Genomic DNA, 60,948 nt, shown 5'->3' on the forward strand with positions numbered 1-60,948 from the left:
GGAAAACAAAAATGGAACTCTGGAAGCAATTCGAGAAGGCTAACTTAGAAACCGATCCCTGGGTTGTACCAACAGTCTTGACTCACTCTCAGAAGGAGTGATGGAACGGTAACAGAAAGCTGGAAACAGTCAGCTGCTGTGCTAATGGAAACCTTACTTCCTCACGATGGAGAAGGAGGAGAGACAGATGATCAGCGTAGGTTAGCGGACATGTTATGGGAAGAATATAGGAGCAATAAACTGGTGTACCCCTTCGCACAAGAAGAAATCAGGCATATCATTTTAAGACTGAAAAAGAAAAAATCTCCAGGACCGGACGGGATGCCTGTCGAAGTAATACAAGCCTTAGGTGACAAATTAGATAGTTACTTGTGCGATCGGTACAATGAGTGTCTCCTGTAAGGCAGGCTCCCTGCATCGTGGTAGAAGCCTGAACTGGTGAAAATTAGTAAAGGGCAGGATAAGGATCCAATGATACCCAAATCCTACAGACCCATTTGTCTTATGAACGTTCTCGATTTGATATTTGAAAAACTATCATGGAAAAGATTACAGGATCACAAACTGCTACATAGGATAAGCCCTCACCAGTATGGGTTTAGAAGAGGCAAGTCAGGTGAAGACGCAATTAGCAAGACGATATCGCTAGCGACAGACACTAATTGTGCGTACACACTATTGACTGATATTGCTGTCGCTTTCGATAACCTAAGGTGGTCATCTATCTTTAATCGCCTTAGGGATTTGGAGTCTCCAAAAGCTCTGTGTAATAGACTGAGAGATTATTGCCATGGGCGACATGCTTTTTTAGCATGCCCAGGAAAAAAACAACAAAGACAATAACAAAAGACTGTCTGCAGGGATCAATGTGTGGTCCAGAGTTTTGGGATGTAGCACTGGAGCCCATACTATAGAAGTTACATGACAGCGGTAACACAAGCGGTCTAGTGGCATTTGCAGATGTGCTGTTCGTTGTAAGCGGTGACTCCAGAAGAATTGTAGAAGACAATGTGGCCCTCCACGAACTTGAGAGCTGGTATCGAAGTGTTGTCACTAGCACCTCACGAAACGACGTTCCTCCTGCTGAAAGGGAACTTAATAATGAACCATAAAATAAGATTAAATGATGTAACTTTTAGAAGAAGCGCAGTAACGAGATATCTGACGGTATTTCTTGACGAAAGTCCAAATTTACACATCATGTTGAATAAGCAGACAGAAAAGATACTAATGTAATGAATAAAATTATAACCATTGCAAATAAGCAATTTCAGCCTCCATTGAAGTCAATTAGAGTGTACCACCAATCTATATTAGCATCAGCTGAAGGATATGGTTCAAATGGCTCTGAGCACTATTGGACTTAACATCTGAGGTCATTAGTTCCCTAGAACTTAAAACTACTTAAACCTAACTAACCTAAGGTCATCATAGACATCCATTCCCGAGGCAGCACTCTATCCTGCGACCGTAGCGGTCGTGAGTTTCCAGATTGAAGCGCCTAGAACCGGTTTGCCACTCCGGCCGGCTGTAGGATGTGGTACGAGTGTCTGGGCTCATAGAGTGCAGCTAGTGAAGGGAGTCTCAGTAGTGAGAAGAGTTCAACGAGGATTGCTACTAAGATTAATAGAGGCATTGTTATTAATTTCAGGAATATGCCCACTGTACTTGGAAATTAGGGAAAGGGGAGCCTTTTACCGGTTAAAGAAACGTAATCAAATGGAAGTACGAAGGCTGCTTGGAACTGAGGCCAGTTCGAAAAGACAATAAAAGATCGCATATTACAACTGTGACAAAATGAATGGGCCACTTCAGCCACTGACAGGAGAACATATGATTTTCTTCCTGACATCAAGGAGGAATTAAAAATGAGATTTCTTAACCCATCGAGTGGATTGACACATTACTAGACTGGCCATGGCCCTTATGCTTCGTATATTTACAAAATCAGAAGACAGATGAATGATAGCAGCGCCTGCGGCAGTGTGGGAAAACCAGAACACACATTGTGGGACTGCGCGCTCTATGAAGATGCAGCAGGTAATGAACGTCCGGTGTTAAGGATGTCCGATCCCAAGACATCGCCAAGGAGCGAATCGACCTGGCGCATCTCGGACGGTGCTGCAGCCGCAGTATCCAGAAAGGCCAATAAAGACTTCACGAAGCACTCAACCATAAGTCATCAAGCTTCTGTCCAGGCTCGACAACATAATCTGCAGATGGAGAGAAAATGAGTGAGGCTGGCGATCACCAAGTAAAATACTGTCCCAAGAATCTATATTTCATTGGTTCAAGTGATCATGGAAGAGTGTACTCTAAGAAGTAACAGTGAAGAATGGAATCACTCGCTACAGTGCTGCCCGGTGCCCTAGGAATCCAGCAGACTATGGCTGTTGACCGAGATACCATGAGGGTGGATCCAGTAGCGGAAACAACCACGTACAAGTGAAATGCACAAAAATAAATAAGGAAACAAATAACAAATTCTAGAGTTTGAAGTAGAGTAATTATTGGGTAATTAGTTAAGAAATTTAATCTAGTTTTGTAGTACTAGAAATATTTGTAGTTTCTTTAACCCCTTTTCTTTTTTAAAAAAAAATTGTCAAAAATAAATAGTTAATACATAACTTATAGCTATCCAAGGATTTGTATGGCGTACTTTAGCTTTTTAGGCTGTAATTGTGAAGAATAGATAAATAAATAAAAAGTACCTAGACCTTCCTACAACACTCTGTTTTGTCACTGGTACGACAGTATCTCTCGTCTTCCATCTTGTCATTATACTTTGTTTTGCAGAGTTGGGCGCCCAGTCGTTCCGCCATGCTGCAGTGGCTCCTGCGTCTACCGCATCTTGGTCAGCATTTTCCCCTGGCTGGCAATCCTGGAGCGTAACGTCTTCCCGTTCCTTCAGAAAATTCCTCTCGAATTTTTCAGTTTGGAGTATCCGTAATAACATGATCCTACACATTTTCCTCCACTAGTTACATGTTATACAACTTTAGTTATTCTTACATTACCATATAGCTAATTTACATGATTTTCTACAGTTGATGCATCGAATTGAAAATATGGGTCTTTGAAGAAGTCGCTTCTTACATACTAATACTATGGTTCATATACTTAAATCTTCATCTTTTAGTTTACACATAATTCCCCTACTATATCTGAGCTTTATTTGCTGGCCGCGGTGTCCGAGCGGTTCTAGGCGCTTCAGGACGGAACCACGCTACTGCTACGGTCGCAGGATAGAATCCTGCCTCGGGCATGAATGTGTGTAATGTCCTTAGGTTACTTAGGTTTAAATAGTTTTAAGTTCTAGGGCACTGATGACCTCAGACGTTAAGTCCCATAGTGATCAGAGCCATTTTAACCATTTTGAGCTTTATTTACAAACCAGTCAACGGGTATTTGGTGCACAGGTAAGTCAGAGAGGTGCATTGACTTTCGTTTGAAACAGAAAAAAATTACTCAAATCGCAGTAAGAACCACTACAGCGCTGGAAAATCTCACGTTTATAATCGTAATACTATGTTGTCTACTGCGGTATTCTTGCATGTGCTGGAACATTTGTTTGGCTTTAATTATCCTTTAGGAAGGTTAAGTTTCGGATAGGGAGCACCCCCAATGGCTTTTTGGGCCAGTACAGCATAGGTTGTTCCCTCATAAGTGCGACCATACCGATGATCGTAGCTAGTAAACGAGATGTCGCGCCTGATATGTCACAAGTGATACTGGTTATGATTATTCGACTATCCCACAATTCTACTCTATTCATAATCGCTGGTTTCTCGTGTTTGTAACAGTACTCTGAGAACTTCTGGTGAAGAAACTGAGTAGACCCAGTTGGGTGCCTTCTCTCTGGAAATGTGAACACAACCGCTGGTTTCTCGTGTATGTAACAGTACTTTGAGAACTTCTGGTGAAGAAACTGAGTAGACCCAGTTGGGTGCCTTCTCTCTGGAAATGTGAACACAACCGCTGGTTTCTCGTGTTTGTAACAGTACTTTGAGAACTTCTGGTGAAGAAACTGAGTAGACCCAGTTGGGTTCCTTCTCTCTGGAAATGTGCACACAACGTTAACACTTCCCTATGCCATGCACTTGCTTCGGCTATTTCCAGTAATAACAGGGTCTCACATGTCTGTACGCCATTATGTATCATCCTGCTGTCATTCAGGCATTCTTGTAATTCTTCCAACAACATTAGAGCGTAGGCATCTCTTTGCTCAGAAATTATTAACAACTTAAATCTTGGGTCCGTACTTGTACCCTTTCCCCGGCAGTTTTCCTCTTGACTCGATAGGGGTGTACGATAATTCATTCATACTGCATATTGAGATCTGCTATAAGGAATCTGGCTAACACCACCGGAACTCATTTCAACGATGGACATGTAATATAACAGTGCCAAATTTTCTTCTGGTGGCTTCAATATGTGTCGTAATACTCCTGTATATTGTTTGTGCGTTGTGTAGGCCACTCAGGAATTGTTGTGGTGACAATAATGCAGAAATTTGCTGCTCGTGGATGGCGCGATGCATCACTCTCCCATTCAATGCTTCAGTCGATTTTGCACTGTCAGTAAATCACTGTTTAGGGCGTGTACTGCATCTCATGTATTCTGCACTGTCAACTCTAGTTTGGCAGTTAATTCTGGTACTATCGTAGTATTTTTAGCAGGTGCTATTCTGGGTTTGACGATTGAGTAGTAGTTCATTCTACTCTGGATCTAGTAGCCCCGCTACTGCTTGTATTCACCCCATCGTTTCAGTCAAATTCTTGATGTCTGTCGTAGGTGCCAAACACTGTTTTAGTAGTTTGTCCGCAGCATCTAACCAACTCCTCTTCTTATGCACCAGGATTCGGGGTACCATGTTCATTACCTGTGTAAGTTGTTCGCTTAGTTTTTCAAATAAGAGTTGTAAACCTTGGTATTCTCCTTGTACTTCGGTTAAAATTTTCTGTTTCTGTGCTCCCTGATGAAATTCCCCAAATACGTCTAGCACTTCATTCCTAATCTCCCAAATCTTGAAAGTAAATCGAAACACCCATTGATGGTTTGTCAGCAACACGTCTAGTTGCATGGAGAACAGTACTGCAGACTCAAGAGACTGGGTCTGTAAAGCTGTTGTTCGTCTGCTCGTGGCGAAGTACAGCATCAGCGTTACCATGACACTCTTCCACGGCCCCCATTTTCGTATGCCACCTGAGAAAGGACCTGTATCACTATAGCCTCCATCATGCAGAAGTTTATCTGGACAAAACTAGAGTTCCATTCATAAAAACAACACTGTATCGATCCCTCGATAATGAAAAACAGGAAAACACTTTAAAGTATACTGCAAAAAGAACAAAATAAAACTGGATGACGTCGTAATAACCTACACAAGGACAAACGAAGAGCAATATAAACAAAAAACAATCTCAGATCTTATCTGTCGACGTGGACTAATGATGTAACGCATTTTAGATGTACTCTGGTCACCAATCGCCTGTTTCGCCTTTGTTCCACGAGGCTTCACATTCCATACTGCATATACTGCTGGTATCTGTGCGATGGATTGACAGCTCCCTTAAAAGGCTTAATACGTCCCACATGAATAATCGAATTCTTGGTTGACATCCGTATTTTAACAATGACAGATAACGTCATTTTCACTGCTTGCTTTGGTCCATGGTATCAGGTCAGGAATTTGTTTTGCCCATTGGTGGATAGTATTCGTTACTGAAACCCATTGGCCAACCTTGTATTGCGGTAACTTCCCTGTGGATTGTCCTATCTGCTCTTGTCGCTCTAAGGCGTTCGTTTTTGCGCGTTTTACTTGCTGCCGAATGTCTCGTAATTTCTTAAACAACGATTTTACTTATTCAACGTTGGATCCAAGCTTCAAATTAATCCCCTCCTAAGATGGAGGCATTTTTCTCCCATATATTACCTCGCATGGCGAAACTATGGACAATGGAATTTTCCATTGTATGCAGCGGTTAAAAATTTTGAATATACTTCCAAAACATACTGTGGAAATAACACCACTGGTCAGGATGACTTCAAATTGCAACGAAATGTTATCGGAGATGGGGAAAACGTATGGCAGAAGAAAAATAAATAGTTACAAAATGTACCAATAGATGGCTCTGTAGCCGGCCGCGGTGGTCTAGCGGTTCTAGGCGCTCAGTTCGGAACCGCGGGGCTGCTACGGTCGCAGGTTCGAATCCTGCCTTGGGCATGGATGTGTGTGATGTCCTTAGGTTTAAGTAGTTCTAAGTTCTAGGGGACTGATGACCACGGATGTTAAGTCCCATAGTGCTCAGAGCCATTTGAACCATTTAGATGGCTCTGTAAGCATCATAATTTCAAAGTGGTCGATTACAAATGACAAATGAATCATACAACAATGCCTAAGGTTTACTTCGACGTTAAACAAAATGTACTACTCAATGTGCATAGGTGTACAGCTGTGATACTGTTAGTTGTGTCACCCCATCCGTCCGCGGCTCGTGGTCGTGTAGTAGCGTTATCGCTTCCCAGGCCTAGGTTCGCGGGTTCGATTCCCGGCGGGGTCAGGGATTTTTTCTGCCTCGTGATGAATGGGTGTTGTGTGATGTCCTTAGGTTAGTTACGTTTAAGTAGTTCTAAGTTCTAGGGGGCTGATGACCATAGATGTTAAGTCCCATAGTGCTCAGAACCATTTGAATCAGCCCATCCATCACGGCAAGGTCATATCACATCGGATGGGAAAATGGATTTTAATTGTCGAGGCCAAAACCGCGTAAAAAGCATCACTCACATCGGTTTTTATTTGTCCTGAGGGCAAAAACAGCATAAAAAGCTTGAAACAAAATCAAATCGGATTATTAATTTCCATGTGACCGCCGCAAAACATGTTCAATCTGCTATCCACCATTTTCTGCAACTAGTTGATATCGAGAAACAGCATGTTCCATAACTAATCGAAGTGTTTCTGGGGTCATGCTCAGAATGTGTTGCGCAATGCGTGCCTTCAATGCATCTAAGTTTCTAATTGGAACACTGAACACATTTTCAGATAGCGCATACGCATTAAAATCAGGTTATCGGGACCGCCAGGCTATAGGGAAATGGCGGCTGATAATTATAGCATTTCCGAAATGGCACTTCAGCAGCTGCTTGACTGGATTTGCAACGTGTGGAGGTGCGCCATCTTGCATAAAAATGATCCCATCCACACATCCATCCTTTTGGAGAGCTTGAATGACATGGTTGCGCAAAAGACTTAGCGCTTACCAGTGGCAATACAGGTAACAGGACCGGAAGCATCTGTCTCTTCGAAAAAATACATCCCTATGATAAATGATGCCGTAAACCCGCACCACACAGTGACCTTTTCAGGATGAAGTGGTATTGGTTGATTTGCGTGTGGATTTTCCGTTGCCCATATTCGACAATTCTGTGTATTGGCATATCCTGTCAGATGGAAGTGGGCTTCGTCTGTCCACAAAATCTTCCACGGCCAATCATTGCCCACTTCCATGCGAGCAAGAAATTCTAAAGCAAAGGTATCTCTTGCTGGTAGGTCAACAGGAAGCAACTCGTGCACATGGTAAATTTTGAGTGGGTACAAAGAAGGATGTTTTTGCACACCGTGCTCAGGGGTATGTCCAATGTTCGGGCAATTCTCCGTGCGCTACACATTTGCACACAACCACTCGTCTCCTCCTGAATTGCTGTGGCCACTGCTTCCACTGACGTCGAATGAATTCCTTTCCTCCCTCTACCAGGTTGCACACCAAAATAAAGCGTCTTTTCGAACTTGTGAATCATTTTCTGCAGACCCACGGCGGTCATCGGACCAACGCCTTTTTTTTCAAACCCTTCACTGTCCGGAACTTCTGCAGAGCGACGTGTGCACAGTCATCATTCTTGTAAAATAGCTTTACAAGCAGAGCGCAATCCTGCATTGAGACAGTCATGGCGAACGTCCCAGACGTGCAAGCAGGAAAATCCGTGTAGCCAGCGTGTTTATACCAACTTCAATGGGTCGTGCATATGACAGGTGTTTTCATTTACTCATTCTGTACATACGCGTCATCTATTGATCAATTTTAATGGTATTTTTTTCTTCTGCCATACGTTTTCCCCCTTCTCCGATAATATTCCGTTGCAATCTGACATCATTACGACCAGTGTTGTTATTTCTACAGCGTTTTCAAAGTTTATCTTTAATTATAATCAACCTGTACGTCACAATTTCGATTATTACTGCTAACGTAATAGCTCAACAACTTCGAAATCGTGCGATGAACCCTCTCTGTTCGCCCATTGACTCGAGAGTGGAAGGCACTGGTTCACGGCTTGAGAATTAGGAACAATTGACACAATTGCTTCATACGATTGGACATGAAATTATCACACTGGTCTGTCAACATCTACAACTACATGGATGCTCTGCAAGTCACATTTAAGTGCCTGGCAGAGGGTTCATCGAACCACCTTCACAGTTTTCTATTATTCCAATCTCCTACAGCGTGCGGAAAAAACAAACACCTACCGTATATCTTTCAGTACGAGCTCTGATTCCCCTTATTTTATCGTGGTGATCGTTCCTCCCTATGTAGGTCAGTGTCAACAAAATACTTTCGCATTTGGAGGAGATAGTTGGTGACTGGAGTTTCGTGAGAAGATTCTGTCGCAACGAAAATTGAATTTACAGCTCTTAGATTAGACTGATATATAGTGTAACCGTTCCTTTTAGCACTCATGTGGATGACCTCACACTTTTCGTTATTTGGGGTCAACTGCCACTTTTCGCAACATTCAGATATCTTTTATAAATCGTTTTACAGTTTGCTTCTATCTTCTGATGACTTTATTTGTGGATAAACGACAGTGTCATCTGCAAACAACCAAAGACGGACGCTCAGATTGTCTCCCAAATCGTTGATATAGATAAGGAACAGCAAAGGGTCTTTAATTAACATGTCTAGAATTACAAATGTGAACAACCAATTGTTTACTAACGCTTGAGCAACTGTGCTCACTTTTTGATCAGGAATTGCAACTATTACTATACAACGTGACAAATGTTTAATTATAGTCAAATTATATTTATTTCCTGATAGTATTTTATGAAATAGACCTAAAATGTCCATCCCAAGCATTTCAAATAGATTGAACGTTTCTGGCAGACGCTGTAATGGAACTGGTCGGTAGCTCAGCTCATTGTGCATGAGGTATGCTTTTCCTGACATATTGCTCGATGTCTCGTTTTCCAGTCCACTATCAGAAATTTTCGGCAATTTGTCTATCGGTTGCTCTTTGCCCACCATGGCCTAACAACATATTAGTGTTACGTGCTTGTGCCAAGACTTTGTTCTGGAAATATGCAGTAAATACCACTCATAGTCCACACTTCGTTGTTCTGCATAACAAACTATCATCAGTCATGAACTGAGGTTGTGACTTGAATTGTTGACAGTCAGCATCGGCAGCTTGAACCTTTCGCAATGCAACAATGCTCCTGGCCAGTGTTCGCAGAATTGCAATTTTTCTTCTCAAACTGTTGGCGTTAGCATGCCTTTTCCCTCACTTGTGTATTACCTCATAATCAAATTCACTCAGATGGAGTGCCCACCTTGTTAACCTGCTGCAAGGGTCCTTTCTATCCTCATAACTGTTTGAAAGCACTGTGATCGTTCACTATTTCAAACTTTTTTCCATATAAATAATAGTGGAAGTATGTGATACAATAGAATTACTGCTAACATATTCTTCTCAGTCATGGAATAATTTTTCTGCTTTGTTCAACTGTCAGGATGCATACGCTACAGAATAAATACTCTTTACCATCTATTGCAGCCCTAGGACAACCACAAAAGCAATATTATTTGCATCAACAAACAGAATAAATTCTTTTTCAAAATCAGGCACTATCAAAACAGGGTCTGATGTCAGTGCTTGCTTTAAAGTAGCAAATCCATATGACATTTTGAAGAACATTCAAATTTTGCTCTTTTCTATAACAAATGGTTCAAAGATCTCGACAGCAGTTATTACAGAGATCGATATTACCCTGCAACTGTTTGACTGTCTTCAACGACGAAAAATTCTGCACTGCTGAGACAAAGCGTGGATTTGTTCCCACACCTTCCTTGCTAATTACATTCCCAAGGTAATTTACTTCTATTGCTGCAAAATGACATTTATCGATGCCTAACGTTGGTCGTGCTGGTCTAAGTCTTTTGAATACCTCCTACAGCTGTCATACATGCTCTTCCATGCCCCTTCAAAACAACGTAGTCTCATGAAGATAGACCATACATTTCTTTCGTTTCAATCCGCTGCGTACACCATCCAGGTGGAGGATGCTTTATTGAGTCTGCATGGCATTCGATGATATTGGAAATAACTCCCCCTTTCCCAGAACGGAAAAAGCTGTCATTGGTTGACCCTCTGCCATCATTTCTAGTTGATGACATACACTCTTTAAATCCATTATGAATGAATAGTTGCACTGACCCAAGCTGTGAGTGTAAGATATGCATTTGTGGTCGTTCGCGCATTGAAGTTTTGGGAGTCATAGTAAAGTCTGAGTTTTTGTTGCCATCGGGTGACTTCTTTGGACCAAAATTATGGATACTCCCCAGTCACTATCACTATACTCAAAAATACAGTCACCTAGCTGCTGGTCTATAAATTCTTCCATTACTGGTTGCATACATTTCAGAATTCGGTATGAGATCTTGTACACTGGAGCATTATTTCCTGTTGGTATTCTACGTTGCGTGAGTGGTCTTGTTGGTAATGGACCGCTGGGATTACACAAATCCATGAACTGCAGTAACACAGTCATCATTGCCTCTCAATCATTGCATTGTATATATTTCATTTTCTCACGTAATGCAGTTGCATTGACGATTTGCTCGTGGCAGAAATCCTCATTTGACCTATCCATGTCGTCTTCCTCCAGAAAATCCTAATTATCAATAAGTAAACCCTTTGACAGACTCACATCATCCTTGCTAAAATTGTCAGGACTCACCATAACCATGAAACCACCGTTCACGTCACTAACGCATACTTTACTTCTGTGTACAAAACAGTGTGACTTACTTAATTTGACGATAGATTCCAGTGGCTCTATAACATACAATACATCCTTAGGTAGGTCTGTATCCATGCTCACCCACACCAACTTCCCTGTACATTGCGATATCATATTACGTGAACTGATCTTTAGTGCCTGGGTCTGAAGTTCATGATCGGTGAACCTTGTCACAGAGTAAAATTTGTAGCTGTTGTTCTTAGTGGAAACAATGTCCCACCAAGTTTAACTGAACACTACAAAATGCCAATTTTTACGTGATGTTTAGCAAGAAAGTCGAGTCCCAAGATCGCACAACACCTCTCACCAACATGCGGCAGTACTTCTACATACTCTCGAAAACTCTTATTTTCCATGTTAAAACTGAACAGCGTTGTCCCCAGTGACTTCACGTTCTTATAACGTACACCGCTTAACCTATACCATGGCGACCTCAGTCAGTTTCTGCCCAAGAAATCCAGACTGACTACTGACACGTGAGCCCTTGCACTAGGAATTTACGTCCCCTACCATTTACTTTGCCCAGCAAGCAGAACGCCGTCGTTGTATAAGTTTCTGTAATTTTATATCCAACTGGGAATGCTGTCCGACGGAGGAGGCAATCTCGTTACCGTTTAACGATCTATTATTGGGACGTTGCTTGTTCCGTGCTTTCTTCCAAGAACACGCTCTTTGTGACCCCCTCCCCACATTCATCACATTCAGGCTGGCGACGTTGTTTCCTGATGTGGCCTGTACATCCAAATCTAAAACACATCATTTCAGAGGAAAACACACCGCGATCACTTTGGCTTTGTGTAACAATGTCGATCTTCTCCAAATGTGTAGCAATCCTAATGGCAGTAGGTAAGTCACTTAAGTTCTCCATTCTAACCCTCCTTGACTTAGCAACATAAATACTTTACGAAAACATCCAGAGCCCTATTGTCTGCCTCACGCGGAATCATTCCATCAGCCTCCGCATTCTGCGTTTGTTCGTACGTTTGTAACTTCAGTTTCCTATTCTTGTCAGAGAAGGATTCAACTGATTTGCCTTGCTTCTGCGGTACTCGATTTAGTTTCTCCCTAAAAAAAGGTCGTAGAGTTCTGCTTCTGATAGTGCTGTATTAGACCGTTGGGCCTTACTGAGGGTACATAATATGTGTCTCCACGTCAACCGTTAACCTTAATCTAACCATATTCAAGGACGTTTCTTCCAACTATTTTCCCAATTTGGCAGTAGCCTTTACGTCATTACTAAAAACAGATACGTCCTCGGTTGCTTTCCCCAAATACGACACTATGAGGTTAGCTGCTGCAGGACTGATTAAATGGGTGGGTACACTCAACACGGTTTTATTTTCTGCTGAATCAAGGAGACCTTGCCTCCAACGATTTGTCATTGCTCTATTCTCCTATGTGGTGCTTCATTGTCTTGCACCTGTTGCGTTGTAGTTTATAGCAACGCAACTGTCGGCCCCTTCGACGCTTCCACCGCTTCATTCAGAGTCGATGTTCGTGTATCTTACATATGTGTAAGCTCCATCTGCCGTTATATAAGAAAAGAAGGATACTGCACACAACAAGCAAAAAGGAAAAAAAAGGAAACTACACTCAGCCTTTTCGCAGTATCACAGCCCAGTGAGATTCTGTGCACTAGTGTGCTTTGTGACTACCACGTCTTTATGTACTACACGTAGCGACACAGGTCGAACACATGGTGAGTCATGCCCAGGCAAATTATAATGTTGACGCCTCACTGACTGCAATGAAACTTCTCTAATGTTCCCAAGGAATGAGACATGTCTGCAGGTTCCTGCAGTCTAACTAACAGTACGTTTAACTTACTGTGCAGGTCCCCAAGGCTCAGCATGACCATAAAACAATACAGAACAAGAAAGCAAACAAATATCAGTTGCTCTCCACATCACATTGTTACGAGCTTCAGCTCATGGCTGTTGCCCTCACATCAGAGCTACAGAGACGATCGGCTGTTGTTGTCCTAGATGCATGATTGTGCTACCAGGCGTAGATGTCACTACCACTGCTGATGCCAGATGTAGGAGTCCATAAGAGTCCAGTCCAGACTCCTACAGTCGTCAAGAAAGAGACAAGTGGGAGGCAGAGATGAGACTCTAGCTACACCTGAGAGCGCCAAGACAACATCTTTGACAATAACACCTTTATTAAGAAACAATACATTATTGTCTTCCAAAGCTCCACGCCACAGCTCGGCCGGTAGAGCTGCAGCCTCGTCAGCAGAAGAGGGCCGGCAAGTCCCGGACTTGCAGTTCCACCAACGCAGCAAAATGTCAGGTTTCGATGGTTACGTTAAGCAGCGCCTGTCGATCTGTGGACGCCGGCGGCCTCCAGCTCTGAATATCGATCTCCCAAGTGCTCTCTTTGAAGTCAAAGATAGGCACTCAGGAATCACCCTCTCTGGTCCACATTAAGTACTCACTAACTTGCAGGGGTCGGCTCTCACAAGAAACAGGATCCAGTAGCATCGGTATCGGCATCAGGAATGGAATGAGCAGCAGAAGTGGTCCTCTCTCTCGAAGGCGGATGACGGATAGCGTTCTGGTCACACAGGTCAAGCCTCCAGCAAGCCTGCAAGGTGTTGGCGCTCAGAAGCTGCCAGTGCAGCTGGTTGCAGCAGCTTCTTTCCAGCCGAACTCGTGGCTCCACAGACGATCGAAAGCGTGCCAAGGATCGACCTCCATAGCCTTCTCCCTCACTGTATAGTTGCAGCTGACACACAAACACTGAAACTACACACTGCACAGTCAGCAAACTACACGTGCCAATCAAACACTTGTTAAGAGGAATAGAGTGTTTAGGTTGGTGCTTCTCATGTGCTCTGCTACGATGGGGATGCCAACAACATCATTTGTCCTTTAATTATTTATTTGAAGTTTCTGCTACCAGTCATTTTTTTTATTTTATGCTTAATCTAACATAATGCAAAGCGTTTCGAACATGTTTTGTTCATCTTCAGGCATTTATACATATATACATACATACACATGCATACATAGAGAAATGTTACTTAAAAATAAACAGTCTTAAACTAGATTAATCTAGAACACTTTGTCCATTGTTTTTTACTGTAGCTGTTGGTGTGGCATTTGGGTGGAAGGAGGGGGCAGTGTATGGCTAGAAATCGAAATCAGTGATGTCTTCTGCTGGTTTTCTTCTTTGTGGTTGACTATGTATATCACAGTCTGTGTAGGATGCAGATAGATTTGCATCAGTTATGTGTTACGAAAATAGTGTGAAAGGCTTTTATATTACAGTTGATCACTTACAATTTCATAATCTTGCTGCTTCACTCGCTCACTGGTGTAATGGCGGAGCTGTTGATTGACATTACACTATTGCACATTATAATTATGTCACTGATTGCCACTGCACAAATTGCTTCGATGTTATACACACAACACAAGATGGCGGACTGTCGCGTGTGAGTCTGTATCGATTATCGAGGTTTTGTATCGATATTCTTGGTACTGACAGATTTGTAGTCAATTATTTACATTGACGTATCTTGAATATATTGAGTTAGAACGCCTGAAGATGGATGAAACATGTTCGAAACGCTTTGCATTATGTTACATTAAGCATAAAATAAAAAGTGACTGGTAGCAGAAACTTGAAACAAATATCCCACACAGTGACGGTTCACAAACATAGCCATTATAGCTGAAAATAATCATTTGTCCTGGTTTTCCCTCGTTGTCAGTTTTCCTGACAGTAACTTCAGGCTTTGGGAACTTCACCTTTCAGAGGCCCTCTTCTGCTGGTTCATCTACTGAATATTTATTGTTGCACGAGACTCTGTTTTGCCACTAGTATCACGGTACTTAGCGGCTTCAATAAAGTCATTATGCTTTGCTACTGACATGGTCGGTAGATCGTTCCCTTGTGCTGCAATAGTTTCCGTGTGTGTCACGTCTCGTTCAGCATTTCCTCCTAGCTGACTGTCTACTGGTCATTGGCAAAGGCGATTCGGCTTCCAGGATCTGCCAAGGTAGAACGAACGTGGACGAACCTTCAGTGTTCTGTGGCTGTGTGTTGTACAGCCACAAAGATTGCACCAGAAAGCATAACACCAAAAAATATATATTGAATATCTTAGATGTCTTACAAATGACATGATTAATTGCACATTCCTTTACAGCTCAGAAAATAAATGAAAAATAAGATACTAAATGAAATGAGTTCTTTCCAGCTATTAGTATAATATTGTGATATTGTGTAAAAGAATACAGCTCTCGGTATAGACCATAGGCACATTGCGACTGCCCAGTTATTGCCTAGAAAGCAGTACGAAGAGCGATCTATGATCGTGGGACATGTGAGAAGTATGTCACCAATCAGTCCAGCGATGATTATTGCTAATGGATTAAGCCTAATGGTGCTGTTGTTTCTTTATTGAAGCTGTTTCTATTTTAGCTGCACGAGCCTGGATGGATCCCGCTACAAACCTCCCTACTTCAGAAAATACACAGTATTTATAAATAAATATGGTGGTTTCAACACTTTATAATATTTATTATATTTAACTCACAGCTATAAATGATATGTCAAATGAAAGAGCAACTCAAACAGTTTTACCAAGAACTTTATAAATATTGAATATGAGCGCCATTTGTCACACGGCACACATCAAGTCTACAGCAGAGTTCTTCCCAAACATTGATAAGTGTGTCTTCAGTGATTGTAGCAACAACTGCTTCAATCCAGATTCTTAATTCCCGGAGGTCTTCTGGTAGCAGAGGCATGTACACACGATTCTTGATGAAGCCACAAAGGAAAAAATCGCATGGCGTTAGGTCGGGTGAATGTGGAGGCCATGCATAGCAAGCCCTGTCATTGGGCCCCTGGCGGCCTGTCCAGTGCTTGGGTACAGTGATGTTCACCAATCACTTACTTCACTATGCCAGTGAGATGGCGCACCGTCTTGCTGGAAAATGAAGTTCTCTGGCTCATCTTCATCGCACTGAGGGAACATCCATTGCTCTAGTGTATCAAGGTAATAAGTATCAGTTACAGTAGGTTCACCAAAAAAGAAAGGCCCATAAACTTTCTGCCGGGATATGGCACAAAAAATAGTCACTTTATAGGAATCTCGCCGGTCGGAGTAGCCGAGCGGTTCTAGGCTACGGTCGCAGGTTCGAATCCTGCCTCGGGCTTGGATGCGTGTGATGTCCTTAGGTTAGTTGGGTGTAAGTAGTTCTAAGTTCTAGGCGACTGATGACCTCAGATGTTAAGTCCCATAGTGCTCAGAGCCATTTGAACCATTTTATGGGAATCTCGTTCAATTTGTACCACCTCGTGAGGATTTTATGAGCCCCAGATGCGCACATTGTGAGTGTTTACATGTCCACTAAGGTGAAAGGTCGATTCATCACTGAAGACAACATGATCGAGAAAATCTTCATCATCATGAAACAACATCTCGTTTGCAAAGTTGGCATGTAATCCATGGTCTGTCGGCTTTAAAGCCTGTAATAATTGTAAATAGTAGGGACGCGTTTTCTTAAAAAAATTCCAAACAGTCGACACGGGGACTTGTAATTCACTACTAGCCTTCGGTCCTGATTTCTTTGGACTATGAGTCAACAACTCTCTCACTCGCTCAACAGTCTCTTCGCTAACTCTTTGTCGTCCTGTGCTCTTCCCTTTACAACGGGAGTCGGTATCTTCAAATTTATAATACCATCTATGAATGTTATTATCACTTGGAGGATCACAACCTAACTTTTCCCGGAACGCACGATGCACAGTGACTACAGATCCGGTCTTTGCAAACTGCAAAACACAAAACGCTTTCTGTTCACTAGTCACCATCTTCTCTACTACCGCTGTCTACAGGATTGCAGAGGAAACGTTGATCGCTGCACATGCACACTAGCGTCAAACACAACTGTTTGAGTTGCTCTTTCATTTGACATATCATTGATAACCTTTAGTTTAATGTAATAAATATTATAAAGCGTTAAATGCCCGATATTTATTTATGAACTCCCTGTAGAACCCGTTTCATTCCGCACCAAAACGGCCACACTATCTATTCAGATACGTTGGATAGGCAAGATAACATCAGTGGAAAACTAGTGGAACCTTGACTCATCGTTAAAACACCTGATGATAAAGCTACATAGCAACGTAGGTTTCAAGTGCTACTCTGAGATGAAGAGTTTAGCACAGAAGAGGCATTCGTGGCGGGCCGCATCAAACCAGTCAGAATACTGCTGACAAAAAAGCGACATAAAACAGAAGTAACACATGAAATCAACCACAGGAAGGATAGTGGAAGATAAATCTTTTGGAGTGTACAAAGTGCACAAAGTATGTTACGGTAACTGCAAGCAAGCCCTTTCGACTTATTTGACACCTGTGTTCCAGTGTTTTAAGACCTCCCTGAGAGCTGGTAAATTCGTACAAGCTCGTATTAATGTGTAATGAAGATGTGGAGTCGTTGGAAGAGACGTCGCTCTCGAGGGAGGCTGCTTTTTTAGGGATAATTTCAGTAAGAATTGAGGTTTAAGTCTCGTATTGTAGCATACAGACAGTCTTTTTCCCTCGCTTCATTCGTGAATTCAGTCGAACAAGAGAGTGCGTAATATTGTTGTGAAGTATAATCAACCATTCACCTTAATATAGAGGACGAAATATACAGGGCGTGTCATAACTGAGGAAAACATTTCGTGTGTAGTACCACACATCGAGCTGAGGGGCATGAGAGTGTTCCTGCAACATCCCTTTGTCAATTTAAGGCTATCCACCGATGTTCCTTAAAAGTGATAGTAGTGGAGGGAGTGACCATAAAACCGATAAATGTGAAGGGGTATTCTGAAAGCCCCTGTGCGCCCCTCGAAGGCAGGAGGAAAGAGTGGCAAAGCCATACAAGTGGCGTGGCGTGTGTTGCACACAACGACGCACGTTACCATCGTGAGGCTATCTGTGCTACTGAATGAAAACAAAGGCGGTATCAAGCTATTTCTGTTTAACTATCATTTTACGACATGATTTGTTGGAAAGGCGAAGTGAAATTCAGAATTAACGATGTTAATGTTTATGGATCTGTATGTGATTCGGTGGAGTTTATTTCAAGGAATACGTACCACAAAAGTATTAAGTAAAGTAAAATATGAATACATGTCTCAGTCAAACAGAACAGAAGTAGTACAACAGTAGGCTGTAATAGGTGCTGTTCAAAATGACGGGCGTGTTGTGTACAGTAAGATCAAGTCTTGGCATTAAGGGCTGATGAACATAATGCGCCGTAACAGTGTCCCTTCAAACAATGTCACAGGTGAGTTTTATTGGCTATCACATATTAGTAATGTAACGTGAGTCATCTTGAGTTTTTCAGTACACAACATCAACGCAACAAGTACCGCACCACACATACAAGTACAAACATACATGTAGGGTGTTTCTTTTTACTTGAGACAACTAAACATCTCGAAAAAGATGCATGGTACGAAAAAAAAGATTTACAAAGATCTAGGTGGAAAGTTAATTTTAGTAGAGGAGACATCTGCCTATGCTTCAATTCTCCATCAACCAACCATCCTTCCTGCGTGAGCGAGTTCAACTTTGTGTTTTCCAATGGGAACCCCCCAATGTATTGCATATTCAGATCCTACCCAAAAATATGTACGGTTTACACAAACCGTTGTAATCCATTGATGATAGATAGTGCTGTAATCGACAAATATTAAGTGTGCCTCTTTTTGCAATTGAGAACCGACGCATTTAATTCTACATCTCATTTACTATGTAGATGAAAACCTTTGCGTTCTAACGGTTGATATTTATGTTCGAAATTTACTTAGTGTCGCAAACCTGATTGTACAGTTTTTGGCTAGAAACTACGTCTAGCGTGGTTCGGGGACAGTGACATGGGCGTAATAGCTCTTTATTCACATTTCAGCTTGGTGGGAACAGAAAACTACTGTATCCACGTCATTGTCCCTGGTTCACTTTGAACGTAGTTTCCAACTAGACATTGAAACGGCCAATTACATTGTGCTATACAATCAAATTTGCAACACCATAGTAAATTTCGAACATAAATATCAACAGTTAGAACACAAAGATTTTCGTTTACATAGTAAATTGAATGTATAATTAACTGCCCGTTTCTTAATTGTTTAAATAGGCACACTTGATATTTATCGATTACAACGCCGTCTTCCATCAACAGAAAACAATAGTTCGAGTAAACTGTACATATTTTTGGCCTAGAATCCTAAAATTCAATTCAATCACGTGGTACCCACATGAAAACAAGTACCTGAAACAGGTCATGCAAGGGGCGAGGGGGGGGGGGGGGGGGGAGGCGGATGGTAACGAAGTGACCGGTTGTAGCACAGACAGCCGTCCCCTTCACTAATATTAGCCTATCACCTAGAACATTGTTTTCGTACCATGCTTCGTTTTCGAGATATTTACTTGACCGAAGTTAAAAAGAAACACCCTGTATGAAGATACATACACACTCCTGAATATTTGAAGTTTTGCTCGTATCGAAGGATAAAATTTTCGCAGAAATTAAGTAAAATAATTCCAATCCGCCAACACTGATCAAGGTTTTCGGGAGGTTACCCCGGTTGCCATAGAAGTCGCTTTCAAAATATTCCTATTCGGGACTAGTTCTGCCTCACTCCCACTCTACTGGTGTACTTGTAAAAAATAATCATGCCCCATGAAAGGACGACATCTCTAATACCCCATTCTATTCCTTGGCGTAGTGAATGAAATTTTTTTTACAAAATGAATAGGTTCACAAGGAAAAAATTAAAGGATTTAAACTTTTGTAACATAGAATAAAATAATTCCAATCCCAAAGAAAGCAGGTGTTGACAGATGTGAAAATTAACCAACTATCTGTTTAATAAGTCACAGCTGCAAAATACTAACTCGAATTCTTTATAGACGAATGGAAAAACTGATAGAAGCCGACCTCGGGGAAGATCCTTTTGAATTCCGTAGAAATGATGGAACACGTGAGGCAATACGGACCCTACGGTTTGTCTTATAAAATAGATTAAGGAAAGCAAACCTTCGTTTCTAGCATTTGTAGACTTAGAGAAAGCTTTTGACAATGTTGACTGGAATACTCTCTTTCGAATTCTAAAGGTGTCAGGGGTAAAATACAGGGAGCGAAAGGCTATTTACAATTTTTACAGAAACCAGATGGCAGTTATAATAGTCGAGGGACGTGAAAGGGAAGCAGCGGTGTGGAAGGGAGTGAGACAGGGTTGTAGCCTGTCCCCGATGTTATTCAATTTGAATATTGAGCAAGCAGTAAAGGAAACTAAAGAAAAATTCGGAGTAGGTATTAAAATCCATGGAGAAGAAACAAAAACTTTGAGTTCGCCTATGACATTGTAATTCTGTCAGAGACAGCAAAGGACTTGGAAGAGCAGTTGAACGGAATGGACAGTGTCTTGAAAGGAACATCAACAAAAGCAAAACTAGGATAATGGAATGTTGCCAAATTAAGTCGGGTGATGCTGAGGGAATTGAATTAGGAAATGAGACACTTAAAGTAGTAAAGGAGTTTTGCTATTTGGGGGGCAAAATGACTGATGATGGTCGAAGTAGAGAAGATATAAAATGTAGACTGGCAAGGGCAAGGAAAGCGTTTCTGAAGAAGGGAAACTTATTAACATCGAGTATAGATTTAAGTGACAGGTAGTCGTTTCTGAAAGTATTTGTATGGATTGTAGCCATGTATGGAAGTGAAACATGGACGATAAATAATTTGGACAAGAAGAGAATAGAAGCTTTCGAAATGAGGTGCTACAGAAGAACGCTGAAGATTACATGGGTTGATCACATGACTAATGAGGAGGTATTGAATAGAATTGGGGAGAAGAGGAGTTTGTGGCACAACTTGACAATAAGAAGAGACCGGTTGGTAGGACATGTTCTGAGGCTTCAAGGGATCACCAATTTAGCGATGGAGAGCAGTGTGGAGAGTAAAAATCATAGAGGGAGACCAAGCGATGAATACACTAATCAGATTCAGACGGAAGTAGGTTGTAGTAACTACTGGGAGATGAAGAAGCTTGCACAGGAAAGAGTAGCATGGAGAACTGCATCAAACCAGTCTCAGGAATGAAGACCACAACAACAACAACAACATAGCTTGAAAGTTGCCCATCAAATTTGCCAACATGTAGCTTCCCAAGGCTCCTATATTGCGAGCAGTTTTCCGTTCTTTGGTGAGCAGTAAGGTCAGGTCAATAGGAATTCAACGTTGCCAGTGTGGGAGCAGCATGTTATGTGTTTGAATGGAGAACAAAAAGCTACAGTTCTATCCTGTTCTATGGTGTATTCGCTGCAATGCAGAAGTGTGGCTGTGCTGAGGTATATCGAGAAAGAAAGATATCCGCTGGTGGCTACAGTTTGGGTTTTTATGTGAAAACTTATAATGAGAATTGCAATCTGTTACTTCTGGACTTGAGAGACGAGTGACGAGTGATGAAAGTAATATACGCTGCAATGGCCTGTTTGTATTGCAATATTAACGCAAGATATCCACGTCTGTACTCAGCCACTATGACTGATACTGTGTGACATCCTTTTTCGACTAATGAGGGCCAGAATTCGTTTCCTCCATGCTACACACTTAATCCGTAGGCGTGCTATGCAGCATGTCCCAGGATATATTCAAGGATATGACAGGAACGATCATTGAAACAAAATTATTACAGTAACCATGGGTTTTAAAATGCATACCTTAAATGTTATGATCACTTCATCTTCGATACTGTGAAATAAATCTCTTCCACTACAAGCCCTCTGCTTTCCGTACTTCGGGGAGGAGATAGTGTGGGCCAAAATAAGAAAAACTGTAAAGTAATCGTGGGCTCTAAAATGCTTATCGTAAGAGCTATGAGCACTTGTTCAGTGGAAGATAATTATGCGTTTTACGGTGGTGGAAATCAACGAATGCTCAAAGTTATTAAGGAGCGCACCGTAGAGCACGCCTGTATATAAGAAGGGTAGAAGGAAGGATCCTCAAAATTACAGACCAATATCATTCGGTTTGTTGCAGGATTCTCGAACATATTCTCAGTTCGAATATAATGAATTTCCTTGAGACAGAGAAGTTGCTGTCCATGCATCAGCACGGCTTTAGAAAGCATCTCTCCTGCGAAACGCAACTCACCCTTTTTTAACATGATATCTTGCGATCCATGGATGAAGGGTATCAGACGGATGCCATATTCCTTGACTTCCGGAAAGCGTTTGACTCGGTGCCCCACTGCAGACCCCTAACTAAGGTACGAGCATATGGTATTGCTTCCCAAACATGTGACTGGCTGGAAGACTTCTTAAGAAATAGAACCCAGTACGTCGTCCTCGATGGTAAGCGTTCATCGGAGGTGAGGGTATAATCTGGAGTGCCCCAGGGAAGCGTGGTAGGTCCGCTGTTGTTTTCGATCTACCTAAATGACCTTTTGGATAGGGTGGATAGGAATGTGCGGCTGTTTGCTGATGATGCTGTAGTGTACGGGAAGATGTCGTCGTTGAGTGACTGTAGGAGGATACAAGATGACTTGGACAGGATTTGTGAATGGCGTAAAGAATGGCAGCTAACTCTAAATATAGATAAACGTAAATTAATGCAGATGAATAGGAAAAAGAATCCTGTAACGTTTGAATACTCCATTAATAGTGTAGCGCTTGACACTGTCACGTCGATTAAATATTTGGACGTAACATTGCAGAGCAATATGAAGTGGGACAAGCATGTAACGGCAGATGCGGGGAAGGCGGATAGTCGTCTTCGGTCCGTTGGTAGAATTTTGGGAAGATGTGGTTCATCTGCGAAGGAGACCGCTTATAAAACACTAATACGACCTATTCTTGAGTACTGCAAGAGCGCTTGGGATCCCTATCAGATCGGATTGAGGGAGGACATAGCAGCAATTCAGAGGCGGGCTGCTAGATTTGTTACTGGTAGGTTTGATCATCACGCGAGTGTTACGGAAATGATTCAGGAACTCGGGTGGGAGTCTCTAGAGGAAAGGAGGAGTTCTTTTAGTGAATCGCTACTGAGGAAATTTAGAGAACCAGCATTTGAGGCTGACTGCAGTACAATTTTACTGCCGCCAACTTACATTTCGCGGAAAGACCGCAAAGCTAAGATAAAAGAGATTAAGGCTCGTACAGAGGCGCATAGGCAGTCATTTTTCCCTCGTTCTGTTTGGGAGTGAAACAGGGAGAGAAGATGCTAGTTGTGGTACGAGGAACCCTCCGCCACGCACCGAATGGTGGATTCCGGAGTATGTATGTGGATGTAGATGTAGATGTAGATGTTTACGAGAATATTTTTACTTGTTTTGGTTAGTACTACCACCTCCCAAAATTTGGAAAGCAAGAAGATTGCAGTAGGAAAGATTTGTTTAATAGTATCGAAGATGAAGAAAATCGAGGACGGAGGAATACTCATAACGCCTAAGTTAGAGCCGACGTTTTCTTGCCTTTTTTTGCTTCAAATGATCGTTTCTGTCATATCCTGAATAATGACCATTCCTCCCGGCATTCAACTAATGATTCTTACTTTCGTCAGCTGCACGAGCACTTTGTGAGCATAATCGTTGTCTTGCTGTGGTGTGGAAACCACATGGCTCATGTAACTTCAGCTATGATCTTCATGTTCGTGCGTTGCACTAATTAAAACTCACACAAAGTCTTTCTATATTTATTCACACACTTAGGCAGGTGATGTCTCGTATTGCCACTAAGGGAGAGCGACTTCCAACAAGCATGAATTGTATTAATGAATGCAAATTAGTTTCCAGTTTGTGGTGGTGCGCAGTTTACTTCACACAAGCATGATGATTCGTAAAAAGTTACTATCCTGAAATTAAAGTGTTTATTTGGTTTCATGTAACCTAAATGTTTATAGATAGAAGATACTCTGTATCAGCTCCAGATATTGGGCAATTTCCTAACCAATGATTCACTTCACTTGTAGCAAATAATAAGAAAAATGTTGTCTTACAGTGTTTGCAAATCAGAAATAAATTTGACTCTGGCTGAACTGTTGCAAAGTCAGTGACGTCGTAGGGTTCCGTTCTAGGCCTACTGATTTTTTTATCTATGATACACAAAGAAACATGACAGATACTTTCATTTTAATTTTTGAGGTGTTAAAATAAGGATTTTGTGGTGACTCATATGACTGGGTAGTTCTGAATGAAACTGCTTGTTGAAACCTGGGAAAACATGAAGAAATAATATAAGGAAAATATTTTCAGACTGTTTTGCTATTATGTCAAACCTCCTAGAGTAGAAGAAACGCTGTCTGTTAGACTTATTCTTCAGTCTTGATAATTAGCCACCTGTTTCCTAGCGAAAGCTGCCTTTAAACGAAGAAAAACTGAACAAAAACCATTTCCTTTGTAGTCATTTATTTTATTGGCCACTGACGATCTCTGCTGTAGATCATTATCAAATACTACGAATAAGCTTCCCCACAGGCAGCAAATGACAGTAAGAAGTGCAAAAATATCAAAAATATGATAGGTACCCATCGTCATAATAAAACGAAACAAACACAATAATCTCATACAAGGATTATGAGTAACATCCTGCCTATCGAGCCAGCCCCAATAAAAAGCATATTAAAGAGAGAATAGCTCGGCGTATAAGGGATAAAAAAGAATGCCTCGTGCAGGCTATTGAATCGCCTTGCACACTGGAATAAAAATAGAGTAAAAACATAACATCGTCTTAGTAGATACTGCAGTATATAAACTAGTAAAAAAAAATACGAAATTAACATCATCTATGAACTTTAAAAACCTATAATACGAAAAAAAACGGCGTACCTTTTCAGAGTCTTTATGCCATTGAAGAATTATTTACGAATGAAGGTCTTCGCAGGTTTGCAGAAAACTACACGTAATAAGAGAATCTGCACACTAGGCTTAAATATGATCGAAATAAAACAATAATTAAACCTACTGTAAACCTGTAATAGAATAAAATGATAAATAATGACGTAACACTGTGTTGGTACATATGAGTAACATCTTTTCTAAAGATGTGGGCTCCGACAGTATTAGTATGATTGACACTGACTATAAAATTTGTTGAACATAGTTAGGAAGATACAGAGGAAAAAGTGCTATTTCTCTTGCACCTTCAGTATATTGTACTAATAGTTACAGGCATGAATCATTGTTATGAATTTCATTACGTTGCATGTGTCTTTCACTGCTAATCTCTACATAAGACGAACGGCAGTTTTAGAAGTTAAAAACAGATAAAGGAGGGTCTAAATGACTAATGTCTCTCAGCTTCTTAATAATATCTCCTTCACAAGTCACATTTCGTGATAAAAGGACGAGAAACACGCGCTGACTGACGAGTATAAAACTAGGCTTTATCATTTATAGAGTTTCCTTAAATAAGACAGTCGAACTTAGGACAATGACTAATGAGAGAAAATAAGAGATGATTTTGGAGATTTGTTCATTTACTCAAGCAAGAATAGACTATCACTAATTTAAAAAGCCATAAAATGGATGCTTAAAAGAGTTTTCTAATCACCATATTCATGTATGCTGCGCTCCAGACAAATGCAATTCCTGTAAAAGGCTTTGTTTTTATTGATTGTTTTCTTAGAAAACGTTTCTAATAGTTTGCGCTCACTCTCTACGTCTTTCTTTACTCTTCACTCTCGCCCTCTTTCTGTTCTCTTTCCTGCTGTTACCTCTCCTTCTCTCTCTCAGCAGGAAATACGATAAAATCTCGAGACATCAGAGAGCCTTTGTTTCGCTACGCCCGTTGTTCACATTAATGAGGTTTAAACCGTCGCTTATTTCTATCTCTGGCGCCATTTCTGTTTTATCTCATTAGAGACGCCCAGCTCGTTGAATTGTAAATGCAATCAACGGGGAGGGAACGCCAACAGTTGCGTGGTACGCCGCAAGAGGCGCTGCTGTCGCCAGCGGCCTTGCTTTCTGCGGTCATTTTAACAGCGACGCATCGACAGACCGAATGCCAGGGGGGTCGATTTCCAAGGCCGACCAGCAGCCTGAAGCAAAACGTTTCTTTGCAGCGGATTATGTTTGCTCAGAACAACGTATTTGGTTCGCCGGAGGTAGTGAAAGGGTTCAGATTAAATTACATTTGTCCTCCAGGCAGCAGGGCAAACAGTAAAGGGAAAAGTCGGAACAATAAGTGTGCAGTGGCAGAACGAAAAGAAGCATTTCAGAAACCAGCTGTGTGACTCTACTTTCTAATTAAATCAGGCGTTATGAATGAGAAAGTGCTCTGTATACAAACGCAGCAGTGTTATTTGCTGTTTGATGCAAAGTACAAAAGTAAAACTGGCGTAGAATTGCGTAAGACGTCTGTTTTTAAATTAAAAAATAAAAAAGAATTTTGAAGATAGTCAATGCTGTCCTCTCGACGATAGAATCTAATCACTCACGTGCAAAGAATATTTACGAATGTCAGTTTGTTGCAGCCATGTGGTAATGTTATTACACATTCACTAATAATGAGCTTTGTAGTGTACCGATTGCTTGGAATCACTAAACCTTTTATTATGATTTTGTATCTTGGCTTAAAGTGTACAAATATTTCATCAAAAAATTGACTAATGTACTAAACTACAGCTTAATGTTTAACAACAGTTTCCATTATTACAGTTTGCAAAGAATATATTCGTTTAGTTAACACTGAAAAGTTAGTTTCATGTTGCCAAATACATTCTTTTCAAATTTTAAAGTTAATGTTGGTACTAGTAGTTGAATAGGTTTTCTATCTTTCCTGTGATCTGTCGCAGTAGTGGAGCTGCTCTATCTGTTCATTAATGAGAAACACAGGTACTAAGGAACTGACATATAAAATTGATGGGAAAGACTTGCTAGTTTCTGAGAACAAGTAATCATAAATGAAGTGTGTAACGAAACATATGTTACCATGGAGTAAAATAATCCAGGTCAATCCATCTAAATCATCTGACGGTTAATTAATGTTCAATAATTTTTTCACGTAGTTATAAATTAATCTGAAATTTCAGATTTTATAAATTATTGGGTTGGCCAGCAGGTCGTGGTATTTTCTTTTTTAGTTAACATTTTGAGTGAAAAATGAAATGTTTTGACAATGCGTTTTAAGTTATTCGATAGAGAATTATGTGCTCCGCATGATAGCGCGTTTAATTTTTTTTTGTGTTGATATACTTTCTGTTCTTTTCAGGTCATTAAAATGGATTGTCAGCTCTATACAAAAGAGCATTTTCGACAACTTCCGCTTTTTGCGCGTCATCGAGATGCCTTAGTGACAGAAGCTGCTCGAGAGATTTCTGAAGTGTATCGAAAAGAAGCGATGCCTCTTAGGATGGCACAAAATTGTTTTATCTATTCAAAGATGGCAATTTTGACAACAAAGACATGCATGTTCTACCATGAATTGCGTGATAGGAACCAAATGTGAATGCGGAAATTATTTCCAATAGATCCGACTACTCAAGAACGCTATCCAACAAAACTGACCCGATCGACGACATGATCTTTTGCAACACGAAAACGCCCTCGTATCGCCAAGGAAGCCATTCAAACGCTTTGTTGGGACATGCTGCCACATCCTACTTATTCTCCTGATTTGGCGCCTTCGGATTTCCATCTGCTCCAGTCTGCATCGAATGTACTGCGTGAATTTCACTAAGTAATGATGTGAAAGTGAAGGGTTGTATGGACGATTTCTTTGAGTGTAAATCAGGCGATTCGTACCGTCGAGGCAGTGAACAGCTGGTTGAAAATTGGGATAAGCTGTAAGCAAGAACGGAGAATACATTATTGATTGATTTGTTATTCATTTATTGTTTATTTTTGTGTAATATAAAGTTAAAAAACTTCAGAACTTATTAGCCAATCCAATACATCACTATAGTGGAAAAAATATTGAATTTTTCATACAGGCTTTTTTCTTACGGAATGGTCATCGTATTTCACGTAATTCCACTTTGTTTAGAAGTGAATAAAATTTACACAGATAACCACGTTTGGAGGCTTCCACGGTTGCTGTCATTTTGGATAAAATAATTTTGGGTATTGAGACTGAGACGTGGCGCTTTATAACGCTCACGTCTAGAGCCTGCGTATCGGGAGAATGACTCATGCGTGCACAGTGACAGATAGACTGAAGCGAGTTCAGTCGAGTAAGTTGTTCTTATTTTCATCCACCAGAGTCCAGTAGTGTACAGAGACATTAAAGAAACAGGTCAAGAGGAAACAGGTCAAGAGTATGGTGTTGTGAATTGTTCTGTTTATTGATTAAAGGCTTATTTTGTTTATTTATGTCTTTACAGTTTTGTATTTGGTTTTAGTAGTGTGAATGATGCGTGAATGTGGTCTAAAGTAAATATGTAGATCATCGTTCTGAACGTTGTACGACGGGGAATTTTGTATCATTATATGTTAAGTAAGTTTATGATAAAAGGAAAGCTAATGGAAGTGCAAATTAAAATAGTTAATAACGTAAAGTATAAACAAAATATCAGAATGTTAAATATTTATTTCGGGAAAAAGTGTGTTATTTGTTGATTAGTTAGTCATGGAAAGCACGGACAAACGCGGGAGAATTATGTTTTTCTATTGGGCTTGAAGGAAACTGACCAATCAGAACGGAGTATTCTTCGCCCATCTTTTCTCTTGGAGATATAGAATGCTTACAGCAGTCTAAAAGAGGCGGAGCTCAGCCTTTCAATGGTACGGTCGTGTGTAGCATGAGCTCCGAAGGAAGTAATAGTTTGCCGGTTTTAGTTGTGCTACATGTTTCAAAAGTGTTTTAAGGCGAAGGCATATTTATTCTGGTGTGTGTGTGTGGTTTTTTTTTTTTAGAAAGTACGGATTTTTAAGTAATTTTGTGTATGAGCAAAGACTGTAATTGCACGTGGCATATTCAACAGATCGGTGACTAAAACCTTAAGCGCATTAGACACCGATAAACTTAATAGTATGACGATCATTTTCATTTAAGAACAATCTGTGCGTAGTAGCTGTTCAGATTTAGGGAAATACGTTGCCATAAACTTACTAACGTGAATGAAAGGGTTTGTGCATGACTGTGTTAAGATTAGCACTGGCTTGTTAGTGAACTTGTACATTATCAAGGTTCAGAATAAACCGAAGTATTTCCATCTTTCATTCAAAATTAAGACCTTTTCCCGATTCTTGGAATATTTACTTTGCATACAGCCCGGTGCGAGTTGTAGAACGGTAGGTTCTGTTCGGCGTTCCTATCGGCGATCTGCTGCAACGATTTCACAGATAGGTGCAGGAAAGGACGAAAGGAACCGCGCCGCCGCAGGCCGCGTCATTCTAAATTATTAAAACAACTAAATTCCCGTCATTTCTACAGACTTGCTGCGTTTCTCTTCAGGATGGTTCACTGTGATTTCAGTGAGCAACCCTGAAGAGGGCCACAGTATGTTGGTCGTGACGTCGACAGTGTAGTTGTTTCAATAGGATACAATGACATGGGCAAAGCACCCAAAATTATTTTATCCAAAATAACTGATTTAGTCTCAAGCAGTATGTGTCTTTATCGACTGACGATCTTCTATTCCACATAATTTAATACTATAACGTGTAAGAGATTTAAAGATATCCCGTGTTTTTGCATTGTGCTCTACCCTTGTGTAAAGTGATGGCAATAAAAGGGCCTTATCAATTTCATTAGGCAACTCACAGTGATGGTCATTTCCCTGCAAAACAGAAACATTCGACAACTCGTAGCAAGATCTTGGTATGCGGCGTCCAAGCAGTGCCGCAGATTTGCGTTACACCCTATTCAACAAGACCAAGAAAGATCTAACAGTGGAAAAAATTCGTGTAGTCATAATTTTTTCTACAGTGATAGGAGGGAGTGTTACAAACAGCGTACTACGACTCCCGATTTTGTGGTGCTAGCGTGAGGGGGAGTGGGTTGTAGGATCACTTTTTAATGTTTTTCTCATATAATACGAAAACCGCAGCTGGCATGGAAAATTTTCTACAAAAATGCCCTGTTCATTTTTTCTCTAGAACTTTTAGTTTCCGAGTTGGAGGGGACGAAAAAATCGCAGATTATTTAGATAGTACGCATGAGATACCCCACTGCATCTACCCCATTACGTCACAAGAAAAAGCTACAAGGTCTTTCACACAGTTACAAGGACACTCCACAATAAACCTTGTGAATCACTGGCAACACTATGTGCAGATGTAACCCGGGTTGGGAGGGCGGTGGGAGGAGGGTGTTTCGTTTCTACAAATTTCATTTACACTACAAGGAATCCAGGAATTAGATACTAAAATACTAACACAAGAAATAATGTATGTTAATCTTTGCAAACTGTTCGACATTGCTAGACTGGAAACTGAGTCTTGGTAATCCTGTACGGGAAGTTCAGCTTTCTTCCGGAAGATGCACTTTCCCTCACTATGAGTTTACAAGAGCGACCGTATCTCCGCAACATTCGTTGCCCAGATCTCTTTTGTGAATGGACAAAATAAATTCAGTAACCTCATGTTTATTGAGTTATTTTCAGTTTATTAAATGAGTAGTTATTTGCAATTGTTAAGCGAGCTATTATGTAACTATCAGGTCAAAAATTAAAACAGCTGTAGCTGTTGCCGGCCGCGGTGGTCTCGCGGTTCTCGGCGCTCAGTCCGGAACCGCGCGACCTCCTGTATGACCTCCTCCCCTTCCCTCGCCTCCACCTTCTCCTCCAACATATCTACATCCTTTACACTGTCTGCAGGCTTGATCCCTCCACCCCTTGGTGTGCACCTTCGCCACCACGCCCCATTGCTGCACCTCTATCGCTGTTTCCCTCCCTCTCCACCTCCACAGCCAGCCAGTGTGGCCATGCAGTTCTAGGCCCTTCGGTCTGGAACTGCTCGACCGCTACAGTCGCAGGTTCGAATCCTGCCTTGGGCATGGATGTGTGTGATGTCCTTAGGTTAGTTAGGTTTAAGCAGTTCTAAGTTCTAGGGGACTGATGACCACAGATGTTAAGTCCCATAGTGCTCAGAGCCATTTGAAACTTTTTTTTTTTTTTTTTTTTTTTTTTTTTTTTTTTTTTTTTACTGTCTAGCTCACTGAAGAGCCTGTCACAAGCGTAACATGCTGTCAATATTGATACGTTGTAGTTAATGGAATTAAAGAAAACGAAGAAGGGAGGACCCACCAACATGACTTCGTTTTCATAAACCTATTTATTTAACAATATACAAACTGTGTTTTACAGATAATCGAAGCATTTAACCATAAAATTCTATTTTACAAAATGAAGAACTTTGCAAAATTCTTTTGACCTTAAACCATAAGTTGAATAAGCTTTTAATCTTTGCGAAAGAAATCTGAAGTGCTGTATTGCAAAACAGCAGACAATATGACAATGATTACAAGACGGCCGGCCCTGCAGTCCTCCATTATCGGGTGAAACAGCGGTGTTTACTACCGCACTGAATACAGTCTGTCTTATTAAATGCCGTTTTGCAACACATGAAAACTATGTAAGCACCATTGACGACAAGAGTGATTCAGTTACTCAAAATAGATGCCTTAACTTTTACTTTCAAAGCTCTATGGCGAAAGATTCGAGGTTAAGATGCGCACCTGTGCTTTAAGATTAAACAAGTTAGCAAACAATATGACAATGATAAAGCTTATTTCAAGCAACCAACCTCTTAATTTCAATCGGCAAACAAGGTTCGACTGGATCCCAACCCGTCCCTTCTGGCAATTTTATTTTGACTAAAGCCCTGGTGACAGTTGGCTATTAATATTTTCATAGTTAAACTGATTGTCAGTTATTAAGATCGCTCTGAAGGAACGTCTTAAAACAGTACTTGTGAACACTTATTGCAAGATAACGCACTCGGCGGAACCACAGGAGCCAAGTAAAGTATGCCAATAATGAGTCCGTCTTTCAGACACAAAAACGAACAGATAATACAACAGGTTGTTCAGAGTATCATTAATGACAGAAATGCAGCTACAATCAAAGGACTGAACCATGTTAACAGCAAAATCTAGCCACAAGGACCCTGTGCCTTAGTACAATTGTTCCGGCTGTATTTACGACCAAGAGCTGATTAATTAGAACATTAATGATCAGGTACAAACCAGAAAGGAAAGGCAATATAATAGCGGGACAAATTTTCAAACGACAGCTAGTGCCTTAGTACAAAACTACTGCCTATATTTACGACCAATGAGCAAACCGAGTAAAACTCAGAAGGTCAGGTACAAACCAGAAAATAATGATGACAGGTAGACAATGAAACAAATCAACACGAGGACTACAGAATGTTACTCCCTTTACCAGCAAGCAGATACATGGATTCACGGTGCGTCGCAGCGGTTACTGAGCGGTGCCGACGTAAGCCTGGTAGAAGAGGGCAGCCAGACCAAGAATATTGCCAACCAACCGGTACCTTCTACCTTCTGCTTGTAGTCGATGCAGACCCCGATGAAGTCCTCCGGTACCTTCGCTCTGCACGGGCCCTCCTTGAGCAGCTCGTGGCTTCGGCAGCTCGGACCTCGTGACCACCTCTTGTCGCGATTCTACCGCCAATCCCCAAACTTCGTGCCTCCCTCTCGAGCCAGTGAACCCCGAATATATGTATATTTTTTGGTCATCAGTCTTCTGACTGGTTTGATGCGGCTCGCCACGAATTCCTCTCCAGTGCTAACCTCTTCATTACAGAGTAGCACTTGCAACCTACGTACTCAATTATTTGCTGGATGTATTCCAATCACTGTCTTCCTCTACAGTTTTTGCCCTCTATGGCACCCTCTAGTACCAGGGAAGTCATTCCCTCATCTCTTAACAGATGTCCTGTCATCCTATCTCTTCTCCTTATCTGTGTTTCCAACACATTCTTTTCCTCTCCGATTCTGCGCAGAACATCCTCATTCCTCATCTTATCAGTCCATTTAATTTTCAACATTCGTCTGTAGCACCCCGTCTCAAATGCTTCGGTTCTCTTCTGTTCCGATTTTTCCACAGTCCATGTTTCATTACCATACAATGCTGAAGTCCAGCCATTCGTTATCAGAAAAGTATTCCTCAAATTAAGGCCTATGTTTGATACTAGTAGACTTCTCTTGGTCATGAATGCCCTTTTTGGCATTGCTAGTTTGCTTTAGATGTCCACCGTGCTGCGTCCGTCATTGCTTATTTTACCGCCTAGGTAGCAGAATTCCTTAACTTCATCGACTTCGTGAACATCAATCCTGATGTTAATTTTCTCGCTGTTCTCATTTCTACTACTTCTCATTACCCTCGTCTTTCTTCGATTTGCTCTCGATCCATACTATGTACTCACTAGACGGTTCATTCCGTTCAGTAGATCATGTAATTCTTCTTCACTTTCAGTCTAGATAACAATGTCATCAGCGAATCGTATCATTGATATCCTTTCACCTTGCATTTTAATTCCACTCCTGAACATTTCTTTTATTTCCATCATTGCTTCCTCGGTGTACAGATTGAAGAGTAGGGACTAAAGGCTACACCCTTGTCTTACACCCTTTTTAATACGAGCACTTCGTTCTTGGTCGTCCACTCTTATTATTCCTTTTTGAGTGCTGTACATATTGTATATGACCCGTCTCTCCCTATAGCTTACCCCTACTTTTTTCAGAATTTCGAACATCTTGCACCACTTTACATTTTCGAACGCTTTTCCAGGTCGAAAAATCCTATGAACGTGTCTTGATTTTTTTTAATCTTGCTCCCATTATTAACCGCATCGTCAGAATTACCTCTCTCAAGTCTTTACCTTTCCTAAAGCCAAACTGAGCCCAAAATGAGATCGACAGGAAGTGCAAAATGGCTAAGCAGGGATGGCTAGAGGACAAATGTAAGGATGTAGTCTTATCTCACTAGGGGTAAGATAGATACTGCCTACAGGAAAATTAAAGAGACCTTTGGAGAAAAGAGAACCACTTGTAAGAATATCAGGAGCTTAGATGGAAACCCAGTCCTAACCAAAAAATGGAAAGCAGAAAGGTGGAAGGAGTATATAGAGGGTCTATACAAGGGCGATGTACTTGAGGACAATACTATACAAATGGAAGAGAATGTAGATGAAGATAAAATGGGAGATACGATACTGCGTGAAGAGTTTGATAGAGCACTGAAAGACCTGAACCGTGGAAATATTGGAACATGTCAGGCAATACTGACCTTACAACTTATCTTAGAAGAAAGATTAAGGAAAGGCAAACCTACGTTTCTAGCATTTGTAGACTTACAGACAGCTTTTGACAATGTTGACTGGAATACTCTCTTTCAAATTCTAAATGTGGCAGGGGTAAAATACAGGGAGCGAAAGGCTATTTACAATTTTTACAGAAACCAAATGGCAGTTATAAGAGTCGAGGGACATGAAAGGGAAGCAGTGGTTGGAAAGGGAGTGACACAGGGTTGTAGCCTCTCCCCAATGTTGTTCAATCTGTAAATTGAGCAAGCAGTAAAGAAAACAAAAGAAAAATTCGGAGTAGTTATTAAAATCCATGGAGAAGAAGTAAAAACTTTGAGGTTCGCCGATGACACTGTAATTCTGTCAGAGATGGCAAAGGACTTGGAAGAGCAGTTGAACGGAATGGACAGTGTCTTGAAAGGAAGATATAAGATGAACATCAACAAAAGCAAAACGTGGATAATGGATTGCAGTCAAATTAAATCGGGTGTTGCTGAGGGAATTAGATTAGGAAATGAGATACTTAAAGTAGTAAAGGAGTTTTGCTATTTGGGGAGCAAAATAACTGATGATGGTCGAAGTAGAGAAGATATAAAATGTAGACTGGCAATGGTAAGGAAAGCGTTTCTGAAGAAGAAAAATTTGTTAACATCGAGTATAGACTTAAGTGTCAGGAAGTCGTTTCTGAAAGTATTTGTATCGAGTGTAGCCATGTATGGAAGTGAAACATGGACTATAAATAGTTTGAACAGTAAGAGAATAGAAGCTTTCGAAATGTGGTGCTACAGAAGAGTGCTGAAGATTAGATGGGTAGATCACATAACTAATGAGGAGGTATTGAATAGAACTGGGGAGAAGAAGAGTTTGTGGCACAACTTGACGAGAAGAAGGGACCGGTTGGTAGGACATGTTCTGAGGCATCAAGGGATCACAAATGTAGCATTGGAGGGCAGCGTGGAGGGTAAAAATCGTAGAGGGAGACCAAGAGATGAATACAATAAGCAGATTCAGAAGTATGTAGGTTGCAGCAGGTACTGGGAGATGAAGAAACTTGCACAGGATAGGGTAGCATGGATAGCTGCATCAAACCAGTCTCCGGACTGAAGACCACAACAACAACAAAGCCAAATTGATCGTCATCTAGCGTATCCTCAATTTTCTTTTCCTTCTTCTGTATATTATTCTTGTAAGCAACTTGGATGCATGAGCTGTTAAGCTGATTGTGCGATAATTCTCGCACTTGTCAGCTCTTGCCGTCCTCGGAATTGCGTGGATGATGCTTTCCCGAAAATCAGATGATATGTCGCCAGACTCACACATTCCCAACACCAACCTGAATAGTCGTTCTGTTGCCACCTCCCCCAATGATTTTAGAAATTCTGATGAATTGTTGTCTGTCCCTTCTGCCTAATTTGATCTTAAGTTCTCCAAATCTCTTTTAAATTCTGATTCTAATACTGAATCCCTTATCTTTTCTAAACCGACTCCTGTTTCTTCGTTTATCACATCAGACAGATCTTCCCCCTCATAAAGGCTTTCAATGTTTTCTTTCTACCTATCCGCTCACTCCACTGCAGTTAACAGTGGAATTCCCCTTGCACTCAAATGTTATCACCTTTGCCTTTAATGTCACGAAGGTTGTTTTGACTTTCCTGTGTGCTGAGTCTGTCCTTCCGAAAATCATTTCTTTTCGATGACTTCACATTTTTCCTGTAGCCATTTCGTCTTAGCTTCCCTGCCCTTCCTATTTATTTCATTCCTCAGCAACTTGTATTTCTGTATTCCTGAGTTTCCCGGAACATTTTTGTCCGTCCTCTTTTCAGCAATCAATTGAAATATTTCTTCTGTTACCCATGGTTTCTTTGCATGTTTTCCTTCCCAACTTCTGTGATGGTCCTTTTTAGAGATGTCCATTCCTCTTCAACTGTACTGCCTACTGAGCTATTCCTTATTGCTATATCTATAGCTTTAGACAACTTCAACCGTATCCCGTCATTCCTTAGTACTTCCGTATCCCACTTCTTTGCATATTGATTCTTCCTGGCTAATGTCTTAAACTACAGCCTACTCTTCATCACTACTATATTGTAATCCGAGTCCATATCTGCTCCTGGGTACACCTTACAATCAAGTATCTTATTTCGGAATCTCTGCCTGACCATGATGTTTGTTACCTGACTGAAATCTTTCCATATCATCAGGCCTTTTCCAAGTATACTTACTCCTCTTGTGATTCTTGAACACGGTACTAGCTGAAACGTGTTAGAGAATTCAATTAGTCTTTCTCCTCTCTCATTCCTTGTCCCAAGCCCATAATCTCCTGTAACCTTTTCTTCTACTCCTTCCCCTGCAACTGTATTCCAGTCCCCATGAGTACTACATTTTCATCCCCCTTTACATACTGTATTATCTTTTCAATATAGTAATACACTTTCTCTATCTCTTCAGCTTGCGACGTCGGCATGTACATCTGAACTGTCGTTGTCGATGTTGGTTTGCTGCCGATTCTGATAAGGACAACCCCGTCATTGAACTGTTCACAGGAGCGCTCTCTGCCCTACCTTGCTATTCACAACGAATCCTACTCTCGTTATACCACTTTCTGCTGCTGTTGATATTACCCGATAATCATCTGACCAGAAATCCTTGTCTTTCTTCCACTTCACTTCACTGACCCCTACTATATCTAGATTGAGCCTCTGCATTTCCCTTTTCAGATTTTCTAGTTTCCCTACCACGTTCAAGCTTCTGACATTCCACGCCCCGACTCGTAGAACGTTATCCTTTCGGTGATTATTCAATATTTTTCTCATGGTAACCTCCCCCTTGGCAGTCCCCTGCCGGAGATCCGAATGGGGGACTATTCTGGAATCTTTTGCCAATGGAGAGATCATCATGACACTTCTTCAACTACAGGCCACATGTCCTGTGGATACACGTTACGTGTCTTTAATGCAGTGGTTTCCATTGCCTTCTGCATCCTCATGTCGTTGATCATTGCTGATTCTTCCGCCTTTAGGGGCAATTTCCCACCCCTAGGACAAGAGAGTGCCCTGAACCTCCATCCGCTCCTCCGCCCTCTTTGATAAGGCCTCTGGCAGAACTCTTCTTATATACAGGCGTCACCTGCGCTCATCTGACCGGAAGTGCTAGTCTTCTTTCCACTTCACTTCACTGAGCCCTACTATATCTAGATTGAACCTCTGCGTTTCCCTTTTCAGATTTTCTAGTTTCCCTATCACGTTCAAGCTTCCTTCATTCCACGCCCCAACACGTAGAACTTTATTTTTTTGTTTATTATTCAATCTTTTGGTCATGGTAACCTCCCCCTTGGCATTCCCCTCCCAGAGATCGAACTAGGGGACTATTCTGGAATCTTTCGCCAATGGAGAGGTCATCATGACACTTCAATTACAGGCCACATGTCCTGTGGATACACGTTACATGTCTTTAACGCAATGGTTTCCATTGTCTTCTGCATCCTCACGCTGTTGATCATTGCTGATTCTTCCGCCTTCAGGGGTAGTTTCCCATCCCCAGGACAAGAGACTGTCCTGAACCTCTGTCCACTCCTCCACTCTCTTTGACATATATCAGCAAGCAAATACCTTCTAAGCATTTCAGTGGTTGGATCCCCTCGATTCCAAGTCGACGGATTACACTGCCTGGGCTTCCCTCATGGTGGAATCTGCACTTTGGAAGAGTCCCTTGCTGTAGCCGTCTGTATGTCCTCCTCCCTGCCTGCCTGCCTGCCTGCCTGCCGGCCACAGTCGTCCGTCGCCGCCGCCACCACCCGCTGCCCGCCACCGCCGGCCGCTGTTGTCGTCCGTCCGTCCATCCACCTGCCTGCCTACCCGCCCATTCGTCTGTCTGTCTGTCTGTCAGCCGCCACCCGGAGCTCGCCGCCGCCGCCCAGAGCTGTCCGCCGCTTCCCAGTGCTCGCCGGCGCCTGCTGTCCGTCCGTCTCTAGCCGTCCGTCGCCGTCTGCTGCCGTCCATCGTTTCCATCCATCCCTCTATCGCTGTCCGTCTGTCATGAACCATCTCACCTCCACTGTCATCTACACATCCCCCTCCCTACTTCCACTGTCACTTCCTGGAATGTTGCCCCTGGCCTCCCCCCTTATATCTTGTCCCCAATCCCCGCACTCACCCATTCTCCTGTCCTCCCCTGCTGTTTACCCCCACACCTACCTTCTCACCAAAGCCCCCACAACTGCAAGAGCTCCCAATCCTGCCCTCACTCCTTTCCCCAAACCTCATGTACGCCTCTGCTGTTGCCCCTCAGGTGGTCAGCTTCCCCTCTCTCACCCCCCCCCCAATCGCTTCATCATCAGCCTCCCCTGCCCACATCACATTATGCTGGGCAATAATTGCCATAACTGACCTGGCCACATCTCCAGCATGTCCACCACACCTACAAGATCTGCCACCCGGCACCTCCCTCTCCTCCCCATCCCACTCCTCTCCTCCCAGCCTACACTCTCCAAAAAAAAAACAAGAAACGTGTCGATTCTGACTCTGCTCCCACCACTTCCCACAAAAAGTCATCGCCTCCTCCCTTTCCCACCATCGTCTCCAAGGATACCACCCCTCTTCCTGTCACCCACACCCCAGCCCCCACCTTTATCCTGTCAACTCTGGAGCCCAAGTTCCTTGGTGCCTGTACCTTCACCATGGAGATACAAAAGTATCTCCCAGCTGCCCCCTTCTCCCTATTGATTCCCTGCAGGGTCTAAGTCCTCATAAAGCCCCCCTCCATTCATATGGACCTCCTCCATAAACTCCTGCCCATCATGTTTGGCCCCCACCTGTCCCTGACATCCATCCTCTCCTCTTCCTCTCTTCATCAGCCCCAGCCTCCCCATCACCTCCCAGTCTACACCACCACGATCACCAACCGCAGCCCATTGATCACAGAGGATAAGGTGCTGGCTGAACTGAACTCACACCCCAACCTGGGAATCTGCTTTTCTGACTGTATCCACAATGCCCTCAGTCCCACTTATCTCATGCATGTCTTTTCGGAGTCTGCACCTTCCATCGACCGCCTCCTGACCCAAGGTGCCCTGATTTTCCACCACCACCACCCTGTTAAATCCTCCAAATCCCCTCGCCAATCCTACTGCTGCCAGTGCTGCTTCATGTTTAATGATCACCTGACCCCCAACTGCTAAAACTCCTCTCCTGTCCCCATTGCAAGGCCTCCCATATTCTCAAAAACTGCCCCAACCTTGCCATCCCTCCTTCTTGTAACACCTGCAATGACCCCCATCCCACCTACTCCAACAAGTGTAAATCTAAACCTCTCCTGCCACTCCCACACCCTCCAACAGATCTCCCTCGCCGCCCACTCCATCTTTCACCTTAACACCTTCGCCACTTACTCCCACAACCAAGCCCACTTCACCTTCACCTGCATTGACACCCTGGTTTAAGCCTCTTCCCTCCCATCTCTTCGTCCTCCCCTCTCCTCCCATCATGGTGCGGAACGAGTGCTGCATCCTCTTCCTGAACATCTGCTCCTTCCCTACCAACTAATAAGTATAAACACCCTCTCCCACCACCAGCTCGATGCCTTCCTCCTGAACAAAACATTTCTCCAGCCCTACCATACTATCTGCACCTCTCCTTGTATCCTCCATTCAAATGATGCACCTGGTCCTTGAGTGCAGGGTGGAGTCGAGTCACCATCGGCCACCTTAAGCACATCACCATCTGGCGAAAATTGTTCCTCAATGACCACACAAAACACCTTATTCACAGTGCCTTTTTCCTCCCTCACCATCACCTGCATCACCATCTATGTCCACTCCACTGTTCCTATTCCCTATGACTTCATCTCCCACATTGACCACACCTTCTCCACCTATGTTATTTCCATCAACATCAACGTCCATAGCTGCTCCCCTGCCGCCCTACGGCAGTGGCATCAGTTCTTCCTCTTGATCCAAGGTGAGCTTGTTAACCTTCCCCAAAACAGCCATCCAAAAAGCAACACTACCCATTGCCTCGGTCAACTTCCTTGGGCGCATCGCCGTCATCTTTGACCCCACAGGTAGCGACCATCTCCCCGTCATCACCATAATGTCTGCTCACTGCACCCTCTCCCCTCTGGCTCCCCACCCTGCACCCCCTCCCAAGGTAGTTCATGACTACCATCATGCCAACTGGGATGCCTGCTTGGAATCCATCGCCTCCCAGGATGAAAGCCACCCTCTTACCTATCACCACCCTGACAACATCATCCATGCCGCATCCTTACTTCAGAAGGCCCATCTTCCTGCTAAAACCATCCACCACCACCATCCCACTCTCCCTCTGTGGGCTGTCCTCCGTGAATCCTGCCACCTCTATCGCTCCTTCAAGAGCACTTGTGACAGAGATACCCTCCAATGCCACCAGCAAATACAGCAAAATGTTCGGAAACTCATCACACCAAAGAAACGCCCGGACTGGCGCCAGACTGTACACAACTGAACGCCACCTTCCCTATAAACTGCTCCAAGTACTGGTTACCCTTCCATTGCCTGACTGGTTCCCATTCTGCACCCCATTCTGCACCCCATTACCCCCTTCTCCATAACGCTCACCCCCTTCCCAGTAACATCTGTAAGGCCCACCACTTTACTTTCCACCTTTCTGAGGTCTTCTCCAACCCTGATGATCCCAACTTTGATTATTCCCTTTTCCCCACCGTCATAGAATGCGCTGATACCTTCGTCACTTAACTTGCTCCCATTCGCTCTTCCATTTTTGTTTCCCTCGACCTCTAAAATACCTACAACTGCATATGGCATCACAGTCTCCTCTTTAAACTCCAAACTTACGCCCTGCCTATCAATTCTGTCTATCTGGTCGCTTCCCTCCTCTCACGCCATCCTTCCTATGTCACCCTCCATGATGCCAACTCCTGAATCTTTTATCCCACTGCTGGCGTCCCCCAGGGCTTCATTCTCTCCTCTCTCCTCTATCTCTTCTACACTACAGATATATCAAAGCCACCCCCACCTATCCACCAGCTCCAATATGCTCATGACACTGCCTTCCTGGTTTCCTATCCTTCAACAGTCCCAATGCACCTCTAAACCCACATTGACCAGTTCACCACTTGGTGTAACCAGTGGTTCCTTCGTATCAGCCCCTCAAAATCCAGGCAAACATCTTAAGCTGCACCACCTATTCCTTCCATTCCCATAATTTTTATCTCACCATTTATGGTCGTCCCATTCAGCTCACCCCCCATCCCTGAGATACCTTGGCCTCACCCTCAACCATCACCTGACCTGGACCCCCTCATCTCCTGACCATCTAGCAGAAAGCCCATTCCACATCTGCATCCTCATACTCCTTTCTGGCCAGACATGGGGATTGCAGCCTTCCACCAGCCTCCATACCTACAAATCCCTCATCCATCTTATCCTCTGTTGTGCCAGCATTGCCTGGATCTCTGTCTCCTCCCTCTCCCCCCCCCCTCCCCCGTCTTTATAAGGCCCTCAAAATCCTTGAACGCCATGTGCTCCATCTTCCCTTCCATATCTCCCTTCCTTCCCCCACACACCTCCTGTATGACCTCCTCCCCTTCCCTCGCCTCCTCCTCCTCCTCCAACATATCTACATCCTTTACACTGTCTGCAGACTTGATCCCTCCACCCCTTGGTGTGCTCCTGCGCCACCACCCCCCATTGCTGCACCTCTATCGCTGTTTTCCTCCCTCTCTCCACCTCCACAGCCAGCCAGTGTGGCCATGCAGTTCTAGGCCCTTCGGTCTGGAACTGCTCGACCGCTACAGTCGCAGGTTCAAATCCTGCCTCTGGCATGGATGTGTGTGATGTCCTTAGGTTAGTTATGTTTAAGTAGTTCTGAGTTCTAGGGGATTGTTGACTTCAGATGTTAAGTCCCATAGTGCTCAGAGCCATTTGAACCAATTCCACCTCCACGCCCCCTATCTCCTTCATCAGGGCAATTTCCAGCACCTCACCCTCCCAGATGTTGAACTTCATCATGACATCTACCCTTCCTTCCAATCGTAGCCTGGCCTTGTTACCCCCGCCCTTCCCCAGGGTCCTTTTTCCTCTTCTCTCCTTCCAGAGCTAATTTTCCTCCTTCCCCCTGAGTTTCTTCACACCCTCCTCGACTGTTTTCCTCCCACGTCCTTCCATTCCCAGCCCCCTTCGGCGCGCCCCCTGTCGCCTCCCCTCTCATCCCTCTAGCAACAGCCCTCCCCCCTTTCTTCCCTTCTCCCTAATCTCCATCCTCCCTGGCAGATCCTCTCAATTTGTTCATCGTCGTCGGTGTGCTAGGTCAGTGTTGTGTTTGGTGCTGTTCTCCTGTGATGTCAAGAGCTGTGATTGTAATCATGTGCTGGACTTATACATAGGGCTTCTGAAAGTGATTGTTATGTGCTACGTCACCCATCACTAATTTCATGCTCCAACCGTACTTCACCTTGTGTTTCTTTTAATCACAGTGTGTGGCATTTTCGTGTACATTATGTTTCCCCTTTTATATGTATGTTTCGCGATATTTCCTCCTTATGTTATTCTAGATGACTCCATGTTTTGTACTTACTGTTTATCTCTCATCTGAAGAGCGGCGCCTATGATGCTGCCAGCCCGTCGTATCTGGAGCATTGAAATACATTATAGAGAGAAAAAAAAGACCTTCTAAGGACACAACCTACAGATACCAACTCTTCCTCAAAGATATTAGCAAAGGGGCTGCAAGAGGGATAGTCAATATTACATCTGAGCCAGCGGCGCCAGACAGGTCTGCTAACTCAATGGCGCCACAGCTCAAATATGTATTCTGAAATGTCGATTTCTCCAGTATCAATTGCTGGAATACTTTTCGCAGCTTGAGAATATCAAATGCGCAACGCCAGCCTCAGCTTGCCCAGCATCTGAATAGACATAGAGGCTTATATTTTTGCTCCCTCTACAACAAAAGTAGGTCACCGAGGTGTTATGAAACTTCAAACAATGGTCGAGCAATGCATTTCAGCACAATACTGTTCTAGAACTCAACATTATCAGTCCCATTCCAGCAGAAATATTCACACCCATTTCGGAAGAAGTACTGTGGATTTGTAACATATAGTTCCACTCAGTGCAACCCCCTATAGAAGTGTCATCGTTCCTGAATGGAGCAGATTTATGTAGTCTACCAGTCACACAACATGAGAGATACAGCTCTTTCCGATCATTCACTAATTCATCACCAAGTGACTACAACTCAATCATAGGGCTTAGCAATACGCTGTCAATGACAAACATCAGTAAGATGTCACATTTACCGCTCCTTTTCCCATCAACACAACATAGATCATTGTCACTATCACACTTCTAAAATAAACTACTTCTCAGCCATTGTTTATATTAACATACTTCACATAAAAGCTCATATAACCATTGCAAGTACCTATTAAGTTAGTAAAAAGAAAATAATTCCGCTATACAGACACATGGTCAGCAAAGTTGTTCCGTCTAGCCTCGTTAGAGAATGGACAGGAAATGCTGGGGAGACATGGTCCGTAAACCGTAAGCGAGCAGCGCTCTTGTTGGGGGCAGTTGCCTTTTCTGGAAGAACGCTACAGTTGACGTACAGGATGACTAAGAATCAGTTTGCCCCCATAAATTATGTCCATATGTGTTAATTGCGTTAGTATTATTAGTAATGCATCTCTGTACTGCATGTAGTGTTCACGCACTTTGTGCAAACTAATACCCCCGAGACTTGTCTGCACACTCTGTTGCCAATCATTCACAAGACACGCTGTGGATTGTGGATATACACTCCTGGAAATGGAAAAAAGAACACATTGACACCGGTGTGTCAGACCCACCATACTTGCTCCGGACACTGCGAGAGGGCTGTACAAGCAATGATCACTCACACGGCACAGCGGACACACCAGGACCCGCGGTGTTGGCCGTCGAATGGCGCTAGCTGCGCAGCATTTGTGCACCGCCGCCGTCAGTGTCAGCCAGTTTTCCGTGGCATACGGAGCTCCATCGCAGTCTTTAACACTGGTAGCATGCCGCGACAGCGTGGACGTAAACCGTATGTGCAGTTGACGAACTTTGAGCGAGGGCGTATAGTGGACATGCGGGAGGCCGTACCGCCGAATTGCTCAACACGTGGGGCGTGAGGTCTCCACAGTACATCGATGTTGTCGCCAGTGGTCGGCGGAAGGTGCACGTGCCCGTCGACCTGGGACCGGACCGCAGCGACGCACGGATGCACGCCAAGACCGTAGGATCCTACGCAGTGCCGTAGGGGACTGCACCGCCACTTCCCAGCAAATTAGGGACACTGTTGCTCCTGGGGTATCGGCGAGGACCATTCGCAACCGTCTCCATGAAGCTGGGCTACGGTCCCACACACCGTTAGGCCGTCTTCCACTCACGCCCCAACATCGTGCAGCCCGCCTCCAGTGGTGTCGCCACAGGCGTGAATGGAGGGACGAATGGAGACGTGTCGTCTTCAGTGATGAGAGTCGCTTCTGCCTTGGTGCCAATGATGCACCGTGCAGGTGAGCGCCACAATCAGGACTGCACACGACCGAGGCACACAGGGCCAACACCCGGCATCATTGTGTGGGGAGCGATCTCCTACACTGGCCGTACACCCCTGGTGATCGTCGAGGGGACACTGAATAGTGCACGGTACATCCAAACCGTCATCGAACCCATCGTTCTACCATTCCTAGACCGGCAACAGAACTTGCTGTTCCAACAGGACAATGCACATCCGCATGTATCCCGTGCCACCCAACGTGCTCTAGAAGGTGTAAGTCAACTACCCTGGCCAGCAAGATCTCCGGATCTGTCCCCCATTGAGCATGTTTGGGACTGGATGAAGCGTCGTCTCACGCGGTCTGCACGTCCAGCACGAACGCTGGTCCAACTGAGGCGCCAGGCGGAAATGACATGGCAAGCCGTTCCACAGGACTACATCCAGCATCTCTACTATCGTCTCCATGGGAGAATAGCAGCCTGCATTGCTGCGAAAGGTGGATATACACTGTACTAGTGCCGACATTGTGCATGCTCTGTTGCCTGTGTCTATGTGCCTGTGGTTCTGTCAGTGTGATCATGTGATGTATCTGACCCCAGGAATGTGTCAATAGTTTCCCCTTCCTGGGACAATGAATTCACGGTGTTCTTATTTCAATTTCCAGGAGTGTAACTTCGTGAAACAGTCTGTTGTTGAAACTTCCTGGCAGATTAAAACTGTGTGGTTGACCGAGACTCGAATTCGGTCCCGAGTTCGATTCTCGGCCCGCCACACAGTTTTAATCTGCCAGGAAGTTTCATATCAGCGCACACTCCGCTGCAGAGTGAAAATCTCATTCTGGAATCTGTTGTTGGTTCTTGTGACGTACTGAGGGGCACAGAGCGTGAAATAAGGTGCTCGATCCTCAGTTTACTGACCTATGGAGGAGGAAAGTGCATGGCCAAAACTCAGCAAGCTAAATTCGCTTACATTTCTCTGCGCTACATCCGCCCCCTCTCCCTCGGCCCTGTTAAGCCCCCAAAAAACAATTTCTCTCCTAATGCGGTTCTACTGCGCTTAGACGTGGTTCTTAATACAGTGCGTTTAAAAATAAGCACTAATTTTATACTACTGAAACGTCATTTCTAATAATCTACGTTTCTTCCATCCCCTGAAACGCGGCAACTGTTACCCCTGGAGACCTATTTTGTAGGAAATTTAATGTATTTCAGTTTTGTACCGGGAAACACCTTTGCTGGATGCTGCGGTTTTCGAGTTATTCTTGAAAGGCATAAAAGAGTCACTTTGAAACCTCGCGCCTATGTTCACCCCAAGTGGTCGAGATTTTTTTGTGTGTTGTTCGTGGCACTCCCTTGCACCACTGCACAAAAATTAACGACTACACGAATTTTGCCCCTAAGTTTTCTTTGTAGACTCGGCTATTAAAACAAGCTGTAGATCCTGATGGGCCTTTAGCAGCACTTCGTCTGATAGGACAGGAGAAACATCTTTGAGCAGAATGAAGTAGATGGGTCCTGTTACTCTGGTTCGTATTAGTTACGGTCCAGTGATTAAAACATCGATTATCACAGTCCTTGCGTAACAATGAACATGTTTTAGTTAATTCCAACCACTTGCGTATGTAAATTGTTTTCTACCCATATTAGAGCGTTATTGAAATTCACAATGTCGTCTCTAGTGAACTTGAATTCATTGATAAATAGCATTACATTCGCGAATTGTGAGCGGAGCATACAGTATTGTAAATACGATTAGGTCGTATCTGTTCCTCCACTGTTACTGCAAATGATGTCCATGTAGCTTTGTTCACAGACAACTCTTCAAACGTTTGCACAAGATATGAGCATTGCATGTGCCACCTGGTGGATGCTGGTGGACGATTCCTCTTCAAAGTATACCTAAACGTCCCTTTCAAGGAAAACCATTTGAAAGGAGTGTACATTGTCCGATTCTGTTTTGGAGACCTAATACTAGGCAGAATTACACAATAACTGATACAGTATTTAAGACGCCTATGATACATACTGTGTACAGGGTATTAAAAATGATTCCATGTTTTGAAAGGTGATAGTGAGGACCAAAACAAGACAAGTATGTGATATTCCTTTCTGTGGCCATCAGTATTTTATCTTTCTAGAAACTCGTCTTGATGCATCTTGATACGCGCGAAGTAGCATATTGTACAAAACTGGAGTGAGGTACCAGCGACAGATGGTACAGTATGTACCAGTTGGTTGGTTGGTTTGGGGAAGGAGACCAGACAGCTTGGTCATAGGTCTCATCGGATTAGGGAAGGATGGGGAAGGAAGTCGGCCGTGCCTTTCAGAGGAACCATCCCGGCATTTGCCTGGAGTGATTTAGGGAAATCACGGAAAACCTAAATCAGGATGGCCGGACGCAGGATTGAACCGTCGTCCTCCCGAATGCGAGTCCAGTGTCTTACCACTGCGCCATCTCGCTCGGTAGTATGTACCAGTCCCGTGGAAGAGTGCGCCAATTGTACTGAACTTGCTTCTGATTGGTAGGCACATTCGGGTGCTAGGCGCCAAACTCCTCTTGTTAATTATTTATATACTTTTCATTGTATTTTTCCCAGTTTTTAGTATGACAGTCTCTCTTGGTTACCCTACGACTCTATCAATTTTGTTTATTAAATTTCGCTAGTTCTGAGAAACGTAAGAGAAATGATAGTGCTTCGGACACCTTTAGGTCGCCTTGGCGCGCCTGGGAGACGAAGTACTTCGGCTAAGCTAGTCATTCTGCTTCGGGCGTTCTAGAGGGACGGACGCGTAACTATGTTTCGTTCTGGAGGGACGGACATGCCGTTCTCTATATCGGAAGTGGATAGGGAAGTTACCGTACAGTTAAGAAAGCCATGGCGAGTGTTGTAAAAGACAGTGTCAAATGTGTGAATATTTAAATAATAACCAAACAGGATACATTAATGCGAGGTGTTGCCTACCAAGATCGTCAGTACTACAGATCTGTAGATACAGAGACTAACATGGGCAAGTGGCATCCCATAGAAAGCACAATCACAGATTCTAGATGACAACTTAGCAGCCTCCCCAGAAGAAGATCCCACCAGCGGCGAGCTCTCTTCTGCGCTGGGGGCACAATTTTAGAAGACTATAGGTTGGTGCAAATACGGTTAGAAAATCTCATTCAGTCTCTTCAGATCTCTCCAGCTTCCAGATCTTACTTCCAAAGAACGCATAATTTATAACTACATAACTTAAGAGCAGTGAGCATTTGTGAAACACGTCTCTTGTATTGCAAGACCTTTGCTATGACAAAAGACCTGCGGAATGCAGTAAACAAACGAGAATACATTAATTTGTTTAACGTAAAACAGCAGAACAGCTAATGTAATCTGCTTGCTATTACGGTACATACCTGAACAACCTACAATTTTGAACCATGGCTGAAGGAGGTGCTCAGTAGGTGTACATTCATAGTATGGCATGCTTCTGTCCTAGGCCTTACGGAATCAAGCACTCTCTGAAAAACCGGATAATTCTGGAGATGTTATCCAGTGTTCTGGATACTTTTCAGCACACAGGACATGGACTCCACAGTTTCTCCATTTGCCAGACCATAACAAAACATCATGTCTGCCGCTTCCAATATGCTGGGAAATGCAAAGATAAAACTGTAATGTAAAAGCATTTCACAATCTTATCGCAACACCAATGGTTCCGTTAGATCCAGGTTATGTGCTCCACTTCCGAATTCTGACAATGAGGTTTAAAAAAACAACATTAACATATCTTTATTGCATGCTGTATCCCCGACAATACCAGTAGAGTGAATTCGAACAAGCCCTCATACCTCTTAAGGTATGCCTGTTAGAAGCCATGTTTGCTGGACATTTTTATCTTTTTGATCCATACTATCAACTCTAATACTATGGAATACGTTTTCCTAAAGCCTTGTATTTCTCAATATCACACTTAGGTACACAAAAATGTAGGAAGTGTAGCAAACACGAGCTGCTCTCCATACATGCTACATTTTTGGAAAGACTTCACGCTGAAATACTCTCTCTTCTCGCAATGTTGTATAGGGTGATTATAAATATTACAAATGAATTTTCGCCACTTGAGCCAGTATAGAAGTAAAAATGCTTACTGTATGGGCACACAAATTTTTAGGAGTGAAGATCAGAAAGTGCGCTGCAAGATTTGCGATGTTAGTTATGCTAGTGCCGTGACTTGCTGCTAAGCATCCGTACTGGTACGGCGACGTACACTATATGATCAAAATTATCCGGACACCTCAAAATATACGTTTCTCATATTAGGTAGATTGTGCTGCCACCTACTGCCAGGTACTCCATAACAGCGACCTCAGTAGTCATTAGATATCGTGAGAGAGCAGAATGTGGCGCTCCGCGGAACTCATGGACTTCGAACGTCGTCAGTAGATTGGGTGTCACTTGTGTCATACGCCTGTACGCGGGATTTCCACACTCCTAAAGATCCCTACGTCCACTGTTTCCGATGTGATAGTGAAGTAGAAGCGTGAAGGGACACTTACAGCACAAAAGCGTACATGCCGATCTAGTCTTTTGACTGACAGAGACATCCGACAGTCGAATGGGGTCGTAATGTGTAATAGGCAGACATCTATACAGACCATCACACAGGAATTCCAAACTGCGTCAGGATCCACTGCAAGTACTATGACAGCTAGGAGAGAGGTGAGAAAACTTGGATTTCATAGTAGAGTGGCTGCTCATAAGCCACACATCACGCCGGTAAATGCCAAATGACGCCTCGCTTGGTGTAAAGAGCATAACATTGGACGATTGAACAGTGAAAAAACGTTGTGTGGAGTGACGAATCACGGTACGCAGTGTGGCGATCCGATGGCAGGGTGTGGGTGTAGCGAATGCCCGGTGAACGTCATCTGCCAGCGTGTGTAGTGTCAACAGTAAAATTCGGAGGCGGTGGTGTTATGGTATGGTCGTGTTTTTCATGGAGGGGGCTTGCACCCCTTGTTGTTTTGTATGGCACGATCAGAGTACAGTCCTACGTCGATGTTTTAAGCACCTTCTTGCTTTTCACTGTTGAAGAGCAATTCGGGAATGGTGATAGGATCTTTCAACATGATCGAGCACCTGTTCATAATGCACGGGCCTGTGGCGGAGAGGTTGTACGACAATAACATCCCTGTGGTAGATTGGCCTGCACACAGTCCTGACCTGAATCCTGTAGAGCACATTTGCCATATTTTGGGACGCCGACTTCGTGCCAGGTCTCACGACCGACATCGATACCTCTCCTCAGTGCAGAACTCCGTGAAGAATGGGCTGCCATTCTCCAAGAAACCTTCCAGCACCTGATTGAACGTATTTCTGAGAGAGTGGAAGCTGTCATCAAGGCTAAGGGTGGGCCAACACCATATTGAATTCCAGCACTACGGATGGAGGGTGCCACGAACTCGTAAGTCATTTTCAGCCAGGTGTCCGGGTACTTTTGATCACATAGTGTACCTATATCAGTGTGCATTACAGCTGCAGGCAGTCAACGTGGATCCGGACCCGGTGAGCAAGGCTTTATTCGTAAAGCTGCTTTATCAAAACAACAGCAATAATGCTGTTGCTCTTGGCCAGTATTGACGCTTTAAAGGCATACGGAGAGGTCCTCTTTCCGTAACGGGATTGAAAAACATGATTCGGAGTAACTGTAGATTTGGAAATTGCTCCTTGGGGGACTGATGGTTAATTGTGCCAGAAATTGTTGAAGTTACGGTTGACATGGTTGAGAATACTGGACGCAATGTGCGATCTTCAAGCAGTACATGAGCCGTGTCACGTGAACGTTCTATGGTCCATATCCCACCTGAGATGTTTCGGGCAGCAGTAGAGCAATCTCTAATGCCGTTCCAGTCTGTAGTGGGTGCAGACAGACTGCATACGGAGTAACGTTTGTAACCTGGAACATAAACATGGTACGCAAATAAGAAATTTTACCCTCTCACGTTGGAATAAAAATTTGTTTCTTTGGGTAGCTTATTCTTTTTTTCTCTTCCACATGGCTTAAAACTAATGAGGAGGTATTGAATAGGATTGGGGAGAAGAGAAGTTTGTGGCACAACTTGACTAGAAGAAGGGATTGGTTGGTAGGACATGTTTTGAGGCATCAAGGGATCAAAAATTTAGCATTGGAGGGCAGCGTGGAGGGTAAAAATCGTAGAGGGAGACCGAGAGATGAGTACACTAAGCAGATTCAGAAGGATGTAGGTTGCAGTAGGTACTGGGAGATGAAGCAGCTTGCACAGGATAGAGTAGTATGGAGAGCTGCATCAAACCAGTCTCAGGACTGAAGACAACAACAACAACAACAACAATGGCTTAAAAATGTTTCCACAAAGTTTCATTGACCTTCGATCACTCGTTTTTCTTGGGGGTCCTCTCAGGTAGCGAAAGATTCCTGCTCGTATCATTCTCACAGCTGATGCAAACGTCAAGTGATGCGGAGCATTTCACTTACGAAACCTTTATACATTCAATCGTGCAGGTGTTCTGCTATTGCCTACAACTCCGTTATACGCAAGAAGAATTTCTATCATTTCGTTTCTTGTGTACTGGTACGTTTTTTAATCCTTGCAACAACGTTACTGCACTGTTACAAAAGACAGCTAACGAATTATCTGGCTGCCATCAGTGTACCATTCGTCTCTTTTCTCGTATACTGCTGCTTGTTTCAGTGTTACTGCAAATGAAGACTATAGGTCCATCTGTATGAGCAGGAATGCAATTAGTTTCAGTCTGTGAATCCATCAGATACTGACTGAGCGTAGATGGCATAATTACAGATAGTAGACCAACTGACACCACTGTTCTCATACTTAAATGCTCAATTCACTCAAAGTATGCTTCCCGTTGTATGAAAGGTTCACATTCCTGCACAATATAATGTAATGAGACAGGAAATTGAGCCTAAAAGACGGAAACTCGCATCAGCGTGTGTTTTCCGGTCATAAAATTGGAAATTTGGTTCCTATGGGACCAAACTGCTGAGGTCATCGGTCCCTAGGCTTACTTAATCTAACTTAAACTAAGGACAACACACACATCCATGTCAGAGGGGGGACTCTGACGGGTGGAGCCGCGCGAACCGTGGCAAGGCGCCCTAGACCGCGCGACTACCCCGTGCGGCAGGCTCTCCGACAATTACACGATAAAAGCTAGTGAGATCTCTCAAAAAAGGTATACAATCAAGCTATACAGTTGTACAGAAATTCAAAAATTTTTTGTATGGGGAAGTGGGTGAACTCAGAATTCAGATTATCAACACAATGAAATAACTGCCTCAGTTGAGATGTTGCACTTCCCTTCAGGACCATTTGTTGCGACACAGAAGAATTTTATAAAAAAACTATTAAAAATTTCTAAAAACCTTTTGGTAACCACATTAGCTGTTAGCACTTCCTTTAGTGCAGTATCATACACAACCAGTTATGCGACGATTTAAAGGCATAATCAGATGTAGAAATCTATGAAACAATACAATATCAAACAACAGAACATCCAGAATAGAATGTAAGAGTATTTCGAAAAGGATAGTTGCTATTCTTCATATAGCAGAAATGCTAAGTCGCAGATAGGCTTAACAGAAAGACTTTCAGAAAGTGAGCTTTCGGCCAACAAGGCTTTTGTCAGAAGAAGACTATACACAGACACACACAGACACACACACATGCAATCACAACTCACACACACAAACACGATTAGTCTCTGACTGCTGAGCCCAGACTGCGAGCAGAAGTGCATGATAGGAGAAGCAGCTGGGTGGTGGAGATAAGGAGGAGTCTGTGACAGGGAGGGGAGGATAGCAGCGTAGGGGTGGGAGACAGTAAAGTGCTGCTTTTGAGAGCAGAGAGGGTCGAGATGCAGAAATGGTAGGGGAGCTAGGTGCAGTCAGGAGGTCAGATGGAGTGCTGGGGAGGCGGTGGTTCTGGAAAAGGAGAGAAGTGAAAAGAATGTGGGTGTGTTGGTGAAATAAAGTGCTTTGTAATGCTGGTATGGGATCAGGAAAGAGGCTATTGAGTAAGAACAATGACTAACAAAGACTGATGCCAGGAGCATTACGGGAACATAGGAAATATTGCTGGGAGCGTTCCCACCTGCACAATTCAGAAAGGCTGATATTGACAAGAAGGATCCAGATGACACAGACTGTGAAGCAGACATTGCAATGAAGAATGTCGTGTTGGTTGGCATAGTCAGCAACAGGGTGGTACAGCCGTTTCTTGGCCATAGTTTTTCGATTGTCATTCATATAGACAGACAACTTGTTGGTTGTCCCCCTTAGAATGGAGCACATTGATTGCAACTTAGCTTGTAGATCACATGATTGGTTTCACCAGTAGCCTTGCCTTTGATTGAATAGATTGTGCTTCTAACTGGACTGGACTAGGTGGAAGTGGGTGGATGTATGTGACAGGTCTTGCAACTAGGGCTACTAAAGGAATATTAGCCATGAGACGAGAGGCTGGGAGCAAGGGTTGTGTAGGAATGGACGACGATATTACCTAAGTTTGGTGGATGGTTGAATACATCTGTGGGAAGGGTGGGAAGGGTAATAATGGGTAGGACAGTTCTGATATACATTTCTTATTTCAGTGCATAATGAGAGATAGTCAAAACTATGGTGCAAAAGCGATTCAGTTGCCCCAGTCCTGGGGAATGCTCCTCATGGTCAGACTGTACGACTTTGCGAGGTGGTGGATGACTGGAGAAATAAGGCATAGGAGATCTGTTTTTGTACAAGGTTGGGAGTGTAATTATGATCTGTCAGACCCCTATATATTTCGAGAGGGTCTGCTGGTCACTACAGGTGCGACAGCCATGGATGGCTAGGCTGTGTGGAAGGGACTTCTTGGTATAGAATGGGTGTCAGTTGTTGAGGTGAAGGTAATGCTGCTGGCTGGCAGATAAGATGTGGATGGAGGTACTGATGTAGCCATCTTTGAGGTGGAGGTTAGCATTGAGGAACATGGGATGTTGGGTTGAGTAGGAACAGGTGAATGGGTTGTGATCAGCGAATCTGAACCAGGTAAGAGATTTGGGATTCTATGTGTCTAGGGTTGAGTCCTCTAGCTGGCCCATGAATAGATTGGCCTAGGTGCCATGCAGGTTCCGACAGCCATACCCCAGGTTTGTTTGTAGGATCTTCAAAGGACAAGTAATTTTGGGTGAGGATATAGTTGGTCCGGGAAACTAGGTTGTAGGTTTGGAATCAGTTAGTTTTCAATCGTAGTAAGGTCATGGGCATTGGGGAGGTTAGTGTAAATGAAGGTGGCATCAATAGTGATGAGCAGGGCATCATGTGGTGAAGGAACAGAAAATGTGCAGAGCCAATGCAGTAAATAGTTGGTACCTTTTATGTTGGAGAGTAAGTTGTGGGTAATAGGGAGAAGTTGTTGGTCTATGAGAGCAGAGGATCTCTCTGTGAGGCCACAGGTAACTGGTCACAATGGGGCGTCCTGGATGGTTGGGATGGTGGAATTTAGGAAGCATATAGAAGGCAGGAATGCAAGGAATGGTGTGAGGAGAAGGATAGACTCTCAGGAGATGTTCTGAGATGGGCCTAAGGATTTGAGGAGAGACAGGAGAGCCTGCTGGGTTTGTGGAATGTCGTCACTGTGGCAGAGCTTGTAGGTGGATGAACCTGACAGCTGGTATAGTCCCTCTGCAGGTAATACTTGCATTTTAAAACAATGCCCACGTGATGGAGCCTCTGTCAGCAGGTATGTCAGATGTCAGATGTCAGATAAGCTTCTGTGAATGTAAGGTTAGTTTGCATGTTGAGGGATTTGGGGAATTATGGTGATGCAATGTTCAAGGTTAAGAAATTCTGGGAAGTTAACAGTGGGTGATTTGGGGGCAGTGGCTCCATTGTGGCTTCTTACTGTGCACTCCCACTGAGAGAATCTCTGATCTCATAGACCGACACCTTCAGCCTATTATCCGCAACCTATGCCCCTGCATCAGAGATACCATCCACATACTCTCGATAATTCCTGTTCCTTTACCACATGGTGTCCTGCTCATCACTACTGATGTCAGCTCCCTTTACACTAACATTCCTAATGCCCAAGGTCTCATCATTATTGAGCACTACCTCTCCCAAAGCCATATTGATTCCAAAACTGCAACCCACTTCCTAGTTGCTGTTGCAAACTATATCCTCACCTACAATTACTTGTCCTTTGAAGGCAATACCTACAAACAAATATGGGATACGGATATTGGCACCTGCATAACACCAACCTATTCATGGGCCACCTAGAGGAATTCTTCCTAAACACCCAGAATCCCAAACCCTCACCTGATTCAGATTCGTTGATGACATCTTTGTAGTCTGTATCAAGGGTGAGGACAACCTATCCGCATTCCTCCTGGTCCTACTGAACCCAAAAATCCACCTTTCTCGAGGCTGGCCTTCATATCAGACAACTTAATCACATTCCCTGCCAGGGTTTCGACTACGTTTTGTCATGTCCATAAATGAGGGATATTCTACCCACCAGACTTCTGACTTCTCCCTCTGTGGTATTCCACCATCCACTGAACCTATAGAATATCCTCATAAATCCCTACACAACCCCTGCTCACAACCCTTTGCCTCATTGTTTATATCCCTGTAATAGATCTAGATGCAAGGTCTGTCCCATACATCTTCCCAGCACCACCTACTCCAGGCCGATCACAAGCACACAGGTGGGAACTTTCCCTGTCTCTATAAGCATATTGGCCTGTTTTCGTTAGTCATTATCCTTACCTGTAAAGCCTCTTCCCTGTTCCCATTCCTGCACTACACAACCCTCTATTGCACCAATGCATCCACATTCCTTTTACTTCTCTGGTTTTCCTCTACCGTCACCGCCCCCTGCTAACCTCAACCCTGTAGCATCCATACCCAGTTATAGCAGCAGCACCCCCACCCACTCCAGCTTCCTCTTTATACCTCTGTCCAGTCGCTTTTCCCAAAATGTGCTGCTGCCCACAGTCTGGCCTCATCAGCCACACTGTGATCATGTGTGTATGCGCTCGCGCGCGTATGTGTGTGTGTGTGTGTGTGTGTGTGTGTGTGTGTTATTGTTTGTTCCCGGCAAAGGACTTGTTGGCCACAAGCTCACTTTCTGAGAGTCTTTTTGTTGTGCCTATCAGCGACTCAGCGTCTCCACTATATGGTGAGTAGCAACTAGATTATTCATAATATTAAAAAAAATAGTATGAAACAGAAGGTCAGAAGGTATAATAACTGTAATAACTGTAAAAATAAGGCAAGTACCCAGGAAGACATGGAACGAATACTCATGTAACTAATTTAACATTGGTTAGTTCAAATGGTTCAAAGCACTTTGGGACTTAACATCTGAGGTCATCAGTCCCCTAGACTTAGGGATGTTTATGGATGACGTGAACCACTAATCATTCCGAGGGATCAACGCAGACCCGCCTTTGAGAAGTGGGACAACAGTGCCTTGATGACCTTGCGGATAGCATGGCACGACGAATACAGATGTGCATCAATGCAGGACGTGCTACCGGGTTCTGAAGGTACCGGTGTGTATAGCAATCTGGACTAGCACCTCTGAAGGTCTCGTTGTAAGGTGGTACAACATGCAATGTGTGGTTTTCATGAGCAATAAAAAAAGGGAGGAAATGATGTTTATATTGACCTCTATTCCAATTTTCTGTACAGGTCCGGAACTCTCGGAACCGAGGTTATGCAAACCTTCTTTTTATGTGTGTACATTGAACTGGTTGTGCTATTGTGCTTTTGAGAGTTTTTGTGGGAGATGAAAGTAGGAATAATTTTATGCTATTTGTGTTTTTCCAGTGTTTACGTGTAAGACAAGTATGTTACGATAGTTTAATTGTAACTTGATTATAAGTGGATGATAAATTGAGGAACACATACACCAATTTGTAGAGTACTAAGGTGACGAAATTTCTGCCTCTTACCTTACAGTAAATCAATTTTTTTTTGCCCTTGGAGACGATACATAGACAACCTGCAGCTGGGATCGTGCACCACGTTAGCCTTTCAGTGCTATTGACAAGGCTTCAGCGAAGTAAGTTGGGCATTCGTATTTTAAGTTGACTTAGAGAGCTTTGATAAAAACAGCATAATTTATTCCGTGTTGGGCCCCCGGTAACCTTAGTGTCTTATGGCTCTCTAAGGGTGTTGCCGTACTTGCTTCATGCAGTGCGGTGGGCGGATCCGTTGTGCAACAAGACACAAAGAATGAAGTACAGGTCGGCGTCGATAGCGTTTGTGCTGTACAAAGCAGATCTCGGACCACATGTATCCGTAGAACGCGGAATACACATTCGCAAGCACTACGATTGCCATTCCTTACCATAGTAATTGGAAGGCCTGCGTAAGGAGAAACACTGAGGTGGCAAAACTCATATAACAGCGATATGCATATATATATAGAGATAGTGGTAATATCGAGTACACAAGGTAGTGCAAGGGCTGTGTATTGCCGGAGCTGTCATTTGTACTCAACTGATTCATGTAAAAAGGTTTCCGTCGCGATTATGACGGCACGACGGGAATTAACACACTTCGAACGCGGAATGGGAGTTGGACTTAGAAGCGTGAGACATTTCATTTCGCAAATCGTCATGGAATACAGTATTCCAAGATCCACAGTGGGAGTGTGCCGAGAATACAAAATTTCAAGCATTACCTCTCACCACGGGCAAGGCAGTGGCCGATGGCTTTCATTTAATGACTGAGAGCAGCTGCGCTTGCGTATAGTGCTAATAGACAAGCAACACTGGGTGAAATAACCGCAGAAACCAATGTTGGACGTACGACGAAGATATCCGTTGGGACAGTGCGGCGGAATTTGGCGTTAATGGGCTATGGCAGGAGACGACCGACGCGAGTGCCTGCAGCGCCTCTGCTGGGCTCGTGACGATACGGTTGCCCCACAGACGAGTGGGAAATCCTGGCCCTGCCACATAGCCCCCATTTCAGTTGGTATGAGCTGAAAGTAAGGTTCGAGTGTGGCGCAAACCCCGCGAAGCATTTTCAGCCATTCAACAATGGAGTTTTTATGCATGACAGTGTACCATGTCACCGGGCCACAATTGTTGCCGGCCGGCGTGGCCGAGCGGTTATAGGCGCTACAGTCTGAAACTGCGTGACCGCTACGGCCGCCTCGGGCATGGAGGTGAGCGTTGTCCTTAGGTTAGTTAGGTTTAAGTGGTTTTAAGTTCTAGGTGACTGGTAACCTCAGAAGTTAAGTTCCATAGTGCTCTTAGCCATTTGAACCATTTTCGAACCACAATTGTTCGTCGTTGGTTTGAAGAGCATTGTGGACTACTCAGGCGAAAGATTTGGCCACGCAGATCGCTCGACATGAATCGCATCCAACATTTATTAGACATAATCGAGAGGTCAATTCGTGCACGAAATCCTGCACCGGCAATACTTTCGCAATAGCGGATGGCTATAAAGGAAGCGTGGCTAAATATTTCTACAGGACGCCTCCAACGACTTGCTTTGCTCGCACCAGGTCGAGTTGCTACACTACGGCGGAAAAGAGGACGTTCGACCCGATATTAGGAGGCATCACATGACTTTTGTGAACTCAGTGTATGACTGGCGATGAGCTCTATGGGACTTAACTTCTGAGGTCACCCCTAGAACTTAGAACTACTTAAACCTAAGTAACCTAAGTATATCACACACATCCATGCCCGAGGCAGGATTCGAACCTGCGAACGTAGCGTTCGCGCGGTTCCAGACTGTAGCTCCTAGAACCACTCGGCCACTCCGGCCGGCTTAACTCAGTGTATAATGTGGTAGTAACTACATGCGTCGCAGCGGTGGAAATAGTCTGTCGCCAGATGGCAAACTTCTACCAACAGAAACATTTATTAGGCTCAGCCGCGATTGAATCGGAGAGATAGAGCTTACAATAGGCCATACACTAACTGTACATCCTCAAACTGCCGCTAGCTGCCGCCCTTTATGCTTCCAGAAAAAAAAGCGAGTGGAATTAAGATTAATGACTGTCACAGGGAACACAAATGTTACGCTGCAGCCGGGAGTGAGCATTAATATTAATAGGCGCTGACTCTGTCACAATGGCAGACGCCCCCGCGGAGGAAGCGCTGCCTTATTAGCCAGGCCGCGCGCTACACGCCGTCCCGGCTACACGCCGCGCCGCGCCGCGCCGCGCCGCGCCACACACCTGCCCGGGGCAATTTGTCCGCACCGCCTCCCGAGCCGCGAAACGCGTCGATTAATAACGCGCGCCGACCGCCGCCATTAGTCAGGAGCGGCCGCATCAGGCGCGCCGCGCGCGGCCCGCCCCCGCCAGCCGGCCCTTATCTGTGTCCCTGCCTCTTCTGGTCTCGTGCCCTGCCCTTAATCCGCCCGCCGTGCCCGAACTCTCGCCTCCCGTCGTGTGCGGACCGTCGCCCGACGGCGGCGATTAGTCCGAACGTGCCTGCAGCATCCCAGCCGTGACGGCGTACAAAGTGCAGGACTTTGCGCGACTCCACTCCTGCTCTTGACGACCAGCACACTAGCTGTACTCTGCGAAGTACTATGTAGAGAGCAGCTCTTTGTAAAAGAAAAGAAAAAGACTCAAAGTACGGGGATTTTACACTGATGATGATTACAGTGAGGATGGTGTTCTCGCAGTCAGGCAGATCAGAGAGATCGGTACACCTGACAAGCAGTGTTAGCAGGGCAACATTGCTGTATTCTAATAAGGTACGGAAATGCAACCGTGTGACGTCGTCGACAACCGCTGACCTTTCGACAGGAGAGCACCGTGCCATTTTCAAGGCATAATTGCAGCAAGTAAGCCACGGAATTTAAAACCTCAAATTTCATAGAAACTTCGAAAATATAACACTCTCACACGCTATAAACACCACCGCCATCACAATATATATAAATGATCTGGTATATAGTGTCGGAAATTCCATGCGGCTTTTCGCGGATGATACTGTAGTATACAGAGATGTTGCACAATTAGAAAATTGCACCGAAATGCAGGAAGATCTGCAGCGTGTAGGCACTTGGTGCAGGGAGTGGCAACTGACCCTCAACATAGTCAAACGTAATGTATTGCGAATAAATAGAAAGAAGGATCCTTTATTGCATGATTATATGATAGCGGAACAAACACTGGTAGCAGTTACTTCTGTAAAATATCTGGGACTATGCGTACGGAACGATTTGAAATGGAATGATCATATAAAATTAATTGTTGGTAAGTCGGGTGAGATTCATTGGGAGAGTCCTTAGAAAATGTAGTCCATCAACAAAGGAGGTCGCTTACAAAACACTTGTTCGACCTATACTTGAGTATTGCTCATCAGTGTGGGATCCGTACCAGGTTGGCTTGACACAGGAGATAGAGAAGGTCCAAAGAAGAGCGGCGCGTTTCGTCACGGGGTGGGTCCGTGGTCTAGGGTTAGAATCTTTGATTCATAATCAAAAACGTCTTCGGTCCACGGTTCGATCCCCGCCAATGCCTAAATTTTGATAAATAATCAGCATTGGCGGCCGAAGACTTCCGGCATAAGAAGTCAGCCTCATTCTGCCAACGGCCTTGTCAAAGAGGGCGGAGGAGCGGACAGAGGTTCAGGGCACTCTCTTGTCATAGGGGTGGGAAATTGCCCCTAAAGGCGGAAGAATCAGCAATGATCAACGACATGAGGATGCAGAAGGCATTGGAAACCACTGCTTTAAAGACACGTAACGTGTATCCACAGGATAGTTGAAGAAGTGTCATGATGATCTATCCATTAGCAAAAGATTCCGGAATAGTCCCCCATTCGGATCTCCGGCAGGGGACTGCCAAGGGGGAGGTTACCATGAGAAAAAGATTGAATAATCAACGAAAGGATAACGTTCTACGAGTCGGGGCGTGGAATGTCAGAACTTGAACGTGGTAGGGAAACTAGAAAATCTGAAAAGGGAAATGCAAAGGCTCAATCTAGATATAGTAGGGGTCAGTGAAGTGAAGTGGAAGGAAGACAAGGATTTCTGGTCAGATGAGTATCGGGTAATATCAACAGCAACAGAAAATGGTATAACAGGTGTAGGATTCGTTATGAATAGGAATG

The 60,948-nt window shown here is 43.6% G+C and overlaps 1 protein-coding gene across 1 annotated transcript; it reads left to right on the plus strand.

Annotated features, from left to right (window-relative positions):
- The first annotated feature begins 38,033 nt into the window (after positions 1-38,033).
- On the plus strand, positions 38,034-59,335 carry LOC126273367 (uncharacterized). Its single transcript, XM_049976917.1, has 2 exons — positions 38,034-38,270; positions 58,958-59,335. The coding sequence occupies exons 1-2, from the start codon at positions 38,034-38,036 to the stop codon at positions 59,333-59,335; spliced, it is 615 nt and encodes a 204-aa protein (XP_049832874.1).
- The last annotated feature ends 1,613 nt before the right edge of the window (positions 59,336-60,948 follow it).

The sequence above is a fragment of the Schistocerca gregaria genome, chromosome 5 (genome assembly GCF_023897955.1).
Source record: "Schistocerca gregaria isolate iqSchGreg1 chromosome 5, iqSchGreg1.2, whole genome shotgun sequence".
Taxonomy (NCBI): domain Eukaryota; kingdom Metazoa; phylum Arthropoda; class Insecta; order Orthoptera; family Acrididae; genus Schistocerca; species Schistocerca gregaria.

Excerpts from the sequence above, each read along its gene's own strand:
- LOC126273367 (XM_049976917.1), top strand. The coding sequence starts at position 38,034 with ATGTCCTCCTCCCTGCCTGCCTGCCTGCCTGCCTGCCGGCCACAGTCG. Across the intron at positions 38,271-58,957 it reads CCGGCGCCTGCTGTCCGTCC|ACGCCCCCGCGGAGGAAGCG; the intron begins GTCTCTAGCCGT and ends TCACAATGGCAG.